Source organism: Phoenix dactylifera, chromosome 12 (assembly GCF_051530095.1).
Source record: "Phoenix dactylifera cultivar Ajwa chromosome 12, Ajwa_hap1_PhDact_Kaust_v1.1, whole genome shotgun sequence".
In the NCBI taxonomy this organism is placed as follows: Eukaryota; Viridiplantae; Streptophyta; class Magnoliopsida; order Arecales; family Arecaceae; genus Phoenix; species Phoenix dactylifera.
This window is the reverse complement of record NC_143201.1, coordinates 9,713,420-9,785,508: the sequence shown is the minus strand read 5'-3', so window position 1 is coordinate 9,785,508 and position 72,089 is coordinate 9,713,420. Positions and strand designations below refer to the sequence as shown.

General features: G+C 38.2%; 2 protein-coding genes across 8 annotated transcripts; one reads left to right on the top strand and one right to left on the bottom strand.

Annotated features, from left to right (window-relative positions):
- The first annotated feature begins 20,259 nt into the window (after positions 1 to 20,259).
- LOC103696294 (Nucleotide-diphospho-sugar transferase family protein) lies at positions 20,260 to 35,047 on the top strand. 4 transcript variants are annotated; one of them, XM_088708279.1, is made up of 8 exons: positions 20,260 to 21,057; positions 21,154 to 21,488; positions 27,291 to 27,678; positions 31,045 to 31,151; positions 31,497 to 31,749; positions 31,832 to 32,650; positions 32,773 to 33,019; positions 33,968 to 35,047. In XM_088708279.1, exons 4-8 carry the CDS (start codon positions 31,093 to 31,095, stop codon positions 34,411 to 34,413), a joined length of 1,824 nt encoding a protein of 607 aa, XP_088564405.1. In that variant the 5' UTR covers positions 20,260 to 21,057; positions 21,154 to 21,488; positions 27,291 to 27,678; positions 31,045 to 31,092; the 3' UTR covers positions 34,414 to 35,047. The 4 variants fall into 4 exon arrangements, with proteins under 4 accessions (XP_088564405.1, XP_088564406.1, XP_038985796.1 ...); XM_088708280.1 differs by lacking the exon at positions 27,291 to 27,678; XM_088708278.1 differs by lacking the exons at positions 27,291 to 27,678; positions 31,045 to 31,151 and having other exon boundaries at positions 20,670 to 20,805; positions 20,906 to 21,057.
- An 8,095-nt stretch (positions 35,048 to 43,142) lies between these two features.
- On the bottom strand, positions 43,143 to 66,391 carry LOC103696292 (cyclin-like protein). 4 transcript variants are annotated; one of them, XM_008777860.4, is made up of 12 exons: positions 65,710 to 66,391; positions 62,738 to 62,786; positions 58,932 to 59,387; positions 54,140 to 54,516; positions 53,853 to 54,056; positions 53,573 to 53,773; positions 48,631 to 48,705; positions 48,492 to 48,558; positions 47,203 to 48,388; positions 47,061 to 47,117; positions 43,814 to 43,885; positions 43,143 to 43,646 (listed from the first exon to the last, which is right to left on the bottom strand). In XM_008777860.4, exons 1-12 carry the CDS (start codon positions 66,199 to 66,201, stop codon positions 43,604 to 43,606), a joined length of 3,279 nt encoding a protein of 1,092 aa, XP_008776082.2. In that variant the 5' UTR covers positions 66,202 to 66,391; the 3' UTR covers positions 43,143 to 43,603. The 4 variants fall into 4 exon arrangements, with proteins under 4 accessions (XP_008776082.2, XP_008776083.2, XP_026656637.2 ...); XM_008777861.4 differs by having other exon boundaries at positions 58,932 to 59,384; positions 65,710 to 66,315; XM_026800836.3 differs by having other exon boundaries at positions 58,932 to 59,381; positions 65,710 to 66,315.
- Positions 66,392 to 72,089: the final 5,698 nt, after the last annotated feature.

Genomic DNA, 72,089 nt, shown 5'->3' with positions numbered 1-72,089 from the left:
GGAAAATAGGGGATTTCATGCTATAATAGGGTATTAAGCCTAGATCAAGCTAAAAGGGACCTTGTACTCATGCAAGGGAGTCCCTAATACACATAAATGGTGAGTTAATTAATTAAAAAGAAAAAGAAGAAAGAAAAGAAAAGATTCAGGGAACAGGGGAGTTGAATCAATTAAAGTTCCCTATGTTATAATTGGCACGTAGATTATAGCCCTTGATACAAGACTAAATGTATTGTAAATGCATGTCACAGTTGGGCAAGAAGCTAGAAAACAAGAGGAAGAAGTTTCCCACTGCCTGCTGTAGATTTTTGGAGGCGTATCAGGGCTGTGCCGGATTGACAGGTGAGTGGGAGTTTGTACTTTGCACCATGAGCACATTCCTTATTCATTTTCATGAATGTTGCCAAGTGTGACTTGATTCCATCTGAGCTTATTGATTAATTGTTGTAGTAGATTCCTCTATAATCTTGATTCTCCATGCTTGATTATTCTGTACATGCATTTGAGGGAACATTGAGAGGAATTACGAGGGGTTGATGAGTAATCAAATTGATTCCGAATTGTGAAATGATTTCTTTTGTAAATTGATTTCATTTCCCCTATTTTAAAGACTTGTGAGTCGTAGCTTGATTATACTCTTTTATGAGTAATTAAATTGGTTCCAAATTGTGAAATAACTTCTTTTGTAAATTGATTTCATTTCCTCCATTTCAAAGATTTGTAGAGCCTTCTTAGTGGTATATTGAGTTGTATTGCACTTCCTTGACCCTCACTCCTAACCCTGATGTTAGTTTATGATTGGGTCATGATCGAGTGAGTGGTAGTCTTGATCATACTCCTTTTTAGTAGAGTATTGGGAGGGTGCATTATGGCATTTATGCATGGCTTGGCAGTATCTGCAGGACACCTATAGTCGATGGGGTTGAACATCGGCCTTTGTGCACATAGTAGCCTTCTGGGTGGGCGGAGCCCAGTCCCTTCCTAGGGGGGACACGGCCCTAGGCGTAGGATCGGCCGGTCCTACGACTTATATTCTGCTTGCCGCCGGGCATAGTAAGACCCCGCGAGGTGCAGTATGGCTTTCCGCGGATGTAGAATTCCCGCGAGGTGCCGTTTAGTATGTAGATGTGAGATGGATTTCTGTTCTGGATACTGGCTAGCATTTATATGATCAGTGTTGTGTCTTATCCTGCATATGCATGTGACAGTAGGGAGTTGTTGCTGGTTCGCCTGGGGCGTAAAACCCACCTCCCGATAGCTGTCTAGCATTTATGTTATCGGTATGGTGTCTTATCCTGCATATGCATGTGACAGTAGGGAGTTGTTGCTGGTTCGCCTGGGGCGTAAAACCCACCTCCCGACAGCTGTCTAGCATTTATGTTATCGGTATGGTGTCTTATCCTGCATATGCATGTGACAGTAGGGAGTTGTTGCTGGTTCGCCTGGGGCGTAAAACCCACCTCCCGACAACTGTCTAGTGATGATTTACATATTGGTGTGGTGTCATATTCGATGTATGCATATGGTAGTAGAGAGTTGTTGCTGGTTCGCCTGGGGCGTAAAACCCACCTCTCGATAGCTGTCTAGTGATGATTTCAGCATATTGACACCTGATTTGTATGTTCCAGCATTATGATCTGTTGAGCATATTCATGAGTAGCATATATGTTGACTTGATTATTCCATATATGCTTCAGATGAGTTGATATTGATTGTGGTGATATTGATGATTTACTCCATATTCTTTATGTTGAGTTCATGTTCATCTTGTTATTGATCTTGAGATTTTACCTCGAGCCGTGATTATATCTTGTCTCATGTGTATAGTACTCTCTACTCCACTCACTGAGTATTTATATACTCACTCCCCAGTTTGATGTTTTTGATTGCAGGAAAGGTATTGTATAGAGAGGAGCAGGATTAGTGGTTACCTACTAGCTGTGCCGCTCCATAGTATAGTATAATATAATGTAGATAGAGGTTTATACCTTTTGGTGTATTATAAACCTTCTATTGTATATAGTGCATAGTTACAGTCATAGATCCTGTTGTGGATATGGGTTTGACCATGGATGGATTAGGAAGCAGGTATATATATATATATATGTGTGCAGATGAGTTATATGCCTGAGATGATGTATTGATATATATTGTCCAGGTTCATTATGTGACAGATTATGTGATTGCTGCTCTGACAGGTAGTGTTGTTATATGTATTGAGATAATCCTGACAGGTCACTATAGAAAAAGTGATCATTTTGTGCATGTATCATGCCAAATTTTTCAAGATTTATTGATGATTGATAGGTAGTAGGGTTCTACGTGGTGGCTGGTGGCCTTATGCCTACCCGCACCCTAGGACCGTCGCGGCGGCCCGCCGGGAACGGGGCGGGGGTCGTGACAGTAAAACAACAAGTTTGGTTGTGAGCTTGCAAAACAACCGGCTGTAATCCAAGGGGGTTATAGTGAAATTCCCAAGTGAGACTTGGGGAGTGGACGTAGGAGCAAGGGTTAGCTCCGAACCACTATAAAACTTTGTGTTTGTAGTGCATTGTCTCTCATCTTCTTCCCCGGACACTACTCACAGCACTTAGCTTTAGTTAAACAACTTGCTATAGCTTTAAATTAATCATCCACAAAGTTTTAAATATTCAAGTTAATTTAAAAACCCAATTCACCCCCCCCCCTCTTGGGTTGTCTATCTGGGCAACAAGTGGTATCAGAACCAAAAACTCTTCCACTCAAGAGTTAAAAGATCAAAATGACAACCCCATTTGGATCTTCTCACATTGAGGGTCAGTCCACCCAAAGACCCCCTTTCTTCAATGGATCTGACTACTCATACTGGAAGGCTAGGATGAGAATATTCATCCAAGCCCAAGACTATGAGATGTGGTCCATTGTAGTAAATGGGCCCTACATCCCATCCATATACGTAGATGGTGTTAAGGTACCTAAACTAGAAATGGACTGGGATGAACATGACATGAGGAAGGCACAATTAAACTCTAAAGCAATGAATGTCTTCTATTGTGCCTTAGACCGTAATGAATTCAATAGGGTCTCTACTTGCAATTCTGCAAAAGAGATTTGGGACAGACTTGAAGTGACCCATGAGGGCACGAATCAAGTGAAAGAGTCCAAAATAAATATTTTGGTTCATAAATATGAACTATTTAAAATGGACTCTAATGAAACAATTACATGCATGTTCACTAGGTTTACTGATATTGTCAATGGCCTAAAAAGTCTTGGCAAGAACTATACTAACAGTGAACTTGTCAGAAAAATCCTTCGGTGTCTACCAAGGTCGTGGGAAGCTAAAGTGACGGCAATCCAAGAAGCTAAAGACTTGAACAAGCTTCCACTTGAAGAGCTCCTTGGATCCCTTATGATGCATGAGCTTACCATGAAACAACACAACGAGGAAGAGTCCTCCCATAAGAAAAAGGTAATAGCTTTAAAATCTACTTCTTCTAACAAGGACTTGTCTTGCAGCAGCAGCAGTGAAGAAGAAGAAGATGAGGAAGATGGTGGTGAGGCTCTTCTTGTGCGCAAGTTCAAGAAATTCATCAACCACAAGAAGTCCTATCATCAAAGGAGAGGCCCCTCAAATTCCTACCGCAAGGACAAAGGTAAGGAAAGGGAAAGTGAGGGGATCGGGTGCTATGAGTGCAAAAAGCCGGGACACATCCGAGCTGAGTGTCCCTTACTAAAGAAGAGCAGCAAGTACAAGAAGAAGAAGAAAGCCCTTGTCACCACCCTATCGGACTCCGACGCATCATCCTCATCATCGGATGAAGAACAAGAAGAGAAGGCCAATTTTTGTTTCATGGCCAACGAAAATGAGGTAACTTCTGATACGCACTATGATTTTTCATTTGATGAACTTTATGATGCGTTTAACGAACTAATGATTGAATATAAGGATGTTAATGTTAAAAACAGGGAACTAAAAGTAACTAACCAAACTTATATCCGTAAGTATGATTCTTTAATTAAGGATAAAGATGCTATTACCAAAGAAAATCTAGAACTTAAGACAAGCAACCAACTCTTAATTAAGAAAACTAATACCTTAACTAAAGATAATGAAAAATTAACTAAAGAACTTAACAAATACAAACCCTTAGTTGAAAAATTCATATATAGTTCTGAAAAGTTAAACATGATACTTAACAGTCAACGAGCCGTATTTAATAAAGCGGGTTTAGGGTATAAACCGAAAAGTAAACAAAAATTTCTTAGTAACTTCTTTGTCAAAGCTGGGAAAAATAAAATTAAGAAAATGATCTGTTTTTGTTGTGGAAATATAGGACATAAGGCAAATGCATGTGACTATAGGAAAAGGAAAACTAAAAGAAAGATTAAAAGGGTATGGGTTCCAAAAGGAACCAACTTGACTAACCATGAAGGACCCAAGAAAACTTGGGTACCTAAGATGACATGATTTGCTTGTGTAGGAGTGTCTTGCAGCCAAGGTCAACAAAAATTGCTGGTATTTGGATAGTGGCTGCTCAAGGCACATGACGGGTGATAAAGACCAATTTTTCACCCTTGAAGCTAAGAAGGGAGGTGCTGTGACGTTTGGAGACAACAACCAAGGTCACATCATTGGTATTGGTAAAGTTCAAATCACCCCTTCTACTTTTATAGATAATGTCAGATATGTTGATGGTCTTAAGCATAACTTGTTAAGCATCAGTCAATTATGTGATAAAGGATATGATGTTATGTTTAAACCATCACTATGTATTATAACAAATCCTAATGATAATAGCTTAGTTTTTAAAGGGATTAGACGTGGAAATGTATATGTTGTAGACCTAGAAGATCTTGCAAAACATAACCAATGTCTAGTTGTAAATGAAACTAAAGATAATGATGCTAGTTGGTTATGGCACCGTAAGTTAGGTCATGCAAGCATGGACACAATAACTAAATTAGTTAAAAGAGACTCCGTGATAGGTTTGCCAAAATTAAAATTTGAAAAGAACAAAATATGTGAAGCATGTCAATTTGGCAAACAATCTAGGAACTCCTTTAAATCCATAAAATGTGTCTCTACCTCTAGGCCTCTAGAATTATTACACATGGACCTATTTGGTCCAACTAGAACAACAAGTCTAGGTGGAAATAAATATGGTCTTGTTATAGTAGATGATTACTCTAGGTACACATGGGTCATGTTCCTAGTACATAAGGATCAAGCATTTTCTATGTTTAAAAAATTCCATAAGGAAGTAACAAATGCTAGAGAGTCTTCAGTCATAGCCATTAGAAGTGACCATGGTACCGAATTAGAAAATCAATTATTTGACGAATTTTGTAGTAAAAAGGGGATAACCCATAATTTTTCTGCACCTAGGACACCACAACAAAATGGAGTTGTGGAAAGGAAGAATAGAACTCTAGAGGAAATGGCTAGAACGATGTTATGTGAAAGTAACCTCCCTAAGTACTTTTGGGGAGAAGCCATTAATACTTCTTGCCATATATTAAATAGAGTTTTATTAAGACCCATTATAAAGAAAACACCTTATGAACTGTGGAAAAACAGAAAACCAAAAGTTAACTATTTTCATGTTTTTGGATGTAGGTGTTTTGTACATAATAATGGGAAAGATAATCTAGGGAAATTTGATCCTAAATCTGATGAAGGAATATTCCTAGGTTATTCTACAACTAGTAAAGCCTATAGAATCTTTAATAAAAGAACCCTAGTTATAGAAGAATCTATACATGTTGTTTTTGATGACTCTAGTGACATCTCATCTAGTAAGAAGGTTAATTTTGATGATGATATTAAAATACTTGAAGAAAAGATAGATGAGATGGGATTACAAGATGATAATCAAAAGTTGATTGAAGGAGAATCGTCAAACCAAGAGCCTATAGTGGATCATGGGCTAGCTAAAGCTTGGAGGTATGCTCACGGGCATCCTAAGGAACTAATTCTAGATGATCCATCACAACCGGTTAGGACTAGAGCATCCCTTAGGAATTTGAATAATCATCTAGCTTTTGTTTCACACTTTGAGCCCAAACATATAGAAGAAGCCGAAAATGATGTAAATTGGATAAATGCAATGTAAGAAGAACTAAATCAATTTACTAGAAACAAGGTTTGGGATCTAGTGGAGAGACCTTCTGAATATCCAATTATAGGTACTAAATGGATATATAAAAATAAGCTAGATGAAAATGGAATTGTTATAAGGAATAAGGCTAGACTAGTAGCAAAGGGTTATAATCAAGAAGAAGGCATAGATTTTGATGAAACCTTTGCTCCCGTAGCTAGACTTGAGGCAATTAGACTTCTATTAGCATATGCATGCTCTAAGGACTTCAAACTATATCAAATGGATGTAAAGAGTGCTTTTCTAAATGGGTTTATTAATGAGGAGGTGTATGTAGAACAACCTCCTGGTTTTGAAAATCATCAATACCCTAATCATGTGTATAAACTGAACAAAGCACTTTATGGACTAAAACAAGCACCTAGAGCATGGTATGAGAGACTTAGTAAATTCCTATTAGAACATGAATTCTCTAGGGGAAATGTAGATACAACATTATTTCTGAAAAAGAAAAATAAGGATATGTTATTAGTACAGATTTATGTTGATGATATCATTTTCGGTGCTACTAACAATCGCCTCTGCGAGGAATTTGCTGATTTGATGCAGAGTGAGTTTGAGATGAGCATGATGGGAGAGCTGAACTACTTCCTCGGGCTTCAAATCAAACAATCTGAAGGAGGCATCTTCATTAATCAAGCAAAATATATCAAGGAGATGCTCAAGAAGTTTGATATGGAGGGAAACAAGTCAATCAGCACCCCCATGAGCTCATCATGCAAGTTAGACCAAGATGAATCAGGTAAATCTGTAGATCAAAAACTTTATAGAGGTATGATAGGTTCTTTACTGTATCTTACTGCAAGTAGGCCTGATATTATGTTTAGTGTGTGCATGTGTGCTAGATATCAGGCTAATCCTAAAGAATCACACCTAGCTGCAGTTAAGAGAATCTTTAAATACTTAATTGGAACTAAGAACATAGGGCTGTGGTACTCTAAAGAATCTAGCCTAAACTTAATAGGATACACAGATTCAGACTTCGCTGGATGTAAGCTGGATAGAAAAAGTACCAGCGGGTCCTGTCAATTTCTAGGAGAAAACCTAATCTCATGGTTTAGCAAGAAACAAAACTCGGTTGCATTATCCACTGCAGAAGCTGAATATGTTGCAGCCGGGAGTTGTTGTGCTCAAATCTTATGGATTAAACAACAATTAGAAGATTATGGCATTAAACAAGATAAAATCCCCATTAATTGTGATAACACAAGTGCCATAAATCTCACTAAAAATCCAATTCAACACTCAAGAACTAAACACATTGAGATAAGACATCACTTCATAAGAGATCATGTATTGAATGGTGATGTGTCACTCCAATTTGTGTGTACTGATAATCAATTAGCAGACATTTTTACAAAACCCCTAAGTGAAGAGAGGTTTAGTGTGCTTAGAAGGGGATTAGGAGTGATTGATCCATCCTAGTGGGAGTTTTTCACTAGATTAATTGATTTTGATGATTAGAATGAGGTTAAAATAGAGTTTCTATACAGTGATCATCAAATCAGTCCTTAATTAGCTGATTTTCCCTCATTTGGCACGATTATGGCATGGTTTTTAGGTGCGTGCCAAGGTTAGAGACGACTCGAGTAAGTTTCAGAGCCGGCTCCTATGGGGGAGTCGACTCGCACATTTGCGGGAGTCGACTCGCAAAGTTGGCAGCTGAGGGGGAGTCGACTCGCACAATGTCGGGAGTCGACTCGAAGTCTACATGCGCTAACAGAGAGTCGACTCGCGCATATTCTGGAGTCGACTCGAGGTCGAGTCGACTCGCGACTCAGGGGAGTCGACTCGCAGTCGGGATCCGACTTTTTAACCCTAGGGTTGTCGTTTCGCAAACACTTTTCCTCAAGCCGCCACTGTTCACAAAGCCCTAGAGCCGACTCCTAGGTCATCCCCGATCGTCTCCAAGCCGTTTTTCCGTCGATTCTTCGCCGGACATTGAGTTTCCGTCCGTTCCTAGGTCATTTCCGGTCCGTCCCGAGCTTCCTCTGTCGGTCCTTCACCGTCCTCTAGGTATTTTTCTTCCCGTTTAGGTCAAGATGCCTCGTAAGGCCGTCGTTAGGAAGAGGTCCCGTCCCGAGGCCGGTCCCGAGCGGCGCTCCAAGGCGCGGCACGATCCCGCGAGGCAACCACCTCCGGATCGTTCCCCGCCTAGGGTGGTTCTCGTTAGGCCGTTGGCCGGGAAGGCCGTCACCTCCGGGAGGTTTGTCGATTTCGACTATCTCTCCCGGGAGGGGTTCACCATAGGCGATAGGCTTAGAGCCCAGGGCCTAGAGTACTTCCTCACCTTGGACCTTCCCACCTATCCTGGCCTAGTTCAAGAGTTTTACAGTACCGTCCATCGGGGAGATGGAGGTATCGAGGGCACGGTAGTAGGTGTCCCATTGCGTGTCACAGAGGACCTCATTGCCCATATCCTTCACCTTCCATTAGTAGGGGTGGCTCCCGCACACCCTGAGGATAGAGTTGCGGCCCTTACGGTCGTCTTAGGGCATCCACCTCAGTCCCTCCTAGATGAGGTATCTGCTAGCTCACTTCCTATTGAAGTGAGAATCCTTTTGAGCATTCTATCCAGGTCCATCTTCCCTTAGACAGGGAGATTTGATTTTGTGAATGAGAGGGACTTAGCTATTATGTCTTATATCCTTCAGGACACCCCGATCAACTTCCCAAAGCTCATTTATAGGTATATGTGTGAGCCCCTAGATAGACCTAGGCTCTCACTCCCATACGGGATGTTATTCACTCTTCTTTTTAGGCAATACGAGATTTCCATTCCTGAGAGGGAACCCTATCGTGCCTTGCGATGGACTGATCGCTTATGTACGGGGACTATGCACAGGATGGGGTTTCGGAAGAGAGAAGGGATCTGGGTTAGGAAGTCCACTCTCACTGCTCAGACCACCAGACCATCACCCAGTCCTGAGCCAGATTCAGACTACCCAGACCTTCCAGACCATCCAGACCTCCCATCCACTCCTCCTGCTCCTACCACCTCTGCCGGACCTTCCTCCTCAGTTCCACCATCTATGGAGGTCCGTATTGATACAGAGCAGCTCCGGGAGCTGCGGCAGGAGATCGTCCGAGATCTGAAGGACGAGCTGCTTCGGGAGATCCGCGGCTCGGTGCCTGCTCCCTCTTCTGCGCCCACTTCCTCTGCCCTGGTCCCTTCCTTGACAGCCGTGACTGACATGACGGCTCATGTACGGGAAGAGATCTACAATATCCGGAGTTTGGTCCAGGCCCAGTTCCATAGCATGAGTGAGGTCACGAGCTCCACTCGACAGATGCGAGAGGAGATAGGTCGTGACATGCACACCACCACCGAGGGGGCCGAGCGCTTGTCGAATGTACTCATCGACAAGCTGGACGCACTACAGACATCGGTGACTGGACTTCAGGCGTCGGTGACAGAGCTCTCCACTACACATAGCAGAGCCACCACGTCTATTATCACGCAGCTCGGACATGTGACAGATGCAGTCACCCTCCTCATGGAGCAGAGCCGATTGAGAGGAGGAGCACCATCCTCCAGAGGAGGTGCCACATCCTCGAGAGGAGGAGCCACACCCTCCAGAGGAGGAGATGCATCCTCGAGAGGGGGAGCTTCATCCTCGAGGAGGACATAGATGTGTTTGAGTTGTGTTTTGTCTTGCTTTGCTTTACTTATTGTATTCTCACATGTATTCACATTCATATCAATACAATGAGTAGACATTTTATCTTCAATTATGTGCCATTTGATGATTGGTTGTGCCATTGATTGTGTATGATTACCTCCTTTTTGGTATGATGACAAAAAGGGGGAGAAATATGTATAAAATATGTAAAAAGGGGAGAAATATGAAAAAATATGTAAAAGAAATCAATGGAAATAAATAAAAAGATAAACTCTTAATAACACACACAAATTTGTTCTAAGTGGATTCGGTACCTCGAGGCTCATTATCTCTCTTTTGGGGCTCCTAATGGAGTAATCTCCAGAATCTATTCAAGGGATATTCGGAGATTAGCTGAATCCTACTCAAGAACAAATTGACAGATTTTCCCTCTAAAAAGATAAAATTCAGTTCAAAAACTTCAAAGCATTAAAAGGAAATTCAGAGAATCAAAACATAGTTGAATGCATATGTTGAGGGGGAGAATCTGAATTTTAATCAAGCTAAATCATTAATGACATATAAGCCGAACAATTGATTGCATAATATGAAGGCTTATATAATTCCAAATGAAAGGGGGAGCTTTAACTCCGAAATTTAATGTTTCACTCCTTTCAAACTTGGATAAATTAAATTATCAGACATTTGAATTCATTTATGGATTTTACTTCATTGTTTTATGAGCAATTCACTTTACATATACTCAAAGTTTTGTCATCATCAAAAAGGGGGAGATTGTGGAGTGATTGATTAAAACCCCATTTGATTTTGATGAGCTCAAAGCATTTGAGTATATCTTGTGATTACTAATGAATTCAATTGAGTGTTTCAGTGAAAATCCTGTCCAAGTGTTTCTAGACTTGGTTCATAGTATTTTGGATAAGTTAAGAAGTCTGCATGAACCAATGTCTGAGACTCGAGTCGACTCCCGAGTATCACGAGTCGACTCCAAGCGTATCAAGTTCACTGGCACGAGCTCGAGTCGACTCCAGATCAGTACGAGTCGACTCCGACTGAGAACAGACAGAAGGACAGAAAGCTTCAACTCAGAAACTGTCAACGAGTCGACTCCCGAAGTGCGCGAGTCGACTCCAATGTTCAACGAGTCGACTCCAGGGTAGTAAGAGTCGACTCCAAGAGAAACACAAAGAAAAAATCAGAGAACGATTTTCGGACTCTGAGATTCGAGTCGACTCCCGCAGTATGCGAGTCGACTCCGAGACTGAGCGACCATCAACAGACAGAAGACCATGTTACTGCCTCTGAGATTCGAGTCGACTCACAGACAGCTCGAGTCGACTCCGAGACAAGCTTCACGTCAAAAGGCAGAAGACCAACTTTCGGAAACTGAGAGCCGAGTCGACTCCAAGGAAGTTCGAGTCGACTCCAAGACTGGATGAGCCAAAAGACAGAGAATCGGGAGTTCGGGCTCTGAGATTCGAGTCGACTCCCAGGACAGTCGAGTCGACTCGAGTGGACAAAATTCAAATTTGGATCCACGGACTTCAGTGGATGAGCCGACTCCAAAATTGCCACGTCAGCTCCAGAAGTTGGCGAGTCGACTCCAGGTCAAGACGAGTCGACTCCCAGTCAAGACTGCAACTTTAATTCAAATTTGGAACAGTTGCCGAGTCGACTCCGGAAAAGCGTGAGTCGACTCCTGCTACAGCCGAGTCGACTCCTGATCGCGCGAGTCGACTCCAACCCACCAACGGTCATATTGTCAGGCTGCGCAGAGTGTGCAGAACGGCCAGAAAAAGCAGAGTAACGGCTAGTTTCCGTGGGGGTTGGCTTAAATAGCCACAGAGGACTGTAGCAAGGTAGAGAATAGACATTCCACTCCAAGCATTCAAGTTTTCAAGCTCTCCAAGTGCTCTTAAACGAAAAAGGGGAGATCTGCATTTACTGCTCCAACAACTTCTTCCCAACAATCAAAGCTTCCTCCTCCTGCATTCAAGTCGACCACTCTTTCAAGAGGAGACCGGAGTTCCAGAAGCCATACCTCTTCACCAGCTTAAAAGCGTTTGAGGGCTTCTAACTCCTTTACGATTATATTGTTTTAAATCTGCTTTTTGAGAAGCTATTTTCTGTTTTCTTCTATCTCTTGTATTTACTTGATTCAATCGGGGGATTGAATCAAGGGGTTTAAGGTTGGTTGGTGAGCCAAGTTAAAACCAACGTGTGTAAGGGTTTGATTGTGAGCCCGGAAAAACAATCGGGGTTTGGTTCTAGTCGGTGAGCCTGGGAAAACCGACCAAGTTCGTTGTGAGCTCGTAAAACAACAAATTTGGTTGTGAGCTTGCAAAACAACCGGCTGTAATCCAAGGGGGTTATAGTGAAATTCCCAAGTGAGACTTGGGGAGTGGACATAGGAGCAAGGGTTAGCTCCGAACCACTATAAAACTTTGTGTTTGTAGTGCATTGTCTCTCATCTTCTTCCCCGGACACTACTCACAGCACTTAGCTTTAGTTAAACAACTTGCTATAGCTTTAAATTAATCATCCACAAAGTTTTAAATATTCAAGTTAATTTAAAAACCCAATTCACCCCCCCCCCCTCCTGGGTTGTCTATCTGGGCAACAGGCAGTGTCCTTCAAGTTGAAATATCTCATTTCTTGCTCATAGATCTTGCATTATTAGCAAAATCTTTTTCTTTCTTGAAGAAAAGTCATTAGTTTCTTCAAGGTACAAAATATTCATACAACGTATTTCTTAACTACATGACTCAACGCAAGACATATCAATAATTGAATATTAAGTTATTCTACTCAAGAGATTGCCTAAATATAAGCAAGCACAAGTCACTTGAACTAATGAGATAGCTTCATTAAGCAGAATGGTTCAAGGACAAGCATATGAGGCAATAGAAAGATTCATCAAGATCAAATCAATTTCTTGTTTTCAGAATCAATTTAGCTTAGATTCTATTTGCTTAAAATAATTATCAATAGGATATACAAATTGAGTTTTATCAAATTATCTTAAACTAATGTTTCTATCAAAATTCTGATTATGATTTAGCTTTCAACACAAATAATCATATTTCAGAGAGATAAGCAATCTTCTTTTAAAGCAAATAAGATTTTTATTTTTGACTTACGAGAGATAGATCAAAGAAATTAATATTCATTCTTGACAAGATTTTTGAGCTTAGATTAAACATGATGAGTTAAAGTTAATTAGCAAAATTCGAGATAATTTTTAGAGAAAGATATTAATCATTTGATACAATGACTATGCTCAATGAAACACTTTAATTACTTGTAAGAGGGAAGACGATTTGTTATTATAAAACTTCCAAGTAAGTTTCTCATTATGATCATAACACATTAATCATTTATGATTGGATCAATTTCAGATGATTATGATTTAACATATGATCCATATATGAGACTTATAAAGCAAATCAAAATACATTTCAGATAATCTTATAAGGAATGAATGGTATAATAATATGACAAATTATATTCATACATTCACAAAAGATGAAATAAGATTTCATAAGTATTATAAAGTTTTAGCATGAAATCAACATCATTTATACTAAAGAGGGAATTTAGATTTTGAAAAACTTAATGGAGAAGGTTACACATATTCATTCATTGTTTTCTTATTATTATGCAAGTACTAGAAAAATTTCATGCTAAGATCATTGAGATAAAATTTAACATACATATAAGGCATTTAAAACTTTGATGCAGAGAGTATCACAATTTCAAACAAAGACAATTTCAATACTCGATGTAGAATGTTAAACTTTATACTAGATTTAATGAATAAATTGAGACTCATCCTTAATTATGTATCAATGCATCTATTAGTATGAAAGTTCTACTTGTTCCATGGGTAGCTTGGCACACCTACATCTACACCCTCATATTTTCATTTGAGGTACCCAAACTTGCTTGGGTCTTTGAGGGTTAGTGCATATGGTTTCTTTTGAAACTCAAATTTGTTTAATATGAACAACTTTGTCATTTAATCTAATTGAATTAGATCTATAGGTACATTTGTTGTGCCAATTCTTTTCATATTTGAAATAAGTTATCTTATTTGATGGTTTGATTGATGAATTTATGACCTTTTTCTTTAGGAGTTTATTGTTGAGCAAGAGAGTCAAGTCAAGTCTTGATTTATCAAAAACAACATGTTAGCTTTCAAATATCATTTTTAATTTTTCTGAACTTATAGTGAATTTGTTAATAAAATATGTTAGTTTGTTAACTTCTTCACTTAAGTTATGATTTTCTTCAATTAAGTTCTGATTTCTCTGAATCAATTCTTCTGAATTTAACCTTAAGCTTTCATTTTCAAAATTTAATTTGTCTTATATTTGAGCAATAGAATTCTTTTCTTCTGAAATTTTCAGATTTAGCTTTTTAAGATTCTTGTTCTTCAAACTAAGCTTCTTGTATCCTAAGTATAGATCAAAAAAAGCATCATGAAGTTCATCAAATGTAAAATCGTATTGAGTTTCAGTATGCGCTTGATTTTTGAATAAAAAATCACTTTGGGTTCCAGTACATACCTTATCTTCATGTGCCACAAAGCATAGATTTTTAATTTCAGTTTGCTGCTCTTCTTCTTCAGAGCTAGTTTCAGATTCACCAAAAATGTTAGTGCATTCATATTTAACTTCAAACATATTCCAGATTTTCTTAACAGTTATGCACGAAGATATGCTATTAAGTTGACTATCATCTAATGCACAATATAGAATATTCATGATTTTTGCATTTTGCTGAGCCATTTTTTTTATCATGATTAGTGTTTGTGTGTGGCCCATTGACTATAATACTCCATAAATCATAGTTATGTGCTTGAATAAAAATGCGCATGTGTGCTTTCCAATGTGTGTAGTTTATGCCATTAAATAGTGGAAGTCTATCAATTAATTGTTTCTCTCCTAGAAAACTATCTATTTGAGTTGTCATGATCTTTGGCTCTTTGATGGTTAGGTCAAAATCAATAAATAAAAAATTATAGAGCACCTGCTCTAATACCACTTGTTGCCTAATGTGACAACCCAAGAGGGGGGTGAATTAGGTTTTTTAAATTTTTCAACCTTAACTCTTTTTAATGGATGTGTCTGAGTGATTTAGTTAGTGTCAATTATATATCTGCAATTGAAAACACAAACAAGACAATACAAATACACAAGAAGTATAATGGTTCGGTGCACCCCAAGATACCTACATCCACTCCCCAAGCGTCCCCTTAAGAATTTACTATAATCCTTCGGATTACAGTTGTATTGTTTTTCGGGCTCAGAATCCAAAAACTTTTACAATTGATTTTTCGGGATCACCAAAAACCTACGTTGGTTTTACGAGCTCACCAACAACCTATACCATTGGTTTTACGGGCTCACCAACAAACCTACATCGTTGGTTTTACGAGCTCACCAATAACCCTATAAAGAAGAATAAATGAATCAAAGTATAAAGCTCCTTAATAAGCAAATAAAATAAATATGCACTAAGGAGAAGAAAAGAAAAATGTTATCTCTTTGAAGCCGCTTTTCTTTTCTCCACTAATATTGCTTCACTCTTCAATTGGTTGAGCTCTTGAAGGCACTTAAATTCTGCTCAACACACTTCTTTTGAATTTGAACTTGAAGCAATAAATTAAACTCTCTTGGATTTTCCTTTTCTCTTGAATGCACACTTAGATCCTCACCAAGATACCTTCCTTTGATGAATAGTGGCTCTTAAATACTTCTCCAACCTCCAAAGATCACTTTCCTACCGTTGGAATGGAGAAAGTAGCTGTTTATAGCCACTAGGTACTTAAAAAATAATTCTACAGAACTAGCCGTTGGGCTGTCACCTGTGCTGGGGTAGGCTCAAGTCATTGTTCATCAAGTTGGGGTCGGCCCCTGCTACAGTCGGGTCAGCCCTCTCAGAAAATTCTGAAGCTTGTTTTGCTAACTTTTCAGGCTGGGGTCGACTCATGCTTTCTTGGGGTCGACCCATGCTATAGTGGGGTCGGCTCTCTTAGGGATTCTAGAGACATGTTTTTTGAGTTCTCAAGTTACGGTCGGCTCATGCTCTCTTGGGGTTGGTTCCACTGGGGTTAGCTCAAGGCTTTCTGGGGTCGGCTCAAGAAGACTTGGGGTCGCCCCTCTCAGTAATTTTCAGAAAACTGTATTTTCAGAAGGCTGAAGCTGGGGTCGGCTCAAGAAAACTTGGGGTCAGCCCTAGTTACTATTCATCTGTGCCATATGTGCCAAAATATGCCAGGATCGACTCCATCTCTTCTGGGGTCGACTCCTACTCTGTGCCGAGTGTTCCAAAGGCGTGCCACTTTGTTCCATGGCGTACTAAATGTATTGGGGTCGACTCCAAACTAATTGGGATTGACTCTAATCATGATTCTCTGCATCTTAGGGTTAGACTTGCACATAGGATCAATAAAACATATTTCAAGTAAATTAAAATGCATGGCACATTAGAGTTTTATACCCTTAATAATAAAATTACAGTTTTGCCCTTTAGAGTATACTCAACTTGAAACTTTGCCGAAATGAATTTAAAAGCTTTCTATCATTCTCTACTACAAATTTTATCCCACTGTTAATCTTTGAGAGATGTTTTGACCATATTTTTCTAATGTATCGTGAATGTATCGAGGGTGTGCCATTTATCAATGATGTATTGAGTTAATCTGCATTTCTAATTTGATATGGCCTCAATGGTTGTGTTAATCATCAAAATAACATTATCATCCTCAGGAGTAAGACCACGTCTGCCAAGTTTACCCGCTAAACTTCTGATGGTACGATTTGACGCATTGCTGCTGGAGTTTGGAGCAAGACCGCACATGCCAAGTTTATCTATCAAACTTCTGATGGTACAGTTTGACGTGCTGCTGTTGAGGTTTGAAGCGAGACCACGTCTGCTAAGTTTACTCACCAAGCTTTTGACAATACGGTTTCATGCACTACTACTGGATTTTTTTTTAGAGTAAAAAAACACTATAGTCCTGAGGATCTAAGTGGGCTGATAGTGTCACCTTCCGATCAAAAGTCAAACAAAAAATAATGAAAAGATAACAAAAAACAATTAAAGAGAAAAAGAAGAAAAAAATGTAGGATTTTATTAGAATCTCGACGAGAAGAAGTGGGATTTGAAAGCCGCCGAGCCCGAAGCTCAGGCTACTCCCGCCCCCCCCTAATGATATCGGTGGCTCTGATATCGTATTAAAATATTTAGAGAAAAAAAAGAGAAAAAGAGAAGAGAATTATATTTCTGTCCGTCTGTTATAATGTATAGGAGTAGCCTTTATATAGACTAGGAGGCTAACGAAGTTTGGTAAGGCCGATTAAGTTTGGCACAATCAATTATGAATGGATTCTAATGGAAAGAAAAGGATAAGATGATAGAGACTGTCGATACACCACTGTTATTACGATGCAGAAGCCTAAAAGCCTACAATGATCTACAGTTTTGTTATCAAGCATAAATGATTAAAAAAAAGAAAAGAAAAAAGAGTGCTCTATTCAACAAAATCTGGCACCTATTCTGTAAGATCAGGCAACCCGATGATTTACAAAATTTCCCTGGTCCTTAAAAACTCAAAAACCAAGAACAGATTAGAAAGAGGTTTAATATGTGACTTCTAATTTCTAAAGAGCAAAGACTAAACATGAAAGCCAGATGATTAAAATTGAGCTTGGTTCAATTGATTAGAGGAAACCAAGATGCAAAATCGTGACAAATCAAATCCAAAATAATGAACAAAACCTGGTTCAGTGGCACCTCCACTGGAATCTCACGGTCGTCATCGGCGGCCAGTTGCAATTGCCGGCTTCGTTTGGTCCTTCCCAACCCTAGCTACTCGAGGACTAAAGAGTTGAAAACAAAAAAGAGGAAAAAGGTGAAAGCAGGTGGCTAAGTCGAAGAAAAAGAGGCATGTCTGGTCATCGCCGGTGGCCGGTTGCAATCGCCGACCTTTGTTCGGTCCTTTCAAACCCTAGCCGCTCGAAGACTGAGATTCGAAGATGAAAAGAGGCAAGAGGTGAAAGCAAGCTGAGTCGAAGGAAGAGGTAAGGTAGCTTGTCGTCGCCGATGGTGATTGCAATCGCCGGGCTTCATAGCTTCACTTGGCTTGGAGCCCTAGCTGGCTGCTCGAAGTCAAAGAAGATGAAAAGGGTCGGCTAAATTGATCGAAGCAACGAAGCATGAAATTTGACGAAAAGAAAGGGGGTTGGCCTACCAAGTTATGAACTTATGCAGGTAACAGCCTAATGGGTTAATATTCGTGAAGGGGATTAGGCTCCTTTGTTATGCGGATATTCGAATCCAAATAAAATAGGTTAATCTAACTCCATATTTGTATCTCGAAATTTTTTGAGTTAACTATCCAAATCCGTATCCGAATCCAATCGGACTAAAAAAATAGTATCTGAATTCGATCCGAAGCATATGCAGAAACATATATAGTCAAATAAAATGTGACCCGTTTTCAGCCCTAAGAGGCCCCTTAGCACTACTTACCTGAAGGGATGCAATCCAAATGCTTATTGTGAATTTCATAATGGGCCAGGGCATGCTATTGACAAGTGTTGGGTCCTCAAGCACACGATTCAAGATCTAATTGAGTTAAACAAAAAATAACCTTGCTCAGTCAACTACTTAAACAAAAATTTTACAAAATTCTTTACCTCCCCACGAGGAAGGTTCATCAAATTCCATCAGCCTGTTAGGCAATGATCCCTACCGAGACCCCACTTTGATGATTGTGCCTGTCGCACACCTTCCCCATCCTACACTTTTGTTGGCTCTGCATCAGCTTGCTTGCTCCACTTATCCTGGGTCTCAATCCCTTCCAATGCCATCAAGGCATCCGCCAAAGCTGTGATTCAATTAACTCCTGGTGCTGTGCGGTCTTGAACTCATTGGGTTACCCTTTTCACTGGCCCTCAGTGCTACACCATCCTCCATACTAGTACATTTGCATCCATATCATAGCACAGACTCGTGATTACCTTGGCTTCCTTAGCATCTAGTCTGTTCTCCCAGGCTATTCCTACGACTCCTAGTTCTTCTCAACCTGTGCTCAATTTGGCCTTAGCTATTCCTGCCGCACCTCAGAGGGTGACTTACTTTGATAACTTCTATTTAGTTTCCATACCAAATAATTGCTCCAGCACTTGCAATTTCCATACCCGCTCCCATTTCCACACCCTTTCTTGCTATTCCAGCTCCTGCACCTATCTCCACCTTTATTCATGGACCTGTACGAGATCCGCTTCCATATGCGACAATCACTTAACCCGATCCACATCTTGGACCTCTTGACTAGGTCATGTTAATCAAAAGCATGTGACGAGGACATGCGACAAAGTCAACCACATGAATCGGTCTAGCCAGCATTTCTAAGAGCAGGCCAGCTTATGGAGGAACTTGAAAGAGATGCACAAGAAAGAGCAGGGCCTAGTGGAAGATTGCCTGAAGCTTTTGACAAAAGAATCACCGATCCACAATCTTGTCCTTCAACTAGAAAGAAGAAATTGTGTTTTCATTGATGAAGAGCTGCCTACCAAAGGAATCGACCACGCGAAGGCTATGCTCATCGTAGTTTAGTCAGGAATTTATAGATAACAGCTTAGACTTGAATGTGTGTCCATTGAGGATGGCTATCTAATTGGGTTGCAACCTGATCACATTCAAAATGATCATTCAAGGAGTCAAAGCATATGACAGCACAAGGAGAGACATGATTAGTGAGGTCAATCTTGATGCCTTAATTGAATAACTTGCTTCACCATACTGTTCCAAGCTCTTGACATTCAATCCTTCTAAACCTTCTCTTTGGTCACCCTTGGATCCACTTTGCCAAAGCCATACCTTCTTCCTTGCCCCTACGGGTAAAATGATATATTATAGTGTTATAATGAGCAATATCCGTACAGTTTTATGTTAATCTCTGTTATTGTAAATATTGATTTAGCAAACTGAATTGAAAAACAAACATGGTAACAATCATGTATGATTAGGTTGTCGGGACATCTAGATCTCGTAATCAAGCCAATTTATGCCTAGTTTATACCAAACTTTGAAGCTATAGGTAAAGTATGAATTTAGAGTTAAAATTTGAATCCTAATTAGGTTGATAATGTATTTACAATAACCAGACTTTAGTTTGACTTGAAAAAAAATAATTTTTTACCAAAAAAAAAAAAATTCAATGCAGGACAACTAGCCTACGAAACTCTGACCTAACCAAACTCCTGAGGAGAAGACAAAATAGAAAGCTGACCGAACTGTCTGTCTACTTCAAGTTTGCTTTCCAAAACCCAAGCCAACCTCGATCCAGTCTAAATATTTTATACTTTTTGACAAAATTGATATCCATGTATGAATGATTTGTCACGTGCCGCACGTGGACTGTATCCACTACCGTTAGCCCTTCTTCCTTTTAAGGCTTGGCCCGAGCCCCGCTGCCATCTCCCACCTCCTCGCTGTTGGCGTGTCGCTGCTGCCGCCCTCCTTTCTGTCCCAGATCACGACCTTTCCTGCATATCCATTCAACCCGACTCGATCCCCCGACTGCACTTTCCGGAGGTTGAGCCGCCCTCCTCGCCGGCACTTTCCACCTACCTTCGTCAACGGCCACCGCACCGTCCTCCCCCGTCTCTCTCCGGCGGTGGTGGATTGGAGAAGAAGAAGAAATGGTCGAGGGGGCTGACATGAGGGAGATGGAGGAAGGCATGGCACGAGGGGCGAGGGAAGCAGGGGGATGGCTGTGGGCAGAAATAGGGCTCGGGGAGGGAGAGCGGGCAGCTGGATCTCCGTCGACGACGACAAAGATGGGTGCCAACTCATCTTGCGCTTTTTTTTCAGAAAAAAAAAACCTAACTCTTGAAAGCCGATCGTTGACTAGTGGGCGTGCTCAGATTAGTGCGCCTTATTATTTTTATTTTTATACGCATCATCTTTTCGGTTAAAGTTCCTCAAGCTGTAGGCACCATCACCATGTGCGCGTGGCAGTTCTCCTTGTATCGACCCGCGGCCCCTTGTATTTTTTCCCCTTCTTTTTCGGTTCAAGCATCATCTTTCCTTCAGCTTAAACTTCTTAAGTCTCACTTCCATTTGCAGAAACCAGAATCCAATCTTTCTTCAAAGTTGACGAGGGGCAGAGTTGATGGTACAGTACAATGGCAGTAGTCGGCAAGGGAAGGATCGGGATGACGAACGGATCCCTCCCTCGTTACTCCACCTCCTCTTGCCTTCGTCGTAACAAGCTCCTGGTATCCATCTAACCATCCATGTCCCTCGTCTTCTACTACACGTAGATGAATAAGCATAATTAGTTGATTTATCCATCTGTCTTCTATGTGGTTCAGGGAATGCCGGTGTTGCTTGCGTCCTTTGGATGGATCTGTGGCTTCTTCTTGATCACTGCTTCCTTTTACTCTTTGCTGGACCAGAAGCAACACCAGCAGAAGCTTCTCTGTGATAACGATGGGTGTTTTCCGAGCATTACAATCTATGCTGCACCGCGGCCATTCTCTGCAGATAAACTGGATTTGGTCAGAGCAAGGCAGGAGCTGGCCGTGCGGTCGTGGCTTGCTCTCTCTCCGGGTGTTGATGTCGTTCTCTTTGGGCAGCACCCATCTATTATTGCCTTCGCCGGGACTCTTGGTTCCCGAGTTACGGTCGAATCTGACATTGATTTCACGTATGTCGCCATGCTTTCTTACACTCTGCTTCATTTTTTGTTTGTTAGGTTTTTTTTTTCCGAATTTGTAGATGTTATTGCAGATTTACCATAGCTTGTGCTTCCATGAGGCCTTTTCTTGGGGGAGATTCCTCTGTAACTGGAGGACCCTCTTGTTACTCCCCTTTGTTTGTTTTATGACCGCTTAAATTAGACCAGTATAATTGTCTTGAAGTTCTTTTCAAGCACTCTGCATAATGATTCATCTTTTTATTGCTTCCATGTGAGGATTAGGATTAGTTGATATGCTCTTTTCTTGAACCTTTTTTTTTTTTTGAATGATTTGACTTATAAACATTTAAGCAAACATTAAAAATAGCCAAGCTATCAGTACCAATATGTTAAATATTCTTAATATGCAGGGTTGCAAGTTCTTGAATTGTTAATTGGTAACAAATTTTTCTTATTTCGCCTATCTTTAGTGTAATTGATGGGACATGGGAGATGATACACAGATCTGTAAATGGTAGACATGACAGAAAAATTAGGTGCATGTATAATTTGGTGAAGAGTTGCATGTTGAGGCCTATGCTGTTGGAAAGAGCAACGGTTAACTTCGTAAAGCATCATTAGTAGCTTAGTTCTGAGTTTGAAAGGAGAGTAATGATCAAGTCACTGGGCTACTACAGGCATGAAATCTTATACAATCTAGCTCCAAGAATGATTGCTTTTGAAGGCTTTATTCTCTTGTAACTTGACTTATTGTGGCTGCACTATGCATTCTTTTTCTTAGTTGACACACGTGAAGTTACGAAAAAGCTGATAGAATTGTTGAAGAAGCAGAGAAAAGAAAAGAAACATGTGGTGTTGATTGGCTTTAATAAAACATAATATAGATCACGTGAAAAGTAATATAGAAAGCATTGAAAAACTAGGGGTCATCAGTGGTATCTTGAAATTATGTTAGAAATGCAAAGAAGATTAGTGAGAAGTGTTTCAAGTAGTTGGACAAGTTATGTTATTTATGGTCATAGTGCACTTGCAACAATAATCTGTTTTGAGCTTGTTCCTATGCTTTTGCTCTAGATGTTTTGGTTGGTAGCATTCAAGATGTTTAATATTGCAGGACATATTGCACCAATAATGAGATGAGGATAATATGCATGTATAATTGGATTGTGGAATGGGACAAAGGTTTATATATTTAAATTTTGTGTGGACTGTTTTGAAAAGCGGTCTATGTGGCCACAAATGTGGAGGCTACCTCTGGACTGCACCGCATAGGCCATGTGCAGTCCCTTTTTCTGTTGGACCACATGTACCTGTCTGGCCACATATGTACCCATGTACCACTTATGCGGCCACATATGTACCCGTGTACCACTTATGCCGCCACATATGCACCTGCATGTTGCATATGCGATAAACCATATACCTTAAGTACTATATGTTTTTTGCCACATTTATTTATAAAGTTTGTACTTCAACTTTATAACATTTTTTGAGAAATAAATTTTAAAGTTTAGACTTTGTTATAGATGTTTAACAATACTTTATTGCAATTTATAGTTTACTCTTTGTTGCAAGTTTGAGCATGATCGATATTTCATAGGATGATATTGTCATTTTATTAGGTTAGCATGTCAATATGGACTCAAAAGTCTCAAATAAGTCTGAATGTGCATATTTAATTCTTATTATTTTCTGAATTTTCTGCTTTTTTTCTATTTATGACCACTTTATGTATATACATTTATGTATGTATTTATTTTCAAAATATTTAAAAATATGAACTGCATATATGGCCCAATCACATGAGCATGAATTGGTGTGTATATAATAGTTTTTTGAATTTTACTAATTTATTTCTTTTCTTTAATCTATTTATTTAAATATTTAAACATACGAACAGCATATGCACCCACGTATGCGCTCTCCATACCTTTATGTGCTACACAGTGAGCTAACAGCAGCATTCTGCACCTTCCCTTTTAAACACGCTTTGTATGTCAGATGAGCTAGGTAAGGTGTATAAGATGCAACAAAGGAACTAATTTTTAAACCAGGTTCCAGTCAAGAGAAGCATTGAGGAGTTCTTTGTGGTGATAGTGTTCTTACAATCCTAGACCAAGAAAAAGAGTGTAGACAAAGGCGTATTGGTAGAATAAGAGATGGACAAATGAAGCTGCAAGGTTCTTTTAGCATGTGGGATTCTTCCATGCCATGAGGCATAATGGATAATTTATAACAACAACAAAGCCATAACAGGATTAAAAATTGGCCATGCAATAAACAGGATGGGGGCAATTGAAATAATTATAATAGAAATGAGAATGTAGAGATGTATTTATCTTAAAACAGCAATTGTGCTTAGAAGTCAGTACATCATTAGGTCTTTTATCAATTGTGGTAGTAGTGGAAGGATTCTGCATGGTTGTTGTCTGCTCGTGTTCTAAGATGTTTGGTCAAGTTCGATAACGGGCAAGCATTCGCGATGAAGAATATGGAATGTCCTGGAAAGTGGCTGTATTTGTAACATAGTGTCAGGATTTTGTTGTATATTTGATTGCAACAAGTATTTATATGACTAGTATCTAATGACTAATCTGTATTTATATCTATATTCAAAAAATATTTAATACAAATTTTGCATCCAGTTACCTATATTTGTGTCCATTGTATTAAAGTAGGTATAAATTATTAATATATCTATATGCACTACATCTCCTGTATGTTTTTGGATTAAGGGGTAAGTCAGGACCTTGGATCGGATAGAGTAGTGTTAGGCGGAGTGATAGACCTTCCCCCTCCCTGGGCTTGAAAACTGTAACTTATTCTTGAACTCTGGCTATTGGACTCTGTTTTCTCCACTATTCTCATGGTCACAACTCCTGAAGGCGTTTCTATTCTTATGTTGGAACTTTGGAGAATCTTCCTTCTGAGGGTCCAAGGCTATACTTTTTCCTGCTGACAAAGAAATAGATGTGGTCACTTCCATAATAGTCCATCTCTGTCATAGAACCACATTTATTGAATATAATGTAACTATCATTCCATTGATATTTGCTTAACTCACTTATTCACAATCTTCTTAAAAAATAAATTACTTATTTACAATATAATATGTGGCTAGAGTGTTTCTCTGTCTCAAGTTGCAATTTCTCTGCTTAGTTGAGACAACATTTGTTGAGGTTCCACTGTCATGATCAGGGAGACCTCATCCTTTTATATGATGATATATTTGAAAAAACCTTTAGTTTTCCACTTGTCCTCTTTCCTTACTGGGACCTATAGAACTGAGCATAAGAGTGAGGAAAGAAGAAGCTCATCCATCTCTTTTCCATTGTAACTTTGCTCAACAGGCCAATATCCATATGATTCCTGCCTTGATGATCATTCAGTTGTTTCTCAATGATGCTTAGAAAATTGTTTCATTTACCCATGCTTACAGCATGCATACTGTTTCCTGTATCCTTCAATATCAGGTGACTTATCTTTCACTGGATCTCAAACTAGTTGACTAGCTTGGCATACACTTTTGCTTGGCTGATTGGGTGAAAGATCGATATGTAGGCATGACAGAATTTTGTATTTGAAGCATGAAGAACCGATTTTTCTTCTGTTATTTCTGCTTCTCTTCAGTGAGAGAGGCTAGGCTGAAGGCACCCCGCACCCTGTCAGCTGCTGTCATGGGTCATTTTGAGTTACTTTGTACAAAATCTTTGCAGACTCGTTTGTTCGGATTTCATGTGACAAACTGAGTTTTATCTTGTTGCCTAAATGTGTGCATCTGTGTCCAGACATGCTTGTTTTGCATTTAGCATGTGTGCACATCCTTGATCAATGGTCCTTGGCATTTGTCCACTAGATCTTTGAGGAGGTGGGATTGGTGCCCTTCCAGGAAATGCCTAAGAGTACTTCTCAAGTTTCACCTGTCATTGTTTGGCATCTGTACCAGTTAAAATAATTATGGATTAAAAGAAACTTGTGTAGAAAGATCAATAGGTTAATTTGTCGATTGATGTTGTTGACTTGCAATTGACCTGCTCCAAGATCTTGAGCAATTGAAGATGGCATAATTATGCTTTAGCCTCATCTCGTGAGATTGACAATCAGCATGTTCATCATTTGGATAATCCAGGTTTTTGGTTGTGTTGATATAGGTCAGGAAAGAGCATACAGTCAGATGGCTATTGACAGGTTGCCATTTGACCGAGACTTAGGTTTTGAATTTCTCCTTGATTCTCATATGAAATCTGTAATGTGAACTTGGAGGTTAATTTGATCCATTTATGTGGCAAGTCATCAAGAGGTCCTGTCATGTATGCCATTAGGGAGGATGAGGACATTGTTTGTCTAGGGGTGCAAGTAGATGGCAACAACAACTCCAGGAAGGTAATGTCAATCATTGTCTCTATTGGAGCAGACATGGTCAGAAGTAGAGCAAGTTGTCATTTGAACTATTAAAAACCAAGGGAGTTGGCGCTGGATGGAGACCATTTGGAGAATCTAGTAAAGATATTAACTCAGTTCAACTCAACTTAACAAAGCATTAATCCCAAAACAACATCCATTATATCAATGTTGAGACGAAGACAATGAATAGTAGAATATAGCTTGATGCAAAACAACATCCAATACATCAATGTCTTCTACATTTAAGTTGAGTTTGGCTGTTATGAGAAAAATTGCTTTATTAGTGCATTAAGGCTGCTTAGAGCACCTACCTACTCATAGGAAATGCAAAAAATTGCATCAGAAGAGGGAATTTGCTCTTGATCCATCTGATATAGCACATGAGTTTGGCTGTTATGAGAAAAATTGCTTTATTAGTGCGTTAAGGCTGCTTAGAGCACCTACTTACTCATAGGAAATGTGATTATTTGCATCACGAGAGGGAATTTGCTCTTCATCGTTCCTGGGACTCGCAAATGGTGATGGTTTTATAGCTGCAAGTTATCATTGTAAGTGAAGCTAAATAATTGATCCAATAAAACCTCTTTGGAAGCATATTTGGTAAAAATAATGATGATCTTACGTTTTTTGAGAAAGCTGAAAAATGGAATAAAGGCTGATAGTTTGTTCTATAGGTATTTTAAAGAGTGATGGAGGGGAATCTACCAAAGCTAATGATAACCAGATGGAAATCTCATAATCCCTTCTCTCAATCATATAAAAGTCTCACTAGTCTTCTTATTGGGTTCTTATCATTATACAGATGAGGAATTTTCACAGCAATAAAAGCATAGCGCCTTCAGGAAAAGGGAAAAACTTTGATTAGTACCAAAAGCATTATTGTGTTGCACAAAAGCAAGGAAAATTCTAGCTCTAAGTCCTTAAGAGAAATTCCTGTTTGTTATTGCATAAATGAGTATGGAGGAATTAGGTAGGGGGTTTAGGGAAATACGGTAATCCAGACACTAACAACTCAAACTACACTGAGAGAAAGAGGAAATCACAAAAAGTTTACAGCTTGCAGGCATCTCCATTCTACGATGTAATCTAATGCCATACCAGGTGGCCTCAGAATGATCTGGTGACATGATGGACCCTGTTGAATCCATATGATTTAGACAAAATTATCACGGAATCGACTTATATTGATTATCACACCAAGTAACCAACTGGACCTTAAGTATCAGCTTGTTTACACTTGGATTCAAGAAGGCTTGGGGACTGACTCTCAATGTCATTTATTTTAGCTTGCTTCAGCCAATTAGCTCTTAGTTGACTTGGTTTTAGATTATCTGAAATGATCTTCATGTTAAACTGAGCTAGTTCTGATTCTTGTTAGAATCATAAAATGAACCTGTTGTTCCGCAGAAGTAGATGCCTATTTGAACATCTGCAAGTTGTGGGATGATCCAATGCTTTGGCCTTTGGCATTCAAATATTCTTAAAGCAAAATCAGCTTGTGTCTATAACAGAAGGATTGCTGCTCCAAAATTTGAGTCTTGTAATATATCACTGGTTCCTCTGGTGGTCTCGAACTATGTTGCTGGAATCAAGAGCAGGTGCAGGTGTGGGTGCAAGGAAGTTGAATGTTTATAAACACTTGAAGTAAGGAAGTGCATGGAAAGAGGGTGCAGGTTTGAGATTCCAGGAAGATCTACAAACGAGTGCATCGTCCAGGAAGTTCAACCCTCTTTCGGTTGAAGATTGCAGCTACACAGGTCTTTAGGCATCGTCTAGGAGAATCTTAAGATCCGAGGTCACAAAGTGGTCAAGTTGGACTTTATCCCACATCATTTATATGGTTTACCATATTACAACTTAAAACGGCGATTATGTTCCGTCCCTTATGATCTAATACTTGTTTTTATTAAAATCCTCATTCTTTGCTATTTCTTTCATGTCTTTCCAAAAAGATATACTTTCTTCTTTGAAAATGGTGGCCAAATAAAGAAAAAGTGTCTGAAGCCATTTGAGACTGCATAATCAGAGTTTTTATATGATTTTGGACAAATTGGAAAGGGCTTGTGTATGTGCATATAAAACTGAAGGGTATGGAAAACTAGAGTTTGGATTGAGAAATCACTTTGCTGGACTGTTAAAGAAAAAAAACCAGAAACAATGTTTGTCGGCAATTATATATCTTGGAAAAGGCCAGAAATTTTTTGTTTTTGGTTTTTAGATGAGACGTAGGTCCGAAGAGCATGTTTCTCAGTGAAACTTATTAAGTAGTCATACTCCACAAGTCCCAAAACTGAAATTTAAATATCGGTTTTAATATAGAAACAACAGTAAAGCGCGGTTTAGAAGATTAAATACAGACAATATTAGCAGATAGTACAGATTGTAGAAGAGAGATCAAGAAGAGGGAGACAAGTAAAGAGGGTTGAACTTGGCCAATGATAATCTTATTCAAATAATTCATGTGCAAATAATTTTTGATTCAACCCTCGTAGGCCCTTATAGGGGCTCTTCATGACCTCTTATACAAGTTTAGAATTCTTGAAAACCAGGTAACCAATCGCTGCAAGGATGGCCAAATTTTTTTCCTAGGATGCAAGATGTGGAATGCATAAAACTTATAAAAAGACACCTAAAGCAACTAACAATCAAATTGTAATAACTTTGTGATTTACCCAATCCAATATATGCCTAAAGTTGGACATTTGTGAACCAATCCTACTTAAAATGGGACTTTAAAGCTTTATGAGTTATCTAAAACAGAGTTTCACAAGTATAGTTAGATGCAAGGTATGCTGAACCGACCGAAACCGGTTGGTTCAGCCTGTACCGTACCAGTACCGGTGCTCACTGGTACGTCGGTACGGTCGGTCCGGCGAACCTTAGTTAGATGTAAATCAACATATTTTTTTATTCGCCATTATTGTTTTCATTGTATGAGTCTCATTTGTGAGATCTTCTTGATGATTTTTGTCCGTATGCTCCACTATTGAATCTTTATGATCGATCGATGGAGACCATCCAAAGACCTTACTGCAAGCACCTATCAATTGGTTCTTTCAGTTCCTTTGATCAACGATCATACATTTTTCGATCATTCAATTGATAGCATTCATCTTTGAATCCAAAAAATCAACAAAGAATGGATCTTTGAAGCATTGAGATGCGATCAATTCTTCAAAGATTGCTTTGCACCTCTGTAGTTGGAGAACTATTTTTTGAAACTTGATTCAGAAAAATCTGTTCTTCTCAACTAGATTATTAAGACATATTGCATTTTCAATTGCAGGTTCATGATGTTCAGACTGTCTAATATGATTTTAGTTGAACAATCTTTAATAATAACATTCTCATTGGATGGATCTTAGTCAATGTCAAGGTATTGGTTAATGCCTAGGGTTGAAACATAAGGTTGCATCATAACTTTATTTGATGCTTGGTCTTTGTTAGTAACAAAGTTTTCTTTACTGGACCATACTGCTCCGTACTATGTATTGTATTGTATTTGCAGCAAATGAAATTGTTAGGATACAGTAGCTCAATACAGTAATGTACTAAAAGGTGGTATGGGTGCTGTGCCGATTTAGCACCTTGATCATGTTTGTACGTTGGTGTATCATATGATGCTTACCCTACTAATATGGAACCTGGTATGAAGATGGAGGTGAACTTGAAAGAAAGAAAAAAAGGCATGATCTTTTGCTTTGACACCAAAAATGGTATAGACTAGTTAGGATGGGCTAGGTTATATGCAGGTGAATTTGAAGAATGATCCAGAAAGATTCCTAGACTCGATGTGGACCACTTTGGCCATTATAGGCAGGGCTGGATAGGGTCTAGGAGTGAGATCCGCCATATTGGAAAGCTGACTCGCGAGCCAATCTTCCATAGGCCATAACTTGGTCATATGATATCTAATTAAGATGATATTTTTAAAAAAAAGCTCGGTAACTTTGTGAGATCTGCGACTTGATGCCTTGCTTTTAGGGGGCGGCTCTTGTAGCGATCAGGTACAAATTTCTTTATTTGGGACCTGAAATAGGCGGTCGCATCAAAGTTTCTTTTTCGGATAAGATTTTGATTGGGTGTATGTTCTGATCTGAGAAGAATCAAGCAGAGCAATAGAAGGCAGAGTTAATGTAGAAGTCAATATCTATCTCCTAAATAGTTTTAGTTTTTTTGAGTTTATTCTGCTAGTTATGTTTATTTTAGAAAAAATTCTATTAGAAATAGGAAGAGGAATTCGATCCGAATTGTGCAAGAGCGGGTCTCATCATTATACATAGAGGGGGTGTACCTCGGTTTTCTATCAATGAAAGAAAATATGACTTAAGCCCTACTTTCGCAATTCTTTGATCTTCTTTTAAATTTCTTTTTAAAGATTCAAGTTGAGTGGGTTGAGGGAATTCTTCCTCTCCCTCAAACCAAAAGATTTTAAAAACTAGGGTTTGGAACTTAGATTAGAAATCAACATACTGTTATGCTACAGAAACAACTCAGAAATGATAAATTTAGAAGGGTCAAAAAAATTCTTAGGCTTTTATGTGAGGTACAATTCCAAAGAATAGCTTTCTGAAGGACTTGTCAGTTGGTGGCAGCCCATAGGGTCCTATAACAGAAAAATCAGATCATAGATTTCATATTCATGTTTAAAGAGCAAAATAGGGTAGTAGGATTGGAGAGCGAATATTATGTAAGATGGACTCTAGAGAGAGAGAGAGAGAGAGAGAGAGAGAGAGAGAGAGAGAAGTGCCAAATCTCGCCAATTTTTTCTTCTAAAAAAATCTTTCATTCAAATAATTCATATGCAATGAATTTGCTTTAGGAGTAAACTAGGAATCTTGGGAATCATTCGATAAGAGGGCACCCAAAGGTTTTCACATAATGCAAAATTCAAAATCTTACAGAATGCTGTATTGAAAGATATATAAACTAAAATGAGATCCTAACAACTTTTTGGCTTATCATATAGAGAAACAAGGACTCTTGATCACCAGTCCTACTTTAAAACTTACTAAATAAAGGTTTTGAAGATACACCAAACTACTTACTTTTATTTACTAGATTTATGCTTTCATGCGCACACTATTATTTTCACTCATATGTCTTGATAAAAAAGAAGAAAGGAAATTCGGTGCAATTGACTGCTATTCCCTTTACCTAGATTGGAGATTGAAGCAGTAAAAGGTGTCTCTGGATTTTATTGGCATAGATGATGGCATCAGAATCTGATATGAAGAGCAGTTGCACTCATGAAACACCTCTCTTATGGTGAGTAGCTTTAGCCAAAAGCTGCCACTAGGTTCATTGAACCAAGCAATTTCTTGTTATATTGTCTATTTCTGGGCAGCTTAAGGTGTGACACAGTTAAATGTTGAACTTATCAACAAAAATTTGTCCTGTACATCTTCTTTTAATAATCTGAGGCATCATACCAAATGAAGTTCATGTTAGAATTTGCAGAGCTAAAAATTTAAAGAGAATTCTTGATGCATATTATGCTAGTATTTTGTTGATAGTAATACAAAGCTATATAGTTTCCCCTTATTTTCTACACTTTAAGCATATTGACCAGATGACGAAATATCTGCTGCTGACAATGTGTTCTTGTTTTAGGTTCCTGGGGACACCCTTTTTTCACTCCATGGTCGCAAGATCTCAAGCTTCTCGTTCTGACATTTCTATGATTATTGATTCTGAAACTGTTCTCTTGGCTGACATCCTTACTACCTTACATCATGCTTACAAACTCAACCATGACTGGTTCCTTTTTTCCAAGTCACTAGACATTTCACACTTTTCATTTCAGTTAGTTGACAATGGGAAGCAGTGGCTACGAAAGGATGGCAAAAAAATAAAATTTGAGAAGGTATGCTGGAGTATATTATAATAAAACATCATAGCTTTGGTCAGTAGGATGTTATGGATAAATTCAATATTTCTTCAACCAGTTGCAGGAGTATCTAGTTCAAAAACAGCAGCAGAGTGAGAGGTTTCTTATGGCATGGAACACAGGGGACCTACCTCTGCATGCTGGGATTCTTCCTCCTTTCTTATATGGGAAAGGTCTTCACAATGAATGGCTTGTAAATGAGGTGTTGTCATCAGACTTAAGATTGGTATTTGATGCTACCGAGGTTGTATCCAGTTTCTATCCTGAAATGTTGGGTCAGTGGTCTCACAAGTATCTTCCACATGCTGGCGGTGTGGCTGAAAGAAATTGGGAGTATAGAGGAAACCATCATCTTGCTGCACTATATGGAACATTTTTCCTACGACAAAATAACACTCCTAGTAACCTAATTAAACTTGTGAAGTGTTTTGGGCAATATTATTTCATCAATCAAGCAAAAAAAACTGTCTATTTTTTACAAGGACCAAACAGACATGCATCTTACAGTTTGGAGCCAGTTTCAAGTCGAGAACAGGAAACATTACAATTATCAACAAGATTCTTGCACTTCTGGAAAGAGAAGAAGTGGAAAACCTGTCTAGAGGATATCAATTCATTAGACAAAGAGCGCAAATACTCTCTCTTGACATCGTACAAGGTTTCTTTTGAAGTGTCTGTACCATTATCTATTACATTCTCTTTGGAATCACTCCTCCAAATGATTGCAGACGAGGATAAATCCGTTGTGCTTGCAGTTGCTGGAGATAGTTACAGGGACATGCTTATGAGTTGGGTCTGCCGTTTACGCCTATTGGCAGTCCATAATTTTATAGTCTGTGCTCTTGATTCTGAAATTTATCATTTTTCAGTATTGCAGGTATGATGCTCCCATCTTGGTTTAGTTTTTGATGCTTAGCATAGATTTTCTTCAACTTCAAAGTCCAATGGTGGGCCAACCTAGCTGTATATGTTTGTAAGCAAAATGATTCTTGTATCTAGGGCTTGCCAGTCTTCAAGGATCCACTGGCTCCGAGCAATATCAGCTTCAATAATTGCCACTTTGGCACCGAGTGTTTTCAGAGAGTGACTAAAGTGAAATCCCGAATAGTTCTGCAGATACTAAAATTGGGATACAATGTCCTAATGAGTGATGTTGATGTCTATTGGTTTGATAACCCATTGCCATTTCTCCTCTCCTTTGGTCCTGCTGCATTGCTGGCACAGTCAGATGAATACAATGAAACAGGTATTTTGTAAACTCATACTTGTGACACTCATAATCCTTGGTGCAATCCACTTAATTTTAACAAATCAGTCAGTATGTATTCTCATGAATCATTGCTCTATGTAATACGATTGGTAAGGTGATCAGTATCTGGTGTATAACAAGGCTCTAGTTATAAGCAGTTTCTTTTCATTAATTGAATTACCATTGTAGATTGGCTGAGTTTACTAGCATATGTAATCATGGAAAGATGTTCTTCCAATATTTCTGGTAAAATTTTACCTCTTCCAATCAATATTTCTTCTGCAAAAGAAAAAATCAATATTTCCATTGTTAAGTTTTAAATAGAAAAGAAAAGGGTAATTGCATATCGACAATCAGCAACATACAAATCCCAAATCCTATATATTCAATAAACCAGAACGGTGCCAGTAAAATTCTACCTTTTCTTATTATCATCAAAACTTTGATATCCCTTACTGGAAATGCTTTGGCACATTAGCAGTTTTTGCTTTTCTAAATACTCAAAACTTATTTTTGGTCAGCTCAAAATCCTAAATTGCATAATTATGAAAGGAAAAGACTAAAATATGTGATATTTTTAACTTTGTTGATTGGAAAGTAGTAATATACCTTTCAACTTTACTTTCCACTTGATAATCTTCTATTGAATTTTGCAATGGGTGAGGATTTTGTTTATTTTACAACTGACTGCAGTCTGTAATCAAGTGAACTTCTTCATTTGTATTATAGACTAAATGGATCACATGATTTGGCTTCCTTTTCTTCCTATATTTTATGCATAAATATTTAAGTACTTGCTTTAATATATGTAAACTCTCAATAAGACTGTCTAGTCATAGTTTCTGCATGTTACTAATGTTCTTTATGTCCTAATGAATTTTTGGCATACCAAGCATTTTTTTCTTACCTACTAACTCTCTTCTTCAACTATTTCTGTTTTGGCAGGACCCATAAACTTGCCAAGGCGACTGAACTCTGGTTTTTACTTCGCTCGCTCTGATTTGACTACAATTGCTGCAATGGAGATGGTGGTGAGGCATGCATCTAGTTCAGTCTTATCGGAGCAGCCAAGCTTCTATGATGTTTTATGTGGGGAAGGTGGTGTGAACCGTGTTGGTGATGACCAATGTCGGGAGCCCACTACAAACCTGACTGTGTTTTTCTTGGATAGGAACTTCTTTCCTAATGGAGCCTACAAAGGCCTGTGGGAGAAGCCTGATGTCAGATCTGCTTGCATGAAGCTAGGATGCCTAATCCTTCATAACAACTGGATTAGTGGAAGGAAGAAAAAACTGGAACGCCAAGTGCTTTCTGGCTTGTGGGACTATGATCCTAGCTCTAGGTTGTGCCTGCGCAGTTGGCACAGGACCAAATTTATGACTAATTTCTGAATATCAGCTGGTAATGGTCTCATTTTCTCCCTGATTAGCAAAGTGTGGGTCCTTCTACAGTAATTTATCTGACAGCCAAAATGAGCATAATGGAGGTGATGATAACAAGAGGAAGGCAATTATCTCCACTCCTCATTGTACCTCTCATCTTGTAAGTTTGTGCTTCCAGCAATTGCTGAGAAGAATTTGAAGAATTGGGCTAGGAGAATCAAGCAAACTTGACTAGGCAGTACAAGAAAACACAACAAAGCAACATATAACCTCTATTTGTCCTTGCTTTCATCAGAATTTGAATGCAGATATTCAGCTTATGTTGGAGAGCTATTAAATTTATGACTCTAAAGAGGTATGTTCATTATAAGTTGTTGCATGTCGCCTACTACTGCATAAGGGGCCAAGAGAAGAAAGATACTAAAGTTGCTGACGGGTATCTATAGATATCCAATATCTTAGTAATGCATCAGCAGCACAATGATTCAGTTGTAAGGATTGTTCTTGCTGGGGTAATTGTTCGAATTTATTATAAGGTGGGCTTCCATTTATTATGGACTGGTTTTATTGTTTTATTATGTTATACAAGCTAAGTTCTAGTTTAAATGAATATTTAAGGAGCTCACAACTAATTGTGATCATATGTTTTGGGCCCTATTGTAGTGCAGTGAGAATTGGTGCAGGCCTGGACTGGTTAATGAGCTCTGTAATGGGTGGATCCATTAGCATTATGCTAATTGGGCTAGGTTCTTACTTCACTTTTATATATATTTATTTGTAGAGAAATCTTAGGGTATCGAGGTTTTTATGTTCCTAGAGGACACTTATCCCATTAAAAAGAAAAACATCAAGAAAGAGGGGAGGAAGATCTACCTTGCTCTTATATTTTCTGCTTCAGTAGGATATTGCTATAGTGATTATCAATAGCTTCTTAGGGATCTCAAGGTATGCCTCAATATATTCTAGTTTATTTATGGATTTTTGTATTCTAATCTCCTGCATGGTATCCATGAAAAATCCCACATTTGGTATCCGAGCTGGATTTTGTAGGAGATTAGGATCAAATTAAATAATTTTTGTAAAAAAATAAAAAACAGTTATATGAAAGGAAGAAGAAGAGGAACAAGGTGCTAATGTCTTTCTTGCTATCATGCCCTCCTCCCATCAGGTGGTGGAACAAATTTCTGGCGGTCGCCTAGGACGGGCCGATGATGAGCTCCATCGAGCCATTGAGCTGCCATGCTGGATGCCCCAAGATCTCTTTTTCCATCTGCTAGTTTTGGCCATTGGCGATCCTATTTTTGTTGAAAGAGGAGAGTTGCTAGATCCCGATTTTACTCAGTTGCTAGATGCTAGTGGCTAATGGATGGAGAGAGGCTAGCAGTCTATCGAAAAGGGGTCCTCGGCAGTTGCCAAGTTGAGATTAGGTGAAAGGGCTACATATTTTAGCCCCCTTCTTCACTAGATCAAGAGGAAGAAATGGTTATTTGGTTTCGACCTGAAGTCCAAATCCAATTTGCCCATAAATAAATAAATAATAAGTAAAAAAGGAAAAGTTATGATTTAATCCCTGATGATATTTTATACCATAAAGGATCTTGGATAATTGTATTCTAGTCCGTGCAATAGAACTTTATTACATTTTGGACTGAATACAATTTTATCCCTATAATAAAGTTTTATTCATAAAGTTTCTTTGATAATTGCATTTTGGTCCCTATAATACAATTTTATTATATAAAATTCCTTAAATATGCTATTGCAATTTTTGTGTACTCTCATATTTGGACTGAATAATGAATGATTTATAGGCATAATTGGTTGGTCGCTCATGTAGAGGGTTGTAGGTTTCAGTGGATGCTCACCGCTAAAGTGGCTTGTTCACTGAGATTTATAGGATCTCTTTGTTTGGCATTTCAAGGAATTGACAGTTATATTAATATTTGATAGATTGTATATTATTGGTGCATCAAGGTTAATGAATAGATTTATAGGCATCACTGGTTGATCCCTGATTTGGAGGATTGTCGATTTCAATAGATGGTGACTACCAACGTGGCCTATTCACCAAGATTTGTTTAACATTTTAGAGGATTGAGATGCATTGTGAAATTAATGTACACAATCATCTTTCCAAAGAAAGTTTATCAGATGTTATAATTCTAAAGTGAAATATTTTTGACTAGTGAGTGTGCATGGTCTAGGGATTCATTCTATCAAAGTAAATGGACCTCTGAAAACTGATAATATCTTATTAGTTGATTCCATTGTATACTAGAGAGAGCATCTTATGTGAGTCACTTTCTTCCCAAAGGAAGTTTATGGCATTGCACCAAAGGCTCTTATTAGTGTAATGTGTATAAATATGTTCAAGCACATTGGTTTTCTATATCTGTCTATTAATTAACTGCACAAAGGTTGTTTAGCAGTTAAAATCTTTAGTTATAAAAGATAGTTAATGTAAAACTAACATGATATAAATAATGGTATATTTGTTAAGCAATAATAATTTCAGATTATCTCCACTCGATAATTCAGTGTAGGAGAAAAATACTACCTCTTTGGTAGGATTTATTTTACCTTCTCTCTCGATAAAATAGGTATAAGACCTACCATTTATTTCACCATCTCTCTCATTCTCTTTTTGTACCAAATATGGTAATCTAATATATGATTATTTTTTTATACTAGATTACCCCCCGACCAGTCAAACCTTTAGAGTGATCAAAATTTGAGAATGACTAGAAGCCCATAGGCAAAACAAAATTTTAAATTAGTAGATTTTTTAATCCAATAGGAGTTTTAAGTCAGTTAAAACTTAATGAAGCCTTAGCTAGGATAGATGCTTCGTAAAACAATCAAGGTCTCAAAAGGAAGCTGCTAGTAACAATACTAGGAAACACTGATCTCTTATACCAAAAAACTTATGCAGGCTAAGAGGCCTAGCATGAGCTTTAGACCTAGCCACTAGAAGACTAGGCTAACTAAGTAGAAAACAAACTAAATCTTAAAGTAATAACAAATTATAATTTTAAAAATCTAAAGTCAAGAAAATCTAAGAATCTAAACTATCTAAGGATACTAGTAGCTTACGATCTTGCTATTGAAGAGCCTTGTCACTACCCTTGACTCTACCAATTGACACTTTCAAGATGCTTCACGATTAAGGAACTATAATAGTTGGCTACATCATCATTCCTCAAAATTCATCAAGACATACACAGAATCCACCATTCAAAGAAAATTCTAGAGAAACCATGAGTTAACTTGTACTCGAGAGAAAACTTTCATCAATATGATGTAAAATTCAGTAATTAGGGGGCTATTTATAGGTTCTAGGGCTCATACATTGAAGGAAATTGGGCCTTCTTTTCAACTCAAAGAAGACCAACTTATTAAGCAAAACTTCTAAAACAAGCCTTTCCCTGAGGACATCAATTAGGACTCTAACCAGTATTTCTAGTAAAATCATCCCTAAATAAATAAGTGGTGTAATAAAATTCTCATATTATGTTGAACGTCACCAACAACATGCAAGTGCTACAAATCTCCAATGAAGTGGCAATAACTTCCTCATTTGAGCTCCAATTAAGATGATCCAAGATGTATTGGACAGCTAACTTGATGCGAAATGTATTAAAAGTGTTAAACTTAAAATTCACCTATTACCGACTTAAGTGATGCCATCTTTCGTACTGATATATACTAGATTATAGCTTACCTATTATTGACTTATTTGAAAAAAACTTAATGATAGACTCTTGCGAGTCAAATGTAACTTCATTTCCTCTTTCTAATCAGTCTTGGAAGGGTTCAGAGGTTGTCCAAGAATTTTTGATAGTAAGGATTTTGGATTGGGCCTTTGGTTTTATTCCAACATAACTTTCGATGCATCCATGTTTACTTCTTCATTGTTGGTGATTTTTGACCCATTATATTACTCTTTTGAGATCTTTGATCATAGAATCCGATATGTGAGGGTCTAGTCAAGATATCACAGGGTTAAATATCTTTGGCTTCTATCAATCATCTTCTGGGATGTTAAATGAAAGAGGCTTGTTGGTTGTGGAGTTCATCCCTGATCGGTAAGTTCTTTGCTAGAGGATTAACTTCAAATTATGCTATTAGTGAGCTAAATGCTTGGTGGAATCTTGAAAGGGATTATCAAACCCTTTCTGTATTTCATGCATGGTGTCCTTTTATTCAAATTCTCAATTGAGGAACACAAAGACTTGGTGTTGAAGAAAGGACCGTTGGTGCTTGCTCGCTAGATCCAAGAACTAGAAGAATGGTTTCTAAACTTCAAGCAAGGCAAGGATTCCATTAACGGCACCTCTATATAGGGTTCAAATGTCAGAATTACCAAGGGAGTACTAGGATAAGTGTAAGATTCTAAGGATTGCTACAGCCGCCTGCACTCCTCTATACCTTGATTATTGGACACTCTTTAAACAAAATAGGCTCCACAAGGGTGCAGAAAAATATGGATATTACTAAGCTGATTAGACCTGGAACTGAGGTTATTGCCAAAGGATAGAAAATTTGGCAACACTTTCCTATGAAATCTCTTAGACCTATGCTGCATTTGTGGTCACCTTTGTCCCCAACTAGCAAGAAAATTTTACTTGTTCAACTAAACAAACTATTGAGAGTAGTATTTGCTCGTCGGTGGTTTCTAACGCAAAGCCTTTTACGGCCCTTGGATTAAGGTTGCTAGGGTGCCATTGGAAGCTATTGGTTTTTGGGCCTCATTGGACTGCCCACCAAGATCATCTAATATTTAAATAAGAGAGAGGGAATAGTTGGAAGAATAGAAGGAACTCCTGAGTAGTTTTTTCCTCTCTTATTTGTATTTCTTAACACCATTCATGTCCTGACTTCTCTCCCAAAAACTTTTAGTGTTTTAGAGAGAGAAACATGAAGAAACAACTCTCTTTCACCCTTTTCTTGCACCATAAGCATTTGAAGAAATGTGGAGTAGCCCCTAGTAGTCTTATAAAGGAGAAAAAAAAGAAAGAACCTCATTTGGCTTACCACATGGCAGCTATAGTAGACCTAGTTTCATTAGAGTCTTGATTTTTGTTCATTGACCAAAGCTGTCCAGCTATTCGAATTGTTGAGTGGCTCTTTTGAAAAGAAAAGCAAAAAAATAAGGATAAAAGGTGAAGATGCCCTAATCGCTAGTACCCACAATCGCAACCTTCGTACCTCTCATTGAGTTAAAGATGCTCAATCTTAGACAACGAGATTGCCACTGGTCCACAAGGTGGCTAGAGGACATGAGGTGGCAAATTGAATTGGTGTCAAGGTTACAGAACGGGAAGGTGGTAGTGGTAGAGTTAGAGGTGCTATATTGGAGGGCGTTGAGATAGAGGTTAGAGGTGTATTTATTGATGAGACCACACGGGGATTATGGTGGTGGGTCGGAGAGGTGTTCCCACTGGACCTAAAACATGTGCAATTGATTAATTTTCGAATAAAGAATTGGAAGCAACTCTTAGTTGAACCCATCATTGGGTATTTGATGCATGGTCTTTGTAGTACAACCTTGAAAATAGTTTGCATGGCTCTTTGCATCTACTTCATGTCTGGCTACTGATTCTTCTATGACATCATGAAGCAAAGTTTGACTGCACTCCCTCTTTACTTGATTGATGAAAATGAAACTATTAGAGAAGATATTTTCATAATATTACAAACAATTGGAAGCTCTTGTGTCACTATGATCTAAGGCAAGCTTGCATTCCTGGGCGTCCATCAAAATACATAATCATTAGGTTGATGCCTTTCTAGATTATCCAGCCCATGATTTCTGTAGGATGCAAAACCAGAAGTTCTTAGCGATACCCCCCTCCTCTTACTTATGTTCTGCACATTGAGACCTAAAAGATATGGACAGTTGAAGCTAGTATACTAATCTAAGACATCCCTTGTTCATTGGCATTGCCCATACTGTGAGATGATGTGGAGAACAGAGAAAATTCTATTTTATGAGATGGAAAATCTTCCTTAAGGATCTCTTATCTGCTAGGGACTGTTTGGAAACTTCTGGCCGGACAGGTAGGGCTTAGAGTGGGGCATGATGCATGGGAGGAAGGGAGCGGGAGAGGAAGGAAGAGGCGGAGTTCCATGGCCCACTCTCGGTGGGATGAGTGAAAAGACCTCGAAAGGTCTTATTTTCTCATATGATCCCACAAGAAACAAGGGAACGACCCACACGCCCTCACTCCTCCGCTATCCTATTCACATTCTTCCTGCCCTCCACGCTGCAATCCCGCGGTCTATATCCTGCCGGGAGTTTCCAGATGGTCCCTAGTGATGGCGATGGTTCCAAGGGCGGAAATACCAGCGCCAACTCCCTGCGACCAAAGATTTTGGAACCACCGGCCTCTAGCCTTAACCAACTTTGAGCAGTAATGCATGCAATAGCTTCAAAGGCATGAGCAAAAGGTGACATCCCGATAAGCAGTAATCAATGGTGAGTTTTAGTGATCTAGCGAGCCCGGTACTGCATGCAATTAATTCTACACTGAAGACCGGTATTGCATGCAATGAATTCTACACTGAGACCGGTACTGCATGCATGAATGCTATGCCTAAGTCTAATGCAATATTTATTTTATGGATTTTGCTATGGCACTTCTAAGTTTCCCCTACAGTTGGTCGGGATTTATCTGGTGGAAAACTTAGCAGCACCCTAATAAAATTCTTATTTTATTCATAAATTGATGCAATGTACCATCTAAATTTGGATTAATTACAAGGTGGTTTAGTATATAATAATTTCGATCGGGTTCAGTTGGAGATAGGTATTTTTTTTTTTTTTGGGAGGGGGGGGGGGGGGGGGGGGGGGGGGGTTAGAAGTCAGATCTATTTTATTGACCTAAATTAGATCTAGATGTAATTTAGATCAAGCTCAATTTTTGGACCCAACCCAATCCACATGTTTAATTACAGAATGGTTGAGTCTAATCAGATCAGAGTCGGAACATAATAATTATCCACCAATATGTAAGGACGCCAAACTATCGACGGTCGCATCAAAACACCAGCAAAAGCTACAGGCTGGGGCATTATTTAATTGTTTAGTCTTGGCACTCTTACAACTGTCAGGGTTTTGGTCCTAAGAAAGACCGAATTAATTGAAGCTCATCGTGAATCCATCCCATGAAGAAACAATAATAAAAGTAATGGTAGATAAATCAATCCCAACGGGAGGCAGCAAAGAGAGAGGATACATAGAGTACCATCAAATAACGACCAGCCCTAGAACGACATATTATTCCATACAGGAACAAACAGATATAAATCTCAACTCTTGACTAAAAAAGCATGTCTTATACGAAGCATTAATTACAGTTAACTTTGTACTTGGATGACGAGAGGATGAGAAAAGGCTATGCGGGTATTACTATAAATGAAAAGAAAAAGGTGTTTTTTATAAACTTGGAAAATTTTACTCTTTAAATCTCTATGATTCTGTTACATAATAATCTATTATATAATATAATAATATAATAAAAATTTCTTTATTATATTACATAATATCCTAAATTGGTCAATTTCTCTAATAATAGAGAGATAACGGAGGAGTTTAAACCAAGTTATACCCTGAAACGTAGTGAGACCACAGTCATCAGGCACAAGGTCATACCAATTTAGCATACAGCTGCATTTAGCGGATAGCCAAGCTAACTTATCCCAGTCAACAGCCCAACATGTTTGATGTTATTTTCAGGAAATACGAGTACAAACCCCACATATCTTCAATCCAAAAGGTGCCTTAAGAAATCAGCATCGGTAGGGTTGTGCGAGAAACTTAATCAGTTTTTTAATCTCTGGCAGAAACCAGTAAAGAGACAACAAACAAGAAGGGTTGATGCCTTGCCATGGTAGCCTCTAAAGGCTCGTTTGGTTTGCGGAAAGCATTTTCTTTCCTAAAAATATAATTTCTGAAAAATAAATTTCTAAAAAAAATGTTGCCTAGAAAAATACTTTTAGCATATTTGGTTAACAATAGAAAAGTGACAAATTTCCAAAGTGCTTATGTTTGGTTGACCATCCACTTTTCTGTAAAAGTTATGTATAATTCCTATTATGCCCTTAATAAAAATTAGATTTTTAATACCTTTTTAATGCTTCTTTAATGCTGAAGAGCCTTTTTGGAAAAAAATAAAAAGAGTGATTCCGCCTCATACGAAAGTAGTTTTCTTATGTTTCTCATGAAAAAGACTTTTCCATGAAATGTGAAAATTATATTTCCATAAAAATATAATTTTTCCATCTCTCTTATTTAAAAACTCCAACCAAATAAGAGATATCTTATTACTTTTCCGTTGACCACACTTTCTTCCTTCTTTTCCCGCGAACCAAACAAGCCTTAAATACAATAAGCCAAGAGAAAGCTACCCCTGCATCACCATTTGCGAGTTTCAGCATACAACGCTTCAATGATAATGAGGTTTTAGTTGAATACTTGGGCAAGCCATGAAAAATCACACTGCAAAGATATACTCACAGGCCCCAAGCACGTTTGCTGAACATGAAAGCTATATGGCACATTAACTAGCCAGATGTTTCATAAGCGCTAGGATATTGGGGATAACTAATAGTTGATGGGGGAAATGCAAAACCAGCAGATTAGCCGGATCTTTAGGAAAAAGATAATTGGACGCCAAATGTAGTTTGACATTACACTCCAAACCACATGGAAGCAGGTAAAGACTCCTAAGAACACATTGCACTCCAAACATCAGCTATATAGTTGGGAAGAATACATACTCATGAGAATATATTCCATTTTAGCTAGCATCCTACCATACAAAACATGAAGCACATATGAAACCATACTTGACCAACAAAAATATTAAATTCCTACTGATACATCACAACTACCGAGTCCTCTCAAACGCCCCACCCCTAAAATCCAACTGCTGCCACCGCCAACTTCCATTAGAACTCCCTGTAGAGTTTGAAAATTGAGCCACTAAAATTTCATGCCTGATCCTATATAGGTCCAACTAGTGATCCTCTTCAGATTCCCCATTCCTTCATAAAAGAGTTATCCTAGATGCAACAGTAACAGCAGCGTAGCAAGTAGCCACAAGCCGACCACCCACCTGGAAGATGTCAGACCAATGACATCACATACAGCACTGAACTTTCAATGTTTTCCGACTGCTCCCATATTATGCCTGTGTTATCTCCTCCTGTTGACCGGAGTGGTGGATCTAGATCTCCTCCTGCAGCATAAAAGGATTAAGTATGTCAATCAAAGACTAGTAACACGAAAACCACTTGGGTGTGAACCAGGGTCTAGAAGGGCCCATCTCACATTCACCTGCGATGTAACTTGTTTCGAGGAATAACACAATCTTAATCTTACAAAACAGAATGTTAGGCCTCTTACCTCCGATCAAGAGAAGAATAGGGAGAATTCCTGCGGTGAGAATGCTTGCTATGTGGAGACCGCGAAACTTGTCTAGAAATAAGAAATAACACTGACTGGGTAAGTAAAAGCATAAATACACATACTTGCTGGTCCTTAATCCTTTTAACCGCTCAGAACCTACCTGCATGCTAGAGATCACATCTTTTATACCATAAAAATGTTATTTCTTTAGCTATATTAACAAGTACCAACACCCATAACGTGGAAAAAAAAAGGAAGCCAGTCACTAGAAATTGACTGCTCAAACAGGCTAATCTATTATAATCTGATAGAACTACTAATTTCAAGCATCTTACTTTGTACAGCTAAGTTCCATCTTTCATGGATTCCAACCCATACAGTCTAAAATTGGAACAGCAGAGGCAGCTTGATATAACATTCTCGGAAAAAAAAATATGAATACAAAAATGAAGTAATACTAGTTGTAGTTTATTAGACCAAACGAAACCCAAAATTTATCATTTTTATCCACTAATGCAGTTCCCAGGACACCAGCAGACAACATAGTGTCAGTTCTTTAGAGCATACAGGTTCTCTGAACATATTCAAGAAAGATCCCAATAAGCCATAAAAAATTACCAAAAGCAGGACATCAACTGAGAAACATTAGCCCATACTTAAATATAATTGAAATGAGAGCAGGAATATTGATGAGACAACAAGTGAATGAGAGCATCTAAAATTTAGAATACAAAAGTCCTCCAGAAAGAGGGCTGAAATCAGGTCCTCTCTCCACATATACAATAATGGTTCAGCTTCATCTGTCAGGACCATATTTTGACCCCTCTTGCGCCTTCAACAAGTTAGTGTCACATCTATATGAGTTTCACTTAAAGCATAAGAAAGGTATGATAAGAAAAAGTTCAGCCATAAATTAATTGGTGTGGAGTCCTTGCTTTCGTAGCTTTTCATGGGCGAGAGGCCCACCATGAAGCCAAAATGGCAAGATTTTAAATCATATATTAGTATCCGTACTCATAATTAAATGTTTTTATGTTTCCTGATAGTAAAAACGGATGTTTTCAGATGATAAGGCCATAGGCAACCCTTTAAAGTTTGAGCTTTTTTTTTGGTTGGGGAGGGGGGGGCTAGATGCAGTTAAGGCCATTTGCCCTAATTTCAAGAAATAAAAAATGCAAAGTATTACAATACCTACGCATTTTTTAAGCAGTCAATCCATCTGCGCTGCACATGATAGGAAGCAATTTTCGTAGTCCAAATAGGGTTCTGAAAAATTTAAAACAGTCACATGCCACATATGTCAACACAAAAGGCATGCATGAAACTATACGTGGGTAGGGCATTTCCTGAAACTATTACACAGTCCAAGCTCTAATTTCTTAAAAACACTTTAATCAAATGGAAAGGCATGAAGAGGAAAAGAGCAAGCACTTTTACTCAGGAGTGCCAATTCGAAAGGCTTGGCCAGGACCAGGCCTGACCTTTGACCTGTGGCTAAAACCTTAGGCAAGTCTAGGGCACTGTCTGAAATTAAACTATATATACCAAGCCCAAGATCAACTGGAGTTTGGCTCCCCTATTTGGCTGGGCTAGACCTTAATGGCTGGAATCTTCTGCCCTGCTTTAGAATCTTCCTAAAATCTTGAACCTGCACTTGCTTTCTAAGCGCTTCCTTGTAAAGTGTTTCCGAAATATCTGCTTCCCCACACCCGCACCCACATTCCCACACCCCACTCCTGACTGACATTTAATGGCCATACCAGCAGACTAATTTATTTTTCCTATTATCTTGGCACAAGCATGGCGTAAATTCATTCATGCTACCAAGCCAGATCTTTAAGAGGTGGCCCATTGGCACATCAATGAAAGTTATGCTTGTCTTCCCTATCATTTCTCAGATTATCTTATATTTATTTAAGTTCATAATTTATCATTTGTAATCTGTTGTAGAAATCACAAGAAAGTGGGGAGATTATGACACCATCAACACATGTCTAACTATAGCATAGTTATAAGAGACAGACTAGACTGGCCGGTCCACCCAGAAAACAAGCAAACCAGACCTACGACCTGTCCAGATTTCATGTAAGACTAGAAATGTGGTGGACCCACATGAAACTTGCTGATCTGGCTGGTTTTCCGAGAAAACCATTGAATCAAGCGGTGGAAAGTGCGGTCAGCAATTGAAAAGAAAAATTTTGAAAAACGTGACTAGGATGGGAATCAAATACATGACCACGTGACCAAAGGCTTGTGCAGGGTGCTCTCAACCACCAACACAACAATTTGTTTGACAGTTTATCAAGCAACAAAAAATATATCTGCTATTCAAAACATATCATTACTCAGTATTTTAATAATCAATTATTTCCAATACAAAATTGAAAATAAACAATTCTTTCTTACCATACTTCACTTAATGCATTTGAATACTTTTAAAACTTTATTATTTAAAATATAAAATATCAATAAATTTTATATATTTTCTATATTATATGCAACTTTACTTTCATTTTTTACAATTAAATGAATCATGATTTTTCTATTTATGCTACAACTAAATGGTAGTGTAGAATGGAGATAAATGTGCCTTAAAGAGTAGCATTTAATGTAAGATAAAAAATAATAAACAGTTCATCAAAAATAGAAAAAATATAAATAGTTAGACATTTTATCATATCATATCTAATTTTTAATATTTTTAATATTTTTAAATATTTTTAATCATAAACCAGTCAGACTGATGGAGTCAGTATTTGGACCAAGGGCCTAGGTCAATAATTACACTTCTTATGTAGAACATTAACAAAGAAAAAAGTCCATTTCTCCTTCACAATGTCAAGTGCCTATCTATATGAGCATTTTAGAAAGGAAAAGGGTATGGCTTTTGAAGGGTTCAAGGTAAGAACAAGTGGCAAAAAATTCAATTAAAGAATGGAATAAGGACACAATACAAGATTTAATAAGGCTTCACTAAAGTTGTTGATTTTATTTTCTTCTGTCCCTGAAGAAAACAGAAAGTGAATGCATTATATTGAATACATAAAATTGCACATTGGCTAAGCTTAGTCTAGATGGAAAAACTTAAAAGTAAGAAAAAATGGTTGCTCCTTGAATCAAAAAAACAGTTGGGAAAAGCTTATTAGAACATGTCTGCATGATTGATGATTCAAAAATCCTACAAAAATATAAATTTCTCTCAGCTAAGCCAAACAGAGAGATTGTTTATGTATATCCACTATACCTGATCCTAGACTTTGTAGGTGATGGTGACGAGCTACCTCTGTGTGACTGCACCTTCCTATAAAGCGGCACAGGAACATTAAGATTGACAAGAGAAAGAAGGCACTTAATATAAGCATACTAAAGATAGAAGCTACATGTACCTCTTCTTTGAATTATCAGAACGGTCATCACCTGAAAGACTGCCATAACCATGCAAAGAATTTTCTTTGCTACTTCTAACTCTACTGCTAGGTGAAGGGGGCCTTCTAGTTTTATACCTGACCTCATCCTTCATACCTCGTGTCGACCTGTCTTCCTTCTCATCCCTTATCTGCTCCCCTTTCTTTGCACAATCTTCCTTGTCCTTTTTCCTTTTATCTTTTGTCACATCCTTCCTGTCATCCCTAGCACTAGTATGCTTAGAACTGCTTCTGGAATCAGATTCCCTCATATTTTTTCCTCCACCACCCCTATCCTGGGCTTTCTCCTCAATGTTATCCCTTTTTTCCTTCTTGACTTTTTCCCTACCTTCATGACTGGTAAAATTTTTAGCACCAGAAGTTTCAAGTACTGTCTTATCTACAACAGCTTTTGCCTCTTTGACAGGATAGTCGCTATTGCTCCTTTTTTCTGGATGTCTATTATTGCTCAAAATACTTTTGGATTCTCTAACATGGCCCTCTCCACTGACTGATTTCCCATTTTTAGCATCATCAACAGTAGACTCCTTTCCTGCCTTATCGTTTGACTGAAGAGAATTGGAGCTATCTGGAGAAAACTGAAAAAACTTTCTACTTTCAACAGATGTCTGCACATCACCAATGCGAGCCATCCTGTCACTTGCACGACCATGCAATTTATTGTCAGATGAAGAGGCATATTGCATCACAGAATTTCCTTCATTATCCCTTGCTCCAAGATTTGGAGGAGATCCAGTAGGGTCTGTTCTATATCTCTGACTCTTGATTTTGTGTACATTTTCACTAGGCTTCTCTTTGTTGACTAGTGCAATCCCCTTTTCCACTCTCTCAAGTACATTTGCAGAAACCCTGCCACTGGTTTCCTGCTGATGAGAAGCATCAATCACCATCCCAGAAGACAGCAAATTGGAGCTTTGAGTTCCCCCATCATCACCAACACAATCATCAACATCATCATCATCATCTGAAGCATAATTGGCAAGACCCAGTATGTCTCCTCTAGAAGAGCTTGAGCTAGAATTTTCACCAGTACCGCCAATATTTTTATTGCTTTTTCCAGCTGGAACTAGAACCTTAGCAGATGTTTTAGGTGTTGAAGCTGCTGGAAAAGAGACTTCATGATTTTCGACATCAGCATGATCACTAACTGCAGCAGAAAGACAAGAAACATGACATACAACATGCACCACATTTTCTACGCATTGTACAAAAGTTGGAAGAGAATGCAAATTCCTTGAATAAATATCCACCTTCAACAGTTGGATTATCTTCATTCAGAACATTTGTAGCAATCTCATCGAAAAGCTCATCCGTAACCTGTGTATCGAAAATAAATCAGCACCAAGGGAAGAAAATAGACATATTTAAAATCTAGAGGGCAAACAAAACCTTCATAAGAACTTCAGTTAGGACACGCTTTATTTCCTGGTTGAATGCAGCTGATCTTGCCGCCTCGACATCATCCTACAAAAAAATATGAAAAGAAGAGTGATTAAATGAACAAAAAAATGTTTCCGTACTTGTCAGAACTATAAGACAAAAGATACCCAACTTTCCAACAATCATAACTACAAAAGCTAATTCTAGTAGATGGCAAGTAATATTTTTGTGCAAGTAATGCAGAAAATTCTTAAGGAGCAATATCATAACATTCTCAAGAATTCTGATCTTATACACTATTCTTAGTCTCAATGGCTCCCCAAATGGTTTTACTTGTGCTCAAAAATACGAATTATCTCAACTCAATTCAACTCAACTAAATCTTAATCCCGAACTATTCAGGATCGGCTACATGAATCCATTTCCTCCATTCTGCTTTATTTAGGGTCACATTTCCTAAAAGATATATAGATATTAAGTCCTTCTCTACTACTTAATCCCATGTAATTTCAGTCTACTTCTACCCTTCTTTTCTTCTACATGTATCAAATCACTCCATACCAGTGTATCCCTCAGCCTACATTGTACAAGTACAAACCATCAAAATCGTCCTTCTCTCAATATATCCTCAATTAGTATTTCTAACTTTTCTTGTATTCCAACTCAACATTCTCATTTCGGCCGAACTCATCTTGTGCAAATGTTGTTCTAACTACCCAGCATTCTGTACCATAAAGCATAGTCAACTCTATAGCTCTCCTATAAAATTTTTCCTCCAACTTAGTAGGTATCCTACAATCACAAAATATCATAACTGCACTTCTTCATTTTATCCAATCTGCATTAATCCTAGAGACAACATCCTCTTCAATCCCTCCCTCCTTTATGAATAATCGATCCTAAATACCAGAAATTATCACTCTTAAAATCTTTATGATCCTCAATTTTTACTCCGTTTTCATATTTATTTCTAACTTTACGAAAACTACATTCCATTATTCCGTCTTTTTCCTACCTAACTTAAAATTCTTAAATTCTAATACACTCTTTCTTAAATTCTAATAAACTCATCCATAACTCCATCTTACAATTAACTTCAATCTTAGTTTTATCCACTAAAACTATATCATTCGCAAATAGCATGCACCCAAGGAATATTATCCTGAATAAGCCTAGTAAATACATCCATGACTAGTGCAAAAAGATAAGGACTTAGAAGTTAGAACAAATCCCTATTGTGATTGAAAACTCACTAGTGTTCCATCGGTAGCTCACATCAGTAACCAGTCCATTGTATATATCCTTAATCATATTAATATATCTAAAGGAGACTCATTTCTTTACCAACACCAACAATGAAATTTCTCTAAGGAATTTATCATATGATTTTTCTAAATCAATAAAACAAAATGAAGATCTTGTCTCTTTTCTCTATATTTCTCCATTAACCTCCGAAGGAGAAAAATAGCTTCCATAGTCAATCTTTCTGAAATAAAACTAAATTGATTCTCAGATATTTTTGTGTCACACCTCAATTTATGCTCAATCATCCTCCCAAAATTTCATAGAATAGCTCGTGAATTTAATACCACAATAGTTATAACAATTTTGAATATCACCTTTACTCTTATAAATCAGTACTATAGTGCTCTTCATTCATCATGCACTTTGGTTTAAAATCTTATTAAATAAATTAGTCAACTAAATTACTTCCACATCAGCTAAACTATTCCACAATTTAATAAAGATTCTATCAAGTCCAACCACTTCTCGTAATATTTTTTCCAAAGACTTCATCTCAAATACTCTAATTCTATGTGTATACTTCAAATTTCTATTCTCAATAGAATTAGTAAGATATCTTAAAATGTCAACACGTCTTCCATTGAATAGCTTACTAAAACAACTTCTCTTTCTTTCATCTTATCCTCTTTAACCAAAATATTTTAGCCTTCATCTTTCATGCATTTAACTAGAGTCAAGTCTCAAATTTTTCTTTTCCTTAGTCCTGCAATCTTATTAGATATCTTTCACCCATCCATAGTTTATAGCTTCCAATATAACTCTTCATACACTTTGAACCTAGCCTCTTGTACCGTCCTCTTAACTTTCTTTTTATCCATCTTATAGCTTTCATAAGCTTCTCTATTTCTACATTTAGGGAGTCCCCTATAGCACTTCCCTTTAACCTTAACCGCCAGTTTAACTTTCTCATGCCACCACCAAGTTTCCTTACCGGATGGTCGTATTTCCTTTTATTCTCCTAATACCGCTACAGCCACTTTCTTAATACCATTAGTCATCTCTTCCCACATAGCATTGATTTCCCATCTACATCTTGTTTTCTTTCCTTCAGCATTCTATCCTTAAAAACCATTTGGTTCTCTCCTTGCAAATTCCACCACCTAGTCCTCAAGTTCCTAATGATTTTGCCAAGATTATTAATAGACTTCACTATTAACACTAATTTGCCAAGATTATTTTATCTCCTACTCTCTTAATGTTGACAACTTCATCTTTGAAACTCTTATCAACAATAAGTCCTACTCAATTTTCTTTCAATTTTTCCAAGTATACCAAAGTTTATATCCTGTCTTACCAACTTCTTTTGTTTTTCTCTATCTACTTAGTCTCTTGTAAGCTAGCTATTTTAACTCTCCTCCTAGCAATTATATCTATTAGTTCCATTAGTTTCCCTATTAATGACCTTATATTCCAAGTTGCTAGATGTATCCTACTCTCCTCGACTAACTTCTCTAACCATACTCATCCATTAAAGTTTGAGAAACCTTGTCTAGTTCTCACCACATCAGGGCGCCAATGTCATGTGTCACTTCCGAGAAATGCCTAATTAACCTTTCCTCACTTTTCATTACATGGGGTTTGATGCAGCACGTCAATAGTAGGTAATGCCCAAGAATTTTCTTATACAGATTCTTGCTCATGGGATGTGATTGTAGTTTTACACTGCCGGTCAACCTACCACAACCCTCCTTTATCCAAGCTTGAAACTAGTTATACAAAACATAGGCCTACTTGCCCTCCATTAAAGTTTGAGAACCCTTGTCTAGTTCTCACCACATCCGGGCGCCAATGTCATGTGTCACTTCCAAGAAATGCCTAGTTAACCTTTTCTCACTTTTCATTACACAGGGTTCGATGCAGGGCATCAATAGTAGGTAAGCCCAACGGTTTTCTTATACAGATTCATGTTCATGGGATGTGAAGTTTGGTTCGCTGCAGCACGTCAATAGTAGGTAATGCCTAATAGTTTTCTTATACAGATTCTTGTTCATGGGATGTGATTATAGTTTTACAGTGGCCGTCAACCTACCACAACTCTCCTTTATCCAAGCTTGAAACCAGTCATACAAAACATAGGCAAAGTTATAAAAATACAAAATATCTTCTATTCTTTTAATATAATCATGGAGTGTCCCTCATCACTACCAAATATGGTTGTTGCTAAGGGTGAAATCAAGTTATATAAAACAGGATCACAAATTTCAACCTATCATCTTGTATTAGTTGATAAAAATGAAAACCTACCAATCTTTTGCAAAGGAGAATTTTTTTCTTAAAAATCTTTAAGACTTGTTTTGCAAATTTCACAATCTTACATTTTTATCTTACAGCATCAAGAAAAACTCGGTCTATTTCAGTTACGGTTGCTCTCATAATTCAGATATTTGCAACCTATTGGGTTTTCCTGAAGGCTCTACGATATTCAATTTGGTCTGCCTCTTACTAAAAGAAAACCAACATCCTCCAACAGATATCTTCATTTAGACAAAGTTAAAGGCTTGATTGACTATTGAAAGCATAAATTATCATCTTTTGCTGGTCAACTAGAACTTCTGAAGGACATTTATTGCTTATTTTCAAGCCTATTGTCAGCATCTATATCCTTCCCTCTAGGACACAGAAAAATACTGAACTACATATTTGTCTGATTTCCTCTAGAGGAAAAGCCAGCATAAGTTCGTAGGAATGCCATTTGTAAATTGAAAAACAAAATGGACTAGGACTGCAGAAACTTGAGGACTAGATATTGCCAGCATTGGAGTTAAAGCTAGGTAAAACCTATATGTACAGTCATAACAATAATTGGCAACAAAAAGGACACAAGGGATTAACTATATATCAATTTGTTATTAAGGAAGCAAAGCTGGAAGAAAAGACTCACTTTTATCCAAAATCAGAACTGATGAGAAGTTTATCCAGGTCCCAGAATCCCAGTTACTTCAACAATCATCAACAAAACAGTTCCCTTGAATCTCCCATCCCCTGCCCTCTCTCTTAATTATTGTGCACATAGCAATATAAAAAAGTTCCATCTGTTCTTTCTTTATTTACTCACCATGATTTTTTTAATTAAATTAAACTGATGATAAACTCAGTAAGAAATTGGTTTAGCATTTCCATACACACGAATACCCTGAACATGTATTGCACTATGTGTGTATACGTGATAATCCATGTCAAGTCTAAACACGGTCAAATACAGCACTTGATGCCAACACTAAGTGGCACAAGCAATGGTAAATAGCACTTGCCAATGGTCTAACCAAAAGCCAATTACCATAAAACCATGTTGCGGCTCCACCAAAACTCAGGACATCCTCACAAGACCAATCACTGAACACTTGACCCAACCATCTTCAGTGGAGATAGCAGTGACTCAACCCTAGCCTTCAAAATTTTACCATACATCCTTGGCCACAAAGTTCAGTGAAAGGAGAAATATTAGATAAAGATCAAAAAGCAAATGGGGTTATTGAAACCTTGATGTGACAAGAAGGGCTTGAAGAATCATATGACGAAAAAAATTCTAGTGCCAACATTTTAAACGAACGACTTTTGGCTTATGTGCCAGAACACATTTTTAAGTTGCAAACTGTGAAAAGACAACCAGAAAAACTATATCCATTATAAAGAAAGGTAATTGTACCTCATCATCTTCCTCATCTTCAGTTGACTTGGTTGATTCCATGCTCTTGCTGCCAGCCTGATCAACACCTTTAGAGGACTTATCATCATCTTCAGATTGAATAGAATGGAAAGAGCTTCCGTTTTGGTGGTTTGGACCAGCATTTGCAAGAACAGATTTATTTTTTATTATTTCTTCTCGAAGCCAGTTAGGTACAGCAGACTGAGATTTACAGAGAACAACCGTTAAACACTGTAAAATAAGATAAAAAGTTATGTGTTAGAAAAATTAACAACCGCACCTTCTTTGGACGTTCAGAGAGATTGAATGCAGCCTTTGCATCACCAGAAAATGCCGCTGCATGATGAAGAGAAGTTCCAGAGCCCAAGCCAAAGGGTGCAGTGACAGGTGGGATGCTGGGCCTGAAGTTTGTTCCAGGAACTCTTACATAGACCGGAGCAGGGGGCACGGGTAGGGAAGATTGTGATGCAAAAGAAGGATCAAACTGTAAGCAGCAGCAGCAACCTAATGTCAAGGATCTAAATATGCAAACGAAATTATACGGATTAAAGGAAGGACTTTAGCAACCTGTGTTCCAGTTGGAGCTAAAGGAATATGAGAAAAAACCCTTGGAGCAGCTGATGGAGTCCAAGAATGAATAGACGTCTCAATTGCATCATGATCCATCACTCCCACAGATCCTGCTAGATCAGCATGTTCGTAGCTAATCTGTGGGTGTGGTTCAAGGCCGGAAGCAGATCTAGGCTGAAAATCCAGCGGTTGATCACTGACATCAGGTATCAATTTGGAGGACTGTCCAATATGGGTGAAATGAGCTTGTTCCACTGAGATATTTCGAACAGGTAATGTGGACTGTGAATGAAGGAACCCTTCTTGAACTGATGAAGCAGGTAAAGGAAATGGCTGCTGCAAGCTCTCACTTTGGTTCACAGATTCTCTGTCACCTGCTATTACATGGCACAGTCAAAGCGAAGAAGATCAAATTATCATTAGAAGCACAAACCACAATCCAGACTCCCACATAAAGCAACTTTGATGGCAATCTTCTTGCAACACTACCCATGAATCACAAACAAGATTACAGGCTTTCAGGCTCCTAAGAGTGACAAAATATGTACAGTTCAATAACTAATGTTTTATAAAGCAGTGCAGAATGGCAGGGAAAAATTATAAAAGATAAAAGCATTCCATGGAGCAATTATATTAAGGGTGAAATTATATGGAGTTCATAACTAACTAGTACCAGCAGATAAAGTGCTTAGCCTACAAAGCTACTCAAATAGAACTTAGAAAATATTTAGGTCTCAGATCTGATTCATAGATAATCCATGTTGTAGTTAAATAACAATTTCTTAACCAGCATGTTTCTAACATCTCCAAAGCAAAAAGACCTCATGCATGCATTAAAACATACACATACCAACACATAATGACCATATACACTCCCAAAGAGGTGTAAAAGTATATTTCTCAAAATAAATTCTTTTAATAATGACTACCTTTTAAGAAATGGGTGAGACTATAGACATGGCATGCTGATAGCAACCCAAAAAAATATTAATATGTTCAATGAATGGAGTAAATGCTTCCTTTACATTTTCATTTTCATCATAAATTCTGCTTTATTCTCTTTATCTAGGTCACCAACCAAATGGCAGGAGAAACAACTAATCTAAATATTTTCCCTCTTGAAAATTGCAACGACTATTAGTGTCATTAGGAAATATCTATGAAATCCATGAACTTATGAAATTGGCATATCTTCCATGTAATAGCAGCAATTAAAGTGGGATTAACATCACTATCCTCTTCTACAAGTAAAGAGCATCTAAAAAAAGACCACCACAGTTCTGCATGCAGTTCTAACAAGCTAGTATCCTTCCAAAACCACAAGCCTAATAAATGGTTAATTCTTAAGTAGACCACCTAGATCATGAACAATTATATATCTGGAGAAAATAATATGTTCACAAGAAGTGGAAGACAATGATTGACAATAAATGATTTTTCTTGGTCACCACAATAGTCAATATCATCTGACAAACCCTCTAAAGCAACAGCAGTAAGTCTCCAAAGTCAATAGGCTTTGACCTGGTCATCTGTAAAAGAATATATGATAATTCATGAACCAGCAAACCTCCATAACCACAAAATAGAAGCCTCAACTTATTCCCTGGACTAGCTAATAGTGGTTATTCATGATTCAATTGAAATATTCAGTAATCTGGAAAAATGGCCATGACCAACAAGGCTTGACCAATCCATACCAGAATTATTTATCCATGAATTGGACATTGTGATTAATTCAAACGTTATCATTTTCCTAGTTATCAATCATATTCCGGAAGTTACCTATCATGATTTATAAGCTCGCTGTCTTCATCACAAAAAGGTAAGCAGAATCTCAATATCCCACAATGACATCTTAGCAAACCAACTAATTTCTAGATCAGGGTAAGGTAAAAGATAAGCTAGCACAACTAGGAATCCTGATGTAACCGAACTTATTCAACTTTACTGGTAGAATCAAATAAAATGGAATCCTTCAGTAAGAAAATCCATAAAAAGCTCACTCAGCAAAAAAAGAAACATATATGATGCTCTGAAATGATAGAAAAAAGTACTCTACTAAATAATTTAAATATATCCACAAAAACAGCAACAATCTCATCTCTGAAACCCACTTTCTCGTTCATATCTTATGAAGACATGCTCACAGAAGACATTGTACAAAAATTCCCTAAGCCTATAGCAAAATACCACCTGTGTTTGCATTGTTTTGTTTGTCGCTTGATGCAACAGATGAGGTGTTTTCGAATGAAATAATGAGATGCATGAAGACTTCAATATGTAAAACCCACTTGACAATGTGGTCCAGTAAAGGAGACTCCTTTGATAACCCATAGTATTCATAAGAAGGTGAACTATGGTGGATTTCCACAAAAGTTGATTTTTAAATTTCATTAACAAAAGCAAAATGTATTTACAATTACCAGCCAAAACGTAAATTCCTATAACAGATACTATTTTTTTTCCAAGATGGTTCTGCATCGTACTTAACCATCTCATGATCATTCAGTGCATGAGCTTCAGGAACTACTAAATGACAGAATTCCTATATTGTAAACCAAGTGGCAAGTTTTAAAGGATATTAGCCTTCATATTCTTTCTTCGTATAGTTGATAAGGTAATATGATACTTTCAAGTTTCAACAATTTAAATCTTCAGGAATCTTGCAAGCCAACACATGTTGACTTGACATTCCTTAGATAGGCTCATGAATTCAGGATCATGAGCTCACCTATAAATTTCTAATCCACCATCCAATTCTGAAGCAAACAGCCTTTAGTTTCTACCTTTAACCCATTTGACAATATGAATGCTCAAATCATGCACTAGTTCTTTGCTTGAAATCAAATATTGCAAGAAGACAATTAGGCGTCCGCTTTATATTATTGGAGATTATTAATGTAATTTAACCACATCAAATGAATCCTACCAATGGAGAATAGCTAAACGGCAATTTAATTCTAATTGTCAAGACAGTATACAATTAGTTAACTCACCTTCTCATCTAATCCTCACAAGCCCTGTAGGCACACAAATAAAATGAAAGGATATTTCTTGTTCATTAGAGTAAAAATATTTCAGACCTAGGCAGAGTTTTTCAGAGTGATACATCAAACATGTCAATCTTTTACATTAAGGTTGAGACCAGATAATTCAAGACCGTAGTTACCCGCAAATTAGGAAGTGATGTATGGTACTACACAATGCATACAACCATTGAAGTGGATGAACATTCTTTACGCAGCCCAGAACTAACATACCGATGCGGACATGTTCCTTGCAATCATATTGAAGCTAGAGTATTATGATCAGATCCAAGTAGGATTCTAAAAGTCACCTAGACAGTCCAGATTTAGTGTAGTATTGAGTCATTTCTTTAATTGATTGGGGACTCTCTAGGAAGTTTTTACAGTTTGGCCCTGCTAATGCGACAGTGCCTTAAAACATTGACCAGCGTTCAAAACCTTCCCTTCTTATTTCTTTAGGAGTCCAAACAGGGTTAATAAGTGGTTGATCGGATATATATATCCCAATTTTGAGGGATTTTTGAAATAAAAAAAGCAGGGTTTTTGCTGATTTTGCTAGGAGATTGCTCTCTTATTTGAAGAATCCTATCTTTCTTGTAGAAAAACGAAAATCATGAAATGTCTATAAAATTTTCTTGAGAGAAGCTTGCTCCCCCCCCCCCCCCCCCCCCCCCCGAAAGAAAAAAAAAAAAACCGGCCCCTCCCCCATAATATTCAAACTCTACTAGAAATATCCCTCCATCCCCCCCCTCTATTATATTCAATCTCTAATAGAACTATCCCTGTTTTGCAATTTTCTAAAGGTCACCTTTGTATTCCATGGAAACTTCAACTATGTGATCTGAATTAGGACTGCTATGGACCACCACAAGTTGAAAGTTTTGCTATGGGAAACTTGTTCTCCAAAACTGTATCTCATATAAAAACCTAAGGCCAAAATCTCTAGTCTTTTTATATTTTATAATTGCTAAAAGCATCATTTCTCCCTGTTCAGTAGCAGGAGATCAAGATTTTTTCCTGATTCAAATCCTAGTTCACACCTACCCTTCTGTCCTCAATTGGTCCTCCATCATTTAATTAGTATTAACAGTAATAAAAACACGCATAGATCTGGAGAATTCTTCATTGCTTGAAAGTCTATCAGGATGCAAAAGATAGGGTATGCTCACAAGTGTACTGAAACATCCTGACCTGGGAAATTAGAACCTTAAAATTTAAAACCCAATTCCAGCAATTACATGTGATTTTTAAAATTCATGATGTCTTTCCTTTGATCTTATAATTTTGGAAAATAATCCCAGATTATGCATCAAAACTAGGGAACAAATTCGGCTGTTCAGTTTTGCATAAATTACAGCATCTGTCTCTGCAGAAAAAGATAAGAATATTAAGAAATCAAAATATAGCCATATACATCATATGGAAGCTGAAAATCAACAAAAGATTAGTCTATATGACCAAAACAAATAACAGTTACTGTAAGGACAAATAATGATCTGTAAAGCTTGTAACTAATGTCAACATCTTGAGTGCTCACTATTGAAGATTCCAGAGGTTCTGCATTCAATATTAGTACAATAATACAACTGACAAATTTAAAGAAAGCTGTCCTTCATGGACAGCAAATTCATGCAGTAACCAAAGTAAAGGATACTGTTCGCATGAAATTGTCAAATAAAAACAAAGACATATGACCAACGCAGATGGCAGCAGCACTTGGGATATCATTCATGCACAAAGCCAAATGCTAAATGAAGCATTACCTTGAGTAGAAGAATAACAATAAGGTACCTCCTGCTCATAGGTGGATGAACTTGGACCAAAATTTCTTTGCGAAGAAGTCATATGATCTTTATCTGCACCACTAGCTTCATCTTCAGCATTGTAATATGGACGTCCATCTGTACCATAAAATGACGACCCAGAACTAAAGGATGTAGAACCATGAACATGACTAACTTGTTTCTGTTGATCCATCAAGTGGGCTGGCAATTGTTGATTACTTAATTGAGAATGTGATGGCTGTTGATTATCTGTAGGAGGGCCAGCTGCTTGTTGATACTGCTCATGATAAGCATAACCATGATCTTCTATTCTTCCAGTTGGCATTATCTGTGCCTGTCTATGATGATTCTCTGTTGCAGATTTAGCAGCTGCCCATGCTTTGGCCCTGGCAGCCCAATCTTCTTCATTATTGTAGGGAAGGTTCCTTTCTGCTACTACATGGATCAAAAAAAGAATTAAGAAAAGCAATTTTGTTTCCCACCAACTAAAGATCATTGAGATTATAAGGAACTTTGACAACTCAGTCTTAATTCTCCAAGATAATAAGAATTATAACCACAAAGCGCATGCATCATGAAACAGAAAATGCCTATCTAGCTGTACATTTTCAGTATTTTATGGCTTTTCACTGATGGCTAAGAAACATCCTACTGAGATTATCTTTGTCATCACAGTTATTCATCACACAGATCAAATGGCAGGAAAAACAGAGATATACATAGTAGGTTGAAAATAGATTAAATGATGTGAACAGGTGACAGTTTCCATTAAGACCATTTCCTTTGAGATAACAATAACTACCAGTCATGTTGTATGGATCAAATATTGGCAATTAAGAGCTTTTATGCTCATAAGACTTAGCATGTCATGAATAAGAATGCAGAGAACTTCTAAGTTGGTTTTGTTCTTGCAATTTGCAGGTCAAAAATGGATGCAGTACTCTATACCAAACCCCACTTTCTTACTATTTCTAGATGAACTTTGCCTTGTAGGGTAGCCTTCTGCTGCATGAGCTTAACCTTTGTCACAGTATCAAACATCAGAAAGGAAAAAAGAAAGGAAAATGAAATAGATCTGCAGAAAAAAATAATAGAAGAAAACAGGAGTTGTAAGCAAAAAAGAGAGGAGATGAAGAAGATGTGGCGAGAAAGGATGTCACACAGTCTTGCATGATCCACAACTAGTACATGTTTAGAATAGTGCAATCAATAGGACTTACAAGGCAGCCTCATAAGAAACACCCAGGAATCTCACGCACTTGGATGCCCTTTTATAAACTTTCATATGCTGCAAAGCATCTCTAAAATGAGACCACATAGCAATTCACTTCCACATCATTCCCTAGTTATATATTAGCATGTTCATCAAACCATAATTGCTATTCCTATTGTTTTGGTGGCATTGCCTTCTTATCTTTGATTTTGTGCTTATTACTGTTATTATTATGCATAAAATTTATGTCTGGATGCATGCCTGAATTGTGTTGATGGGCTGGTAACTGAACCGCATTGGAACTAGGCTGAAGAGTTAGCCATGAGAAGCCTAAAAAAGCCCCAGTGGCCCACATATACAGCTTGGGAAGATGGCACCTAATGAGAATGGATGTTAAGGCACTTCAAAAAGAAGAAAACTGACTTTAAGTGTCTTTTCAAAATTAGTAGCATAAATACTATACCTCTTAGCTATGTTCTCAAAGCTTAATTATAAGTCATGCAAACATGTTACTTGTTTTTAGGTTGTTCATCGTTTGGTAATTCCTAAATCTGGTGATTGCATTAGTGTACCTGAATTTGAGCACGGTTCTTAGGAATTCTACTATTGGTATTCTTTTAGGTAAACATGTCATATTGTACTAAAATAGGCCAGTAAGTGTGAAAGTGTATACATAAATTTTCTTTTATCTCTGAAATTTTATTTATTGCTTTCAACTTATATTTAACTAACTTTATTAATTATATTTATTTCTAAATATTTCTAGAAATCAACCACATAAGTGCCCAAATATGCACCTGTATACTGCATATGTCCTATGCAGTACCTCAACTATCCGATGTGGTGGCCGCTTTTCAAAACCATGCTAACAATGACCATTAACTTAATCTCAAAATATAATTTGAGAAATGTGCAATTCTAGGGACAAACCAGCAGTCCAAACCAACAATAAACAATATCAACTTATACAGAAGATAGTATCATATACTACCAATAAGACATCATAGAATACAAGACCACATATGGTATGTCTCTTTCTTCATGCAAAGCTAGCAAAAATTTCTGTAATTCTTCAAGAAAACTTCTCGTCCAAGTAATTATTAACTTAATGACAAACAGACTACTTCACCAAAAATCCATATGTATGCTTTACTTTTAATTAACAATTCACAAATAATTCTGAAGTGCTTCTAGATATCTGTGGTTCATTGACATGTCTTTGATAGCCTACATCCTTGTTATTTCACATTTTAATTTTTGATGTATCCTAGATTTTACTGGATTATGAAAATTTTCCCTTGGCAAAGTAATTCTGTGTTTTTCACCATGAATCTGTGACGCAGACTAGGTTTCATATTGTGGTAGAGACTGATACCTAAGACCTATCGCCCTATCCTAAGAGTGGATGCAACTCATGAAAGGAGTCCTTAGGAAACTTTATTATTGGACTCTTGCACATCCTAGCAAACATTCATGGCTTATAGGCATCAAAGAACTGGTCACTGATGACACTAGGATGGGGAATAGATGTTTAGCCAATTGAATGAAATAGCGGATACACCATTTTGAGCTATTTAACTTATCATGATATAGTCCTAAAAATATGAAAATGAAGGGGAAAAAATCTATACCCCAATAACACGGTACCTTGCATGCATTATGGCCATCAGAAGACTTACATAGTTTAAATTTTGTAGCACTACCATTCTAATACATTATGCTTAAGAATTTATAGAAACCAACGTTGTTGTAAAATCAAATAAATAGAAATAACTTTGCACTTAGAACCCGCAAGAGATAAGAACAAAAGTTTAGCACCATATGATGGGTAGATAATCGAAATATCCATGATATAAAAACTCAGGGCCTACAAAAAGTTCAGAAGTATGAAGAGAAACAGAACTTCTGTTTTTGCTTTGTTTAGCAGAAAAGTGAATGAAAAAGATAAACTCATAAGCCACAAGGCAATAATAAATCATAATTCCACTGTATTTAATGGATGATTGATGAGAGAATTCCTAACAAAATTAAAAGTTGTCAATGAAGTGGATATGCAATTCTGAGATCTGTATCACTATAACAAGCTTATAGAACTAATAAGAACTTTACGAGATATGATAACATTAAGAATATGATATAAATCAGAAAAGGGTGCCTATTAAGAAGAAACATGCATGTAACTAGAGCCTAGCGAGAATAAGTAAGCTGACATGGATGGATATGTGGCAAAACTACAAAAGAAAAGTTTGGAAAATATTGCATTTGAAGAAGAAAGGGAGCTGTAATAATAAAATACAAAGATAGAAATCAGAGAAGACATTATTTTGCTATAAAGGAACTACCAAAGCCAATTGAGATAATGCCTATCCAGAAATGACAAAACAAGATTGAAACATTTAACTCCAAATATATCATAGTAGTGGCACATTTGCTATGGATAAATTAAGCTTAGAGGGTTTTAGTTAGTGTAACAATCAAACTTAATGTACAAGACGTATGCATTTTACATGATAGTAAAACAATGAGATTGTCAAGAATGCCAAATCATGTATACATTACAGTGAATACTAACCTGGGTATTCCCATGCTTGATGCTGAGCCCACGATGGATTTCCCCATCCCTGCATGCACCCATTTCCAAGCGGATTAGATCAAACAAAACAAGGATAAAGAAATCATGGGCATATGTAATCCCGTTGCACCTTTTTTTTTCCATATGTGATTCATTGTCCAGAAAATAGTAATGAACCTAAAAAAGGTAATACTATCTCAAGAAATGGATCAAAGAAAAAATGACCTCATGCACGTACACTGCCAGATAAATAATGGTACTGGACATTTAAGACACCAATTTGTCCATGAGCTAAGCTAACTTGTCAATTAATGTTATCAAAGTCTATGCATGCCAAAATGCACAAGCGGCCACTTCATGAAATCAAATCTTAGTAGATTCAAAGTATAAAGTTGAAGCAAGTGTCCAAATGCCTTCAAAAAAATAGTAAAGCTAATTACTAGCATTGAAGCAGCTCAAGCATATATCCAAATCGAAAGAAAAAATGAAAAAGATAGAATGGGGGGACAAAGGGGACTAGAGAACTAAAGCTGCCCTTTGCACATAAATTTGAAACTTTGTGTCGGCAAAAAAACCTTGAGCTGATCATATAAAATCCACTAGGAACATTAGAAATGCTTAAAGAACCATGGGCTGTTTGAACCTAAAATAATACACAAATAACTTCTAAAGAATCATATGCTGCTATTTCCAACAGTAAAAATCTGTAAGGATACTTTAGCAAAGGCATAGATTACCAATCTGAATTTGCAAGATCCCTTTTTTTGGTACAAAAATTGCAAGATCCTTTAAGGTGCATTTTATGTAGGTTGTGGCTAGATATAAGCTGAAATATGGCTCATCATACCGTACAGCAAATATTTAAGTACCAATACAAACCAACCATACTATATTGTACTAGAAAGCAAGGTTTTACATCCTGGCAAAACAGGGGGCATCCTGGCCAGCCCGTCCCATTTCTATAAGAAAACAAGATCGGGACGAGGTCGGGACTCCAAAATCCATCCATGCGGGAAGAGAAGAAGAAAAAAGAAAGAAAGAAGAAAAGGAAAGATGAAGAAAAGAAAGTGAAAGAAAAGAAGAAGAAAAATGAAAGAAAGAAAGGTGGGGAGAAAAAAAGAAATGAAGGAAAGAAAGAAGAAAGAAAACAAAGAGAGAAGAAGAAAAAGGAAAAAAGAAAGAAAGGGTCAACAAAGAAAGAAAAAGGAAAGAAAAGAAAGGAACGTAGAAGAAAAAGAAAAAAAAGAAAAAAAGAAAGGAAAGAAGAAGAGGAGAGAGATAGAGGATATCTACCAGAATGCATAATCGGGAATGGTGTCAGGACAAGACAGGACAACAGGACATCCTATTCCATGGAGAAACCGGGACACCTCCATCCTATAGAATTTTAAACCTTGCTAGAAAGAATCGGTCCTAGTATGCCCCTCAATGCTCGTCTGTACTGACGCATAGTGCATCAACTCATTTTTTGATGCCCAAACCAAAAGGCATATTGTCTTTCAGTACAATGCCACACCAAATTAGTGAGGTACCAGTACTAGTACTCATCCTCGCATTTGGGTTGCTTTCTAACCTATTTTAACATCCATATAGGCCTCTTTTTATTCCACCTTTCAAGATCCTTCATGCAATCACCAAGCACTCTATTTTTCTGTTATCCAATTACGAGATGTCCATATATCCCCTACAAACAACCAAGTGTTCAAAAGATCCAACATCACCTACTTTCAGAGGTCGAACTTGTAAAGATATTTATCTCTTAGACTTCTTTACCTTTTGTGATGAAGAACAAATCACTGAATGACAAGTTGACCAAATGACTCAAGAAAGCCTACATCAACTATGTGATTTTAATTCTCAAAAACCAGCAATAGTCTTATATATTACAGCCAGAGTGTTACATTGCCATATCCAATATTTAATACCATTATGCCAAACAAAGATGTGCACCAATTTGTTGTTGTACTGTACCTATTTGTGTATTATAGTCATTATCATCTGTTATTAAGTCGACGTATCAGATGAATCTTTAAATAAATAGACCAAAAATACAAAACCTTCATTTTTCCCTTCCATGCCATAAATAATGTCTAACAACAACAAATATTGATGTGCCAACACATAACTAGGTGTTTCTGCTCCTTTGCAGAATCTGTGCTAGATGGAAATGGTAAATCCAACAATTTTGGTGTCCTCAGTGCCTCCTATTTTCAGAAATCAGTCACTTCAACAATCTATGAAACAAAAGGACATGGGGAAAAGCGAGAATGACAGGAAATGAAAGTTCTATATAGTAGTTTTTCTGATTTTCTACTCTTATACTAGGTAATGAAAAGGAAAGAAAAACATAACAAAATATTATGGATGTGAATAATGTTTGCAAGCCAAAACACTTGCCCAAGAACTGTGCTTTTTGGAAGTTAATAATATCATCTCAAATCATTTCGTTAAACATTATTCTAATCACACCAGGATCCTTGAATATAATTTCGTCAAAAAAATCCTTTCAGTGTTAAGTAGTAATCCTGGTGCCATATGTATGATATTGGCCTCAGGAAGAAAGAATAAGGGAAAGATCAGCCCTTTTTTTCAGCTAGTTGTCGAGCTAAAATCAACCTTCTATTACTTAATCCCGAATTTCGTATAGAGGAATCTGGCGTGATTATTTTACATGGTTTAAACTCGCACAACCAGAGAATTAACCGACCAAGATTTTCTCAGCGATCCTAGATGAAAATGAACTGCGCAAAATTTGACACAAGCAACTGCATACATCAATAAAGAACCAAGGCATATATTATAAACCAGAGAATCAAAGAAAACACCGCCAAAACAACCTCCAATTCCATGAATACGAACTCCAGTAATCGGGTACATTCTTTTAACGAAAAAAATAAAGAAAAAGAATAGTTCGGGATCATAGCGTAATATATTTCCTCGTCAAGAAGTGCAGAGAGGAGGAAGGGACTGACCTGATTAGGCGGAGGATAAGCTGCGGTAGGAGGAGGCGGAAGATGATGATGAGCCAGCGGCGGCGGCATGGTAGGGGGACGATGCGGAGGATGAGTAGGAAGAGCGGGGGAAAGGTATTGGTGGGGGGCTGGCGGCATCGGCGATGGATAAGACGGGACGGGCGGTTGCGCGTGGTAGGGCGGAACAGGCGGATGAGGTAAAAAAGAAGGCGCCGGCTGCTGAAGAATGGGACGGCTGTCAGGATATAGCCACTGCTGCTGCGGATGCTGCTGAGGGGGAGGAGGTGGGTGGTGGTGATGGAGGGGATAGCCTGGCTGGTGCGGAGGGAGGGAGGCGGGAGGCGAGGGCAGGCGGGCGAGGTGCGGGTCCTGGTGATGGTGATAGCCTCCAATAGGCGATGAAGAGGAAGAGGAGGAGGGAGGGTGCCAGAAAAGGCTCTGCGGCTGTTGCGGGTCCCCTCCGATCGGCCGGCGAGCTTGGAAGGCGTCCATGCCGCTGTGGCTCTTCCTCCGAAGGCAGCAGGGAGCGAACTCTAGGGATTTTAAGGATCCAAGACCAGCATGACTGGTGGAGGCGTGTAGCGGGGTCCTCCTTCAGGGCAATAGATAACTGGCGATGGATCGCCTCTGGTTGGGTTTTGGGTCGGACGCTCAGGTCAGGTTAGAGGTTCATGCCTAACCCAACTCGGTGCAAGGACCCTTCCGGTCATAATAATCCAGTTTGACACATTTGATCTAAAACCTAATCTAATTTATAAGGCTTAGGATGTATTTAGCGTTGCTTCTGGTTTCTGATCTACCTGATCTAATATTTAAAAGTCTTCATGATTTATTTTTTCAATGAATTAAACAACTAGTGTCTTAAAACAATCAACTACTCATAAGATACCAAGTTTTTAACTCAATCCAACCTAAATTTTCTTGACCCAAATGGAGGATCTCTATTTGCACTTTTTACGTCCCATCCGAGCAAGTGCAAGAAAACTTTGGAGTCTCAAAAAACTGGATTGGCTAGTAGAAAAAGGCACTGAGTCTTCAACGGCAATGCAATTAGTGTATAAGGGCATGCCATCAATGTCTAATTAGCCAAATAGACAATGATGAGGATCGAAGAAAGAATAGAGAATAGCGTGGATCTAAATGCCTTGCTTTTCAAAGACTTTCGCCACTTTCACACTGTTGTTTGAAGATGGATGAAGGGTACAGTATTGGGCTAGGGTAAAAAGATGCAACATTGGGCTAAAGTAGGGATGTAACATTGAGCAATGGTGATAGTATAGCATTGGACTAGGTAGAAAGCTAGGTTACGCTTATGCATATGATAGACGATGGAGTAAAACTAAATAAGATAAAAATACATTAGATTGATTATTTAAAAGTCCCATACAAAGTACAATTTTACTTATTTATACTAGCAAACAATAAATGGGCACTCTAATGGGTGCTCCCACATCTGGCCTCTACTTCTGCCATTTCTGGTAATTGGCACTAGTTATCCTCCACTATGTACATACGTCAGCACGGTTACTCTACAATTTTTAGGCTGATAATCATGTCTTTTCAGCCTAAGATACAATTTTATGTTTGAGACTACCCTTGAAATTACTTCAGTCACCTCAGTTTGTTCCACCTATTGCGGTTGATCACAGTTAAGTTCTAGACTTTTGGCCTACTTTTGATTGAACTCTTCTCCTTCAGTCTATACCCTCACACTTGATGAAATAGATCATAGTCAAACTTTCTCTAGTTTAACAAGAGTTATATAATATTCACCTACTCTAGTTTCATCAAACCTGTTCACCTACTCTAGTTTCATCAAACCTGATCCATGTGGTGCTCGTTGTTAGTTGCCAACTAGGTTGTTGAGATGAGGTGTAAGTCATCTCTACCCTCATGACTTGGGTCAAAGGCCTAATCAATGCTAGAACTATCCAAAGTTTAGCTTAAAAAGATGGAAGGGAGTGCAATCTAAACTAGAAAACCCTTGCCCAAAACCCAAAAGATGGAAGGGAGTGCCCAATCCTCGGGATCTGAGGGCTTTGTGATATTTAGTATCAAAGCAAAGGATTAGTGGAGACTATCCGATTTCTGGAAACTCTCACGTGTGATCGTGTGATGAGCATGGCTCTCCACCCGGGGGCTCATATGATGAGTGCTTTGATAGGCACGCGCGGGTGTCACCCTATGTATTAACACTGAGCCCGCGTCACATGTGATGTGCAGTTGAAGACTGTATTCGACTGGTACCAGAGTCAAAATATCTAAAATATCAAGCATGTTTTAGGTTAAAATGTTTAACCCGTTCTTTCCGCATAAAATTTTTTGAAATTCATGCTTAGCCCTCTGCACGCACACTTACACCTCCATGTATTGTTGCTTGTTAAATGAGTCCACCTTGTGAGACCGCAAGCAGACCTCTAATGCGATTACAGCTTCTGAGCCGATGCAAGGTCGAAGGACATTTCTCCTGTCAGGGCTCGATGTATGGTTCGATATGGCCAAAGGATGTTGTATAGCTAATCTACTTTTAGTCCCTTTGCTCAATCTATCCTCATCTTCAAGCCCTCTAGGATGGTTCTGTTGGTTACTTCAGCTTCTCCATTAGTCTGTATGTGCCCAATTGAAGTCAGTGGATAGTCAATTTGAAGCTCTGGAGTGAACTCCTTGAAGCTAACATTGTCAATCTGACTCCCATTATCAGTGATGATTACCCAAGGAAGCTCGAATTAGAAAATAATGGCCTTGTAGACGAAGTCTCAAGCATTGTTCTCAATGATCCGGGCAAATGGCTCCGACTCTACCTACTTGGTAAAGTAGTCGATGGCCACTATGAGGAACCTTCTTTACTCAATTATTGGTGGGAAAAGCCTGAGAAAGCCTATCCCCTATTGTGTGAAAGGCCAGGGGCATTGATCGACAGCTGCTAGATGTTCACATGTCGCTGACACTAATCACACCTCTTCACAAAGTTAGCGACATCCTTTTAAATAGCTGGCTAGTGGAAGCATCGCCATAGGACCTTTTATGCTAAAGCCCTGCTCCCACATGATTGCCACAAATTCTCTCGTGAACTTTCTGAAGGGCCTAGTCCACTTCGGAAGTCAGAGGCACCTGAGGAGAGGTAGGGTGAATGAACTTCTGTAGATTGTACCCCATAGAAGGATGTAGCGAGCTACCTGACATTTGAGTCTCCATCTTCTCTTCGATCCTCCAGAAGTTTTCGGTCCTCGAGATAGTTGACCTGAGGGTCAATCCAACTTGGTTTGAGATCAGCTTGCATGATCAAACTAGATACTTCCTCTATGCTAGGCTTCTCAAGGACTTCTAGGTAGGTCATCTTCCTGAAATCTGCACATTCTGAGGTGGCGATCTTGGAGAGTAAATCAGCTCATGCATTTTCAGATCTTAGGATTTGCTGTACCTTGAATTTATCAAAAGATGAGAAAATATGATGCGAGACTTTTTGGAGGTACTTGGCCATCATGGGTCCCTTTGCCTCGAAGTCTCGATGGATGTGCCTGACAACTAATTGGGAGTCACTGAAGGCCTTTAAATGTCGAACTCTAAGCTCTCTCACAAGCTTGAGGCTAGTAATCAGGGCCTAGTATTCGGCTTCATTATTGGAAGCTTTGAGGCCAAAGCATAGGGCATACTCTAGCACAACTCTATCTGGGCTGGTGAGGATCGGCCCAGCTCCATTCCCATTCTAGCTAGAAGTTTTGTTGACATACAGTATCCAAACATCCTCCAACTCATGTTATTCTTGAGATTTTTCCACACTTGCTTCCTTAAGAATGGTGCATTCCATGAGGAAATCCACCAGCTTTGGGCCTTGATAGCTGGTTGGGGACAAAAAATAGATGTCAAATTCTCCAAGCTCAACGCCTACTTAGTCAACTTGCCTAACACATCCAACTTTTATAGAATTTATCACATGGGCAAGTCGGTCGGCACTATGATGGAGTATGCCTGACAATATTTCAAAGTCTCCAGGATGAGATGACGAGAGGATAAGCCACCTTCTCAAGTTTTGAATATCTTATCTCTACATCATGGAGGACTCGGCTTGTGTAATATATGGGCTTTTGCACACACTCCTTCCAAAAAATGAGAACTAAGTCGCAGCAAAAGGGGACCCCACGACGTAAAGATAGAGCATGTCTCGTGAGCTCGGCTTGGTAAGGAGGGATGGCGAACTAAGGTACCGCTTGAGTCGGTCAAATGCGACTTGGCGCTCCTCGGACCATCGAAATTTTTTGATCTACCTCAGCATTTTGAAGAAAGGCAAGCATTTCTTGACTGATCTTGCCACAACCTACTCAGTGCCGTAATTCGACCATCAAGCGTCGAACCTCCTTCTGGGGGGGCGGGGGGGTCGTTTCCATCACTATATAGATCTTTTTCGGATTGGCTTCAATCCAACATTAAGTAACCATGAACTTGAGGAACTTTCCCATGGTGACTCTAAAGGTGCACTTGCTTAGGTTGAGCTTCATGTTGTATTTTCTCAAAATAGCAAATGCTTCCATGTCATCAATATAGACCTCCATATTGCAACTGATCTAGTCTTTAAAGATCTTGTTGACCAAGCATTGGTATGTGGCCTTGACGTTCTTTGGTCCAAACGGAATGCCTTGTAGCAGTATTGCCCTTTATCGAGTGATGAAGGAGGTTTTTTTCTTCATCCTTGGGTGCCATCTAAATTTGTTTGTAGCTCAAGAATGCGTCCATGATGCTTAGCATCCAGTGCCCCGACATTGCATCCACAAGCTGGTGGACCCTTGGCAGCAGGAAGTTATCCTTGGGATAGGCTTTATTAAGGTCGGTGAAGTCAATGCACACCAGCCACTTCCCATTAGCCTTCTTCACAAGGATGATGTTTGCTATCCAGTCAGGGTAGGAGACTTCTTAGATGAAGCTAGCTACAAGGAGCTTGTCCATCCCCTTATCAATAACATATTGTCTCTCGAGGGCAAAGCTCCTCTTCTTCTACTGAGCTAGCCTATGTGTCAGGTCCACGCTCAACCTGTGAACAATCACATCAAAGCCTATACTTGTCATATTGAAGATGTCAGCATTGGTCTGGAGAAAATCCACCAGCTGAGCTTTGGTAGCCTCATTGAGGTTGGCTCTGATCTGCACTATCCTACTTGGGTTCGCTTCGCTGAGGGAAACTTCGAGGAGTTCCTCCGTTGGTTTCCTCCGCTTCTACTTCTGCTCACCCTGAGTATTGAATCCTTCAATGTGTAGCACTTTCATAGGATTCTTCTCTTGTAAAGTCACAAAATAGCACTGACGAGTCAAGGCTTGGTCGCCTCTGATTTCTTGTACACCATGTCCAATCGAGAACCTTATGAGTAAATGATAGGTGGCACTACAACGTGAAGGGTCTTCAACCCGAGTCAGCCTAGAATATGTTTTACATTATAATTAGTGACAGTTAAGGAAACTACAATAACATCATCATGCGAAGTATGCATAACCTGCATGTCAGCATCCGAGAAGAAAACACTTAACCCGTCCTCTACCTCTTCAAATATGAGCCTCCTGCTTGGGCAGAGCATGCGTAGCTCCTTCATGTGGATGACCTCATTCTACCTGCTGCTGGACCTTCTAAGATAGTGTTGATGCCTATCGTAGGTTGGTTGTCGATTTGCTGCTCAAAAGCAGGCAGCTCCGGCCTAGTGTTTTTCGGATCTTGCAGGTGGTTGATGAAATGACTAAGGTACCCTTGTTGGATGAGGGTCTTGATCTCATTCTTGAGCTACTAGTAGTCTTTGGTGTCATGACCGAAGTTCTGATGGAATTTATAAAATTTTCCTTTGTCATTCTTGGCAGCTTCCTTCATTTTCGACCCATTTCATGTAGCCTTGATTCTCGATCTCTATTAAGATCTACTTTTGAAGAGTAGTAAGAGGCCTATACCTCTCGAACTATCCAGTTGGACTCTTCGATTGGTGGAAACTTTGGTTACCCATCCTTGGCTTCTTTCTAGGCTCATACTTGTCCTTCCAAGCCCGTTTAGTCTTTTTTTGCCGATCTTGTTCTCGGCTAACGCTCGCCGAGCAGTCATGGCTTGTTCTACATTTATATGCTTCTCAACTCAGCCGAGAAACTCTAAATATCTTTTCGAGAATCTCTTCTCAAGCGAGAAGAGGAACCGAGAGGTTTGTAGTCCGCATTTCAATGAGGACACCATGATCGAGTGATCATGGTCGCACACTTTTAAGGGTGCCGCATTAAAGCGATTCCACACTGATCTCCAGAACTACAGTAGACTTGAAAGATGCGGCCCTATCTATCTTTATGGAGCATCTCACTCTATCATCACATCAAAGAGAAGCAGGCCTAGGCTTGTGAACCAGAGGAACCATCCAGGA

Coding starts and splice junctions, on each gene's coding strand:
- LOC103696294 (XM_039129868.2), top strand. CDS start 20,965: ATGGCAGTAGTCGGCAAGGGAAGGATCGGGATGACGAACGGATCCCTC. Junction 21,058..21,153: donor TTCGTCGTAACAAGCTCCTG/GTATCCATCTAA, acceptor TATGTGGTTCAG/GGAATGCCGGTGTTGCTTGC. Junction 33,020..33,967: donor AGATGAATACAATGAAACAG/GTATTTTGTAAA, acceptor CTGTTTTGGCAG/GACCCATAAACTTGCCAAGG.
- LOC103696292 (XM_008777860.4), bottom strand. CDS start 66,201: ATGGACGCCTTCCAAGCTCGCCGGCCGATCGGAGGGGACCCGCAACAG. Junction 62,787..65,709: donor CTTATCCTCCGCCTAATCAG/GTCAGTCCCTTC, acceptor GGGTGCATGCAG/GGATGGGGAAATCCATCGTG. Junction 48,389..48,491: donor AGATAATCCAACTGTTGAAG/GTGGATATTTAT, acceptor TTTCTGCTGCAG/TTAGTGATCATGCTGATGTC.